The sequence below is a fragment of the Chroicocephalus ridibundus genome, chromosome 4, assembly GCF_963924245.1.
Source record: "Chroicocephalus ridibundus chromosome 4, bChrRid1.1, whole genome shotgun sequence".
NCBI lineage: Eukaryota > Metazoa > Chordata > Aves > Charadriiformes > Laridae > Chroicocephalus > Chroicocephalus ridibundus.
In genome coordinates this window covers 60,393,539-60,454,486 of record NC_086287.1, presented here as the reverse complement: position 1 = coordinate 60,454,486, position 60,948 = coordinate 60,393,539, and the positions used below count along the sequence as shown (strand labels likewise).

Genomic DNA, 60,948 nt, shown 5'->3' with positions numbered 1-60,948 from the left:
GCTCATTACAGAGCTCAGGATATAGACATACTTATGCTGCCAGGCACAATTTCATGCATGGCCAAACATAAACTATGCCTGGTCAGACATCTTGGGACTTAGGTGCTCATCTTTGATCTGCCATTCACTTTTTCTGCCTCATTTAGCAAGAAGTATAATCCCCGTGCAGCTAACAGAGAAAGCCTTACACGAGCATTTTGAGAATCTTACTCACATAGTATCAAGATGGCAAAAATACTACAACAGCCTTTTCCTGGAAGTTTCTTGGCTTTACATGTTACCTCTTTTCTGGGATGATGTATTTGAATGACTTGATATGTATTTACAGATATAAATAGAGTGCGCTACATTGGAAGAGTATTAGAGGCTATTTGCAGTGCACTGTGGGACAGGGATGAATACAGAGAGGAAAAGTTCACATTTGCTCGGTGTCATCAGGCAGATAGTTATGTGGCTGTGGGACTAGAGGAAGTTCTTGTAGTTCTTTAAATGTTAACCTTAATCCACTTTTGCCGCATATTAATTTACTTCAGTCTTTGTCTTTTCCCAGTACTGTCTTATTACTGTAACAGTAATAGCAAATGATCTAAACATGCTGTGTCCAATCAATGCTCCAGCAAACTGACTGGGTTTTGTGGGAGAGGTGGGCCAATCCCAGTGATAATGTTGTGTCATCGTTAGCAGGCTCACATAAAAATGTCCTGAAGGGATGGAAGTGCACAGTGATGCTGAGCAGAGCACTCCTGTATCTGCCCAGTGCCGGCAGAAACGGAACGACTGGCTTTGGGGCAGTAAATCCAACCACAACAAGATTCCATGGAGAAATAAGCAAAATATACAGAAGATAAATGTTGGCTAAACACCGCTACTTTGGAGAACTGTGATATATAATTAACAAAGTAATTAGTAGCTGAAAAGCAAAGCTGCCCCTGAGATAATAATGTCCTGGCACCTCTTTTCTTCCCAGCCACGTTTGCTGGGTGGTGTCAGGCCACGCTGCTGAGCTCATAAAGTAGATGTAATACTGCAATCCATTTCTCCTTAATATCTTAACCCAATTGAGAGCTCTTTACTGAAAGATACCACGTGGCAGGGAGCTAAACATTATAGTGCTGCTGCACTAAAAGGCTTTTTCTGCAATATTTTGACTGATGGATTAGGATCCTCAGCTCAGGGACAGCCTCCGGAGCTTTCACTGTAATGTCTCGGTTTTGTTCCTTTCTTGCTTGGAGTGAACCCGTTTTCCATGTCTTAAAGGAGCATAGTTCTTCCCTTTCCTTGCAGAATAATTGACAGTTGAGCAGAAGGGCCAAATTCAGTGCCTGAAACCTAAATTCTGCCTAAGCCAGTATCTGCAGAGCAGACTGAGCATGTCTGCTTGTGGTGGGACACGCGCTGAAGCGGGCGGTGACTGCCAGCCTGGCTCCTGCTTTCCCTCTTGCAGACAGAGCTGATGCCCACAGTGAGTGCCTGCCCATCCAGCTGGGCCCCCCCGTGTGGGCACTGGCACCAGCAGAGCCCGGGAGAGGAGCCGTGAGCCATGGACGGCTGCTGCCCGTCTCCACTGGCGCTTCCCAGCCCTTCCCTCTGGAGGGATCACTGCAGGCTGGTGATGCTCTGATGGGCAGTTTGGAGCTTTTCCAGCTGCTGGTGGTGAGCAACGGAGTGGCGCTTTGCTTCCAGGAAAAGACCATTTCAATAAATTGCTGAAATGATGGCACCCGAAGGCCAGTCTCAGATGGCAAATGCCATCCTGTGGGCCACCCTGGCTGCGGACGCTGTTCCCTTGGACAGAGAGTACTGGAAGCACTCCTTTTCACCCCAAACCAGAAACGAACAGTGTTGTGAAACAGCAGAGACCTCTGAAACAAAAAAAATAAAAATCTGTCACCACCCACACAGTGCTGTGAGCTGTGCCAGATCTCCCCCCCGAAATGCAGCGTTCACCCCTGAGAAACTAAATCTGGAGAGAGTTTGGCTTTCCATTTAGCTGGATACTTTTGAGAAAGCCTTATTCACTGGAGGATGTATCTGCGCTTGGTCCCTCCAGGGTAAAAGTGAGCTGCGACTCCCGGTGGGGAATGTAACTGTGTACTGGGGCAGGAGTAGGGCTGATGGTGGAAACCACAGGGAAACAGCAAACAGAGGGAGTTAACGGGGTAATAAGTGAGCTCCTTGGCACTTTCCTACAAAAGCAACGTATTTCACAACAAAAGCCCCGAGAGGCCTTTCTTCTCTTTTATTGGAATGTAAAATATGGTCCTAATCAACACCGAGTGTTTGAAAGAAGATGGCTGGACAGCAGCGGAGAGCATAGCCCTTCTTCTCTCTTGGATCCGGTGTCTCCAGGAGCCGCTCTTGCAGCCCAGACTGAGCATCCCCTGCCCAGGCGGGGACAGGACCCTGCTCCCCGCCCACCCTGGAGCTCCTTCTCCAGCATGGCTATTGAGGAAGGATGGGGACTTAACAGTAGTCTCTCCCTAACAGGGGTCAGCATTGAACTGGTTTGCTTAAGAGCCAGCAGCAGGAGAGCAGCAGCTCCCGGAGGAAGCAGGCTGTGCTCCTGCCGCTGGATCACAGGATGCCAGGCTGCAGGATCCGAGTGTCCCAGGAGAGGCTGTGACAAAAGGCAGGCCACTGTGCCCAGCTTTCCTCCACGACTGCCAGGCAGCAACTTGCTTTTATTAGAAAATGGAAGCCGAGCGCTTTATCTAATCCCAGGGCCAGGCGGCTGGAGCCTGGGGAAAGGCAGCTGCTTTGTGGGGAGATGGCTAGTAAAAGAATAAGAATGAAAAGCCAGCGTACATTTAATGCACTTGGGAAAAATTCTGTGCCGCAGACGCCTTGCACTCGGATCAGAGATGCATACAGGGCAGAGGGAAATTTCTGATGCACAAAAGCTCCCGCTGAGGCTTTAGGGCCTCAAATCCTGCACTCCTCTGAAAATCCAGTCTTAGACGCCTCGGACTGAGGATGCAAAAGTTGAAATCTCCTTTTTATCCCCCTCCTCCCCTCAACTTAGTCAATGCTTTTGACAATAAATGTAAATCTCTCAGCGTTGGTGCCCTTCCCCACCACGGGGACGGGGGATGTGGCTCACACACCCATGGCGGGGTAATCCAGGGCCCCGATTGCACCATGTCCCCAGGACAGCAAAGGGGATCTCCAAAGCGTTCCTGAGCTCTGCAAACCTAATGAGAGGTGCAGATGATAGTTTACTTCTCCTTCTCCATAGCAAATACAGAGAGTCACCAAGACAAGGATTGGCGGGAATTGTCACGAGCTGTATAGAAGAATGATGCAGGGCAGAAAATTTCTCCCAGAATTTCCTGCCTCAAGCTCTCAATTTACACCCAATATTTCAAAGCCATCTTTAGAAAAACACCTCGTCTTGACTGTGGAGGTAGCACGTCTACCTTAGAAAAATTGTCATGTGATGATTGTGAATTAAAGGCGCACTCTATATTTCCTATCCATCACAACAGCTCCCTTGGCCTGTCACCAGCACCTGCTGCTCACCCGGGCTGGAATTTATACTGCTGGAGACCGGAGCAAAGGAAATGAAAGAGGCTCGCTACTGGTGCTCTAAGCTATGCAGCAGCCAAATTAGTGTTCAAGGCAATGCCATGTCCACATTTATCACATAAATTGATAGATCGTAAACATGCTTCTGTACAGAGTCTTGGATTAATTCCTGCGGAGGGCAACCTAAAGAAAATATTGGATTAAATAAAATCAGATTTGTACGGCCGTAGGCTGCTGGATGTCTCTTTTAGTCTCCCCTGCAGATGCTGTATGTAATGCTTTGGATCCCTCCTGGAGTTAAACTGGTGGTGTTCCATGCCCATCAATGGGGTGATGCTGGTTTACACCAGATGAGGATCTGATCTGTAGCACTACGCCTGTCCATTTCACGTTAGGTTTCATACTGCGGTCAGATTGTACCAAGTTTGTTAAAATTCGTTTGAACATACAAGAAAATGGACTAGGGCCATAGTAGCCCTTTTCCTGGGGGTGAGGAGGACTCAGAGCCTCCCTCCACATGGCAAGTCTGATCCAGACATGTCTGCCCACATAGAGAGGCTGTGATGGCACGAACAGGTCTTCGGTCCCACTGGAGTTTTGCAAGGCAGCCCACGAGCGAAGAAAATCTGCTGAAACCCCAGAAAGGCCACAGGATCCATCATGGAGTGCAGAGCGGTCCATGCGCTGCATGTCCCAGCTGTGGGGTTTGGTTACCCTCCAAGGTTTTCCTCCCCAGGCAGGCAGTGGTTTGTGGCATTGGGTCACAACGTCACTGACCTTGTGTCATGCCAGCTTGTTCACAGGGGAGGAAATAAGACTTGGGCACTACCACATCCCTGCCCAAGCTCTGCCCCTCGGTTGCTCAGGGACACTAATTATGAAGGAGGTTCTTGCTCTGCTGCTGTATAATTATGCAATGCACAGTCCAAGCCTTAATATAGCTCTAAGTGAACTCCTTTTGGTTTTCTCCTCTTCTCTGAAAATAGACTCAATCTTGGACCAAACAACAGAGCAGCCTCCTAGCAATAAAATCTGTATTGAACACCGGGTGGACGCAGTGCTCGGGCTGGAGCTGCTGCCCAGGAGCTCTAGCAGGAGGTCAGTGTCTTGGTGCATCTGTTGCCTTGGGTTTCTGAACTCGGGATAGCAAGTTCAGAAAACTACTCCTCTTCCCATGGCAGTCAAAAAGTTGTGTTTGCAGAGGAGCGAGGTGGGGTAGCAGATTTTGGACCTTGCCGTAGAGGCAGCATAGGAGGAGGGAGGATGCTGACTGATGGTTTTGGTTCTGGTTTAGAAGCAGCTGATGATCACTGGGGCATCAATTTCAGCGAAGAGCGTGCTGCCCTCCCCACCGTCAGGGCTCTCCAGGGTGTGGTAGCCTTGCCGAAAAATTGCCGCTCTCCTGGCGCGCCCCAGACCCCGGAGCGCGAGGACCGCCAGGATGTGCTCCTTCCTGCAGAAACCAAACGAGACCTCACTCAGTCCTGGTGGGCAAAATCAGCCCAGAGGTAAGCAACCAACCACCATGCTGGAGATGGAGCCAGGCGATGGCAAAGCGACAGGGAACGACCCCTCACTGTGCTGGAGGAGCCGCCAGGATGTGGGGTTTGCAGCCTCCGCAGCCACGGAGCTGGCGAGCATCAGCTCCTACCACCCTGCGCTGATGGGACACCCTCCTGCTGCTGGTGCTTCGGGGAATTTCCTCCTCTGTCTCCACACACACTTGACGTCTTTCGAAAGTTTTCCTGAGAGGCTGCAGACCTTTTATTTAATGATTATTTTGAGTTGAGTAATGGAAATGCTAATATTTAGGAAGCTGACAGGCACTAATTAGATAAGAGCTAGGAAAGCCAACTTGGAAACATACCCTGTTCCAGTAATCTCGGTATATACAAATTCGGCAACGTCTCTGAGAGCTCAGGGGAAGAATTAACAGAGACCTGAACAGGAAGCAATGCAGGTCCAGCAGGTTCCGCCTTGTTTTCCAAACTTAATTGTTAAAATAATATTACTCAATAACAGAAAGCCAGGAAATAGATCAACCAAGACGATGGTCCTTAAAACCTGGCTTTGGTCTAAGGCTAATGACTAAAAAGTACCACAAATCACAGCCTTGTAAATGGCTTTTCTGCCTGGAAAATCATTTTCAAATAGCTAAGCCTGACTAGCCATCACTTACCTCCCCCATCCTTCCCAGAACAGGCACTGCCTCCTTCGTCAGCTTAGTCTGGCCACTGGGATTAAGGCTTTTTTTTTTTTTTTTTTTTTTTTGTAGGATAGGTGTGTTCACCAAGGAAATTACTCAGGAACAATTATTCTTTTTCAAGTCCACGTCTTGAGTTTCCCCACACAGATAAGCCTGAAGCATATCTGACCACCTTGAGTTAAATAGACTTAGGAAAAATGTTGAGCTTCAGTTTTGGAGAGAGGAAAATATACTTAATGTAATTTTTTTCTAAATATTTGAGGGTCCATTTCAGTTTTCCGAGCAATTTGTTAAATTCATGGTTTATTTTGATTGTATAAGTGTTCTCCAGCAGGAACTGTGTAACCCAGTTCAAAAACCTTTGGTCTTTTTCTGAAATGACTCTTATGAAATGGATTTTTGTTTTTAGCTGCACCATTGATATTCCTTCTCAATGGTTGGTAGAAGAGCTGTAGAAGAGGAGGTAACTTCTGATACGCAGAAGCTTAGCCACGCACAGAGCTAGTCACTTTGTTTGTTTACTTTTTCAGTAGCCTTAAATTTTGCAGATGCTGCTTTGGAACAGCAAATGGAAAGTACAAAAGAAAGAATTTGTAATTTATTCCAAAATTTAGTGGTTACATGGAAGCCCTTTCAGAAATTGCAGCTGAACTGTGTCAATGTCTGCCACGCTTTGAGGTCTGAGCCTGGGAACAGGAGAAAAAGTATTTGCTCCAAAGTTGGAGGCTGCAAATTGGCAAGCTGGGCTAGTACCGGTGGTGAGCTTAAAGGCAACCTGGAGCTTTACAGTGAAACAAGGTTCACTTGGAGCAATAAAATGGTATCCAGTGATAGGACGTATGGGAATGGTTCAAAGCTGCAACAGGGGAGCTTTAGGCTTGACATTAGGAAGCATTTCTTTACCAAGAGGGTGGTCCAAAACTGGAACAGACTTCCTAGAGAGGTGGTCAAGGCCCCAAGCCTGTCAGTGTTTAAGAGGCATTTGTACAATGCCCTAACAACATGCTTTAAATTTTGGTCAGCCCTGAAGTGGTCAGGCAGTTGGACTAGATGATCGTTGCAGGCCTTTTCCAACTGAAATTCTATTCTATTCCTATTCTATTCTATTCTATTCTATTCTATTCTATTCTATTCTATTCTATTCTATTCTATTCCATGGCATTCCACGGCATTCCACGGCATTCGACTCTGCCTCTACTCTACTCTATTCTAAAATGAAAAGGCTTTTGAGGTAACTTGTGTGCACTATAAGACCCAGCAGACAGGTGAAAAAAGAGAAAGGATACAGCCATAAAGAAGGAAAACTAAGGTGGGACACCCCCTGTTGCTGGCACCTTGATCTCTGACGTGTGGCTAGCAGCAGAGAAGAGAAGGTGAAGGGCTTGGCCAAGGCTTGGGGTGAGCTGGTGCTGTTCAGGATGGAGCTCAGCAGTTCTGGCACCTGCCATTTCACGTACCTGATATCTGGGTAATCCTGACACAGCTCCTTGACGTACTCCTTGATCTTGTCCTTTTTCTTCTCCCCAATGATATTGGCGATGTGGTGTATGGCGGGAAGGAGCCAGTCGGAGTCAGAGCCCTGCGAACGAGGAGGCACACGAGGACGGTCAGGGGGAAGCGCAGCACCTGCAAAATGCTTTTTACCTGACAGGGCAGAGCACGGCAGCGGGTCGCTTTTACTGGTGTAAGACAGCCCTGCTGCAGGCAGGACAGGCTGCCCTCGGGCGGGCAGGGTGCTGCCGGGGGGTGGCAATGGCAAGGCACTCCCAGGAGCTCCGCTGGGTCCGACTCTGCACTCCTTGATGCTCAGGGGCACCCCGGAGAGCCAGACCCTGAGCAGGGCGTTGCGGCTGTGGCCCAGCACAGCAGCGGGTGCCTGAGCCTTCCCCCCTACACTGCCTAATAGTTTCATGTGCCTCACTGCTGAGAGGGATCTGCCTCGGCCAAGTGACAACCCCGCTGGTGTTCAGCGTCGCACACACTTGACTTTCTGCAAAATCCAATAAATTCAACCTTGGTTTCCCTGGAAATCCCAGACCAATGTTGCCTACCCACAAAACACACAAGCAGCTGCAATTTTCTCCCCATCACCCTCCTGTATGCAGACTGTGTGCCCAGATGAACCCTCTTGCTGGACTCATCTCCATGAACTGTACCCAGTGCAGGGATCCTTCAGAGACAAAGTGCATCCCATGGCCCAGGGGAACAGGCCCAGGACCAAGTTGCCACAGGATGAGCTTGATCCTATGGCATGTAGCCCAACCTACGCAAAGCGCCCGGGGGTCTGGGAGTTTGATAAAACACCCGGCACTGCAATCGGAGAGTGGCCAGCTGAGCACGCACAAGTTGCTACCGCAGAGTAGCCACCAGGCTGGAAGTCCGTGCCATTAACCTGCAGTGACCACCTTGCTTGCTCTCTTTTAATGCACGTTTTTGCATTTCTTGAGGCTTGCCCTCCTTGAAAGCCTGCCACCTCAGTCCTCGGGAAGCCAAGTAGGGACATCGCACCTCTGGGAATGGGACAACCGGGGGATGCTAGGAGGGAACTCACATACCTGATCGATGAGCATATTATTAAGGATTCCGGCTTCCTGGTTCATCTTTTCACTCACTTGCTGCCGTGTCTCATTGTTCATTTTCCGTCTGGGTTTGATGACCTGAGTGATGTATTCCCTCACCACGTACTTATGAATGTCACGTAGAAGCTCCTGGTTAAAAAAAGCAAACCTCGTGGTTGTGCTGTTGTTCTCAGGCAAGGTCATGGCAGTGAGAGGAGGCAAGGGAAGCCCTCGGGTCTTTAGCAGCAGCCGAGGGCATAGAGGGGATGCACGAAGGCAGTGCCTGGACCAGCTTTGCCAAAGGGAGCCAGTGGCCCCCAGCCCCTTGCTCTGGCGCAGAGCGACAGCAGTGCCCAAGGGAATGCCATGGGAATACTCCTCACCCTGAAATAGCCCATGGTTTTGTGTTGGCAGTTTGGCTCCTCAGTAGCAAAGGGGGGTGTTTAGGATTGTTTTAAAAGTAGGTTTTGATGGTGCTTTCAGATTTTAAGTATAGTGCTGTTGTCACCTACCCATTTACTTCACAACTGCATAGACGTGAAAGGAGCATACCATCTTTCACTCATGGAATGATAATGTTCAGTGGTAATGCTCACCAAAGCTTTTTGTTCCTCTTTAAAGGCATCATTTCCCGTATTTAAACTACAGAAAGGAAAGGTCTTGCTAATTCTCACATGAAAGTATTGTAATATCTGAGCTGCCCCCCATCAGCAGTCCCCATGGTTGTAAACAGCCCCTGCCGCTGGAGATGAGTCTATAGGTCAGACCACAGCCTGCAAATGATAGTGGAACCCCCCCCAGCATCCCTATGCCCGGGCGTGGGACCATCTGCCTACCTGCCCCGTGGGGTCCTTCATGTGCTGCAGGTGCTTGGAGAACTGCGAGATCGCCAATGCCAGTGAGTCCGGCCTTTCCGTCGCCAAAATCCAGTCCTTGGTCAGGATTTTCTTAAGGAGTGGCTGAAAAAAGACCAACTCACTGGTGGCACCGGTAATATTCAGACTAGCTGGTGCCCTTGCTGAAGGTGCCCACCCGTATGCCTGCTTGGGGGGCTTGAACCGAAAAGCACAGAGCACTGACAGCGCACCCGCTCCGCGTGAAGACACACCGGGAGTTAGGCAGCAGCAGCATGGAGCAGGCTGGGATTCTGTCTCCACCCTAGGGAATTCAGACCCACGTTTCCCCTTTCTGGGTAGGTGCCGCAGTGCAGACAGGAGAAGAATCACTGCCCAAGCAGGAGTTGCTTTGGTGTTAAAGGCTTACTTGGGACACCTCATTTCCCTGCTCTGTGCCTCGTTCTAATCCACCGGCTATATTTCTTTAGGTAAATAAATTTGTATCCCTACTGTACGGATGAAGAAACAGATGTGAATGTTAATCAGAGGAAACTCAGGCATGGCTAGAACAGGCTGTGGCGTGCAAGCACCTATGCTAGTGTTACATGGGTTTGCACCAGCTATGGACATGACAAGTCACTTGCTAGGGAATCTGTTGGAAATTAGCCCAGTAATCCATCGCCCCTCCAGCCTTCCCCACAAAGGAAATCAAGCTCCCCTTGCTCACAGCACTTGTACTCCCTACAGACCCACGCGTCTGCACAAGGTCTCACTGGGATTTTCCTTCTGCTCACTGCTCTGATGTGGTGGTTGTGGGATAGCAGCTGGGAGCATCCCCAACTTGATGCCTCATGGTCAGTGATGATGTGGGACTGGTGGCACCATTTCCCATCTGCCCTGGGTACAAGGTGCTCTGACCAAGTGTCCCCAGTGGGCTATTTCCCTGGCCGGGTCCCTAGAGCTAATGTCCCTCTGCATAGAAACGCATCAATATTCGCTAAAGGCTTCTGGTGGCACCTGGAAGAGACTCCCCTAAGGGCCAAATTCAAAATATCCCTTCTCTGGCCCATCCCCTTTATACTTTTCTCCTCTTAGCTTTCAGGATCTCTGTCTTTAGATTCCTGGCAATCTCCTTCCCAATTATTTCCCCCACTTTTGCCCTCCTGCTGTGCTCCCAGCCGGCTGGGGGTGTGTTTAGAAATGCTTTGTCTCAGCCGGCCGCTGTCGGTTCTCACGGCAGTTCTCCTCTCTTGCTCAATGCCTTGGCTTGACTCCTTCCTCGCCTGCCCGTCAGGCTCTGACACGAGCTCTGCAGTCACTGGAAAGTCCCCCTTGGCCAGGCGGGCTTGGCTTAGATTGGAGCAGTTGTGTGACTGTCTTGGCTTCTGAAGGTTATGTTTGGTGATTTAGAAAGTGAATTAGGGTGAGTGAAAAGAGGCGGGACCAAAGGCTTAATTTTCCCAGTCTCTCGTGGTATTCCCACCTGGGAAGCACAAACTGCATTGCAGCACATTGCCTTTTAGGCCTCTTAACACAAGTTAGGCTGATACCAGAGCTTTAGCAGATGATAGCAGAGCTTTAGCATCCTCACGATGAAAGACTCAGTCTTTCTTCACCATAGAAACAGCCTGGAAAAATCACCTGTACCAGAATGAATTCTGTCCTGTCTGAAGAGGTTGATAACCGACTGTGATGGCAGAGCTATGAATAAGCAAGAGTAAATCAAAGTCTTGAAAAATCCAAATGTTTTGATAGAAGGAAAAATGTCGCATTGGTGCTGACCTCCCTGGTGCTTCACCATGGGTGAGGTTCCCCCCCACTGCTCTACCTGAGATGCTGGAATTCACTAAATACCCTTTTCTTTTGGTTGCCGTTGTAGTAAAGCAAACGGCCTGACAAATGTCTCATTGCTCATAATGAAAAACTCCCAGGATGCCGAAACTGTCACTTTGGGTTAAGGAGGATTTCTACAAACGTTAGGCACGATGCATTTTGGAGGGACCATAATGTCATGTGCTGCAAAACAAGATGTGGTTGGTGAGACAAGGGAAGGGCAATGGCCCTCAGCTGCTGCAGTGGTCCTGCACGTACCCCTTATATTTCGGAAATAGTGTGGCCAAGATCCTCTTACCTGTGCTTTTGTTCTTAATTTATCTAGAAAAATATTTGTGAAGTTCCTTGTCAGAGCTGACAAAATCTTCTGCAGTTCTTCAGTGTTGACTTTAAACACTGTTTCTAACCCTGACCTGGAGAGGGAGAGAGAGACACCACCAGTGGGTTGAAGTTAAAATGTAAACTATTACACTGCCCTAAGCGTTTTATCCAGATTGCCATCTTGGGCATTATTTTTAAATAAATTTGTGTATCTGGTACACTTCCTTTTGGAAACACTTAATGAGTGAAAGTAATGACTCTTTTTGCACAATCCATACACTGAAAATTAATCACATCTGAGTAACTGTGCTTAAAAAAACACCTATTTCCTCACCAGGTTCAACCACGCGGAGCAGTTGCGCAGGCTGGTTACTTTTTCACTTGAGCAACACTTCTGCTAAATGATCTCCGGGTACCTGAGAGAGCACCGAGGGGCACCGAGAGAAGTAAATAACAGAGCCAGAGAAGGGAAAGCTGCTGACCCTGCGTCCCTTGGAGCCCTGCTGACTCACTCCGTGCAACATTTATCGGCAGCAGCTGGAACAGTGAGCTATGGAGGTGGAAACCTGTGGGGTTTCCTAGGGACAGTGCGTACTTCTGCAAGGTTTCACACTAACGAGGAAGAGAATGCAACTTCTGAGAGGTTAATGAAATCCCCAGCAGTATGTGTGGGCTTTGGGGGTATTGCGACCTTCTGGCTTTCTTCTCACTTTCCATCCCTGCCCTGCTGCAACACGCTCCGAGGGGAACTGATGCAGCACCACCAAAATTCCAGTGGTCCTCAAGCATTCCTGGATGTGCCACATCCACTGCTGTGACCACAGGCCACGGCGGGTTCCTGCTGCTGCTTGGTAACTAGTTTGTATATCTGAGGATGCTCAGGCAGGACTGCAAAACACATAAGACCAACCCTCTTCTCCCAGGCTGGGGCTCAGGTCCATAACTCCTGCTGAACACCTGAAGTCTGCGTCCAGCATGCACAATATCATGCTGTCAGAGCACCTACCTCTGCCCAGCAACTCGTCACCCCAGGCTGACAAATAATTTGACCCAGCGGAGCCAATCCACCACCCAAACGCCTGCCAGCTCCCTGCACAGGGCTGGCTTCTTCCTTCACCATCTCGCCAGTCCCCAGCAGGGAACAGAGAGCAATTTTTTGCAGGAGGAGGGAGAGAAAGCCAGCTCCTCGGCGAGGTTAGCATTGCTGGAGAGACCGTGCCATCTAGAGACTTCCCGACGGTAGTGCTCGCTGCGGCTAGAGCTGCTGCCTCCTGTGAGACACTGCAACGCGCAATCCTCTGCATCCCCTGAATAATATTTGGCACATAACATCCCCACCGCAGGCAGCGGTGCAGCAGCATGGGCTGGAGATAACAACTCAAGCTTCTTGGTGGCCGGACCCAGGCATTAGCTGCGTGTTGGGTTGGCCTCCGAAGCACCACATCTGCATGGCAAGACGACCCCAGATGCTGAAGAGCTCCGGGGCCTTGGTGGGCCGTGTCCCTGCATGGCTGCAGACCATTCCCCCGGGGCAGGTGCCTTAAGAACAGCCCCGATTCCCCATGGCACCATCAGCGGTGGGCTGTGGTGGCTGTGTGGGCAGATGCGGGGTGGGAAGTGCAGGGTCACCACGTGCCACAGCACCAGGCTGATGGCCCAGACCCTGGGACACACAGTAACTGGCACTGTCCTACTTATGGGGAAACCACCCCTCTCCTGAAAGTACTTTTTAATAGTCAGAGCTGGTGGGCACACCTGTTTATCAGAGGCCTTTTCAACTCATGGATTTAAATAACTAATTTTTAACACATGCAAAGCCCCAGAAGTTCCTCCTGCCAGCAGCCGTGGCAGGGGTTTATTTGCAGGAGTGCTTTCATAGAGTTTCCTCCAGCCCAATGCCAAAAACAGCCATCAGACCGTGATCTGGGTTTATTCTACTAAGCTCCAGAACAAAAAATGAAAAAAAAGAAATCCTCCTCTGAGGTTGAAAAAGATGGGCTGAAAATGAGTTTAAAGCTTTCACACAAGCATCAGGTCCGTCCCCATACCGCATCCATCCCCACCTCTGTCTCCTCACCCTTTTGCCCTAGTGAAGTGACTTTTATCTGCATCTCTTGGGGAACATCTCCCCCATGAGGTGAGGAAGGGCCGGAGGCTGAGTGAGCACCCCGCGGGGCACCCCCAGGATACCTTGGCCTTTCATTCCTGGGTGCTGCCACCCTCCCGAACCCCAGCAACGCGGCAGCTCGGCTTGGGGGACTTACACCAGGTCGTGGAAGCTGTTGATGTAGGCAGCAAAATAGGGTGCAAAGACGGGGCTGTCCTGGGCGGTGCTCCACACCACGAACTCCTCCCCGAACCTGCAGGAGAAGACACGTAGGTAATGCTAATGGTTGGAGGGACCACAGATGGCTCATCTTCTGTGTACACGGCAACGTCAGGAGACACCGGTGGCTGGCCCAACCTGTCCCCTCTGTATGCGGACATGGTTTTTCCAGCTGTCATAACATGCGTGTGCGTTGGAGGGGAATAGACGGCAGATAATTATGGGTTTAGGGTGCGCTCGCCTGAGCGGGTACGCATCACTTTTGGAGGGATGCCAAGGATCTCAGCACACCAAATCTCTGAATCTTCCTCATGCTGAGGGATTAATTGCGGCCGCAGTACTCAGGCTCATCAGTCTGGTCCTTCATTTCTCTGGCTTTTGGGGCAATGTAACACGGTGCCCTCTTAATCACTGTATCAGCACAAGGAAAGGATTGACCTCAGGGATGATTTTACAACAGAAGGTGACTAGGAACAGGGCATCTCACCTACATTTGTCCCCCACAACCTCAGCGTGGTGTGTTGGGTAGCTGGTTTCTGTGTAGCACTGCTTTTATGGTTTTGACAGCTGTTTTACAGCTGGGTCCACACTGCTGGCAGGAGGCTGCGTGCTCAGGCAGGCTTTACCTGGTGGTCCCATTCTTTGTCAGGGTAAAAGAACCTGCTAGGGCCAGCCTCAGCCACTTGCATCTCAGGTTTCGTTAAGAAAAAGCTTGTTTCAGTGACCCTTTTGTCTGGCAGCCCTTGCTGCCCCAGCTTGCATTTTACACCAATTTTGTTTAAAAAGAAAAAGAAAAAAAAAATTAAAAAAGAGAACAAAGAAAAAAAAGGACAAAGGGAAAAAAGTGGGGGGGGGAAGAGAAAAAAAAGTTTTTAAAAAAAAAAAAAAGGAAGACCGGAATATCAGTACTGCGTTTCTCCTCAAAAACCCAGGTGGCCTTCAAAGCCAAATAGCTGGTTTGAATTACCCTGCTCGCTCAGGGTATGGGAGACAGGTGTAGATGGTTGGGCTATTGGAGATGAGGGTTTAGGAAGGAAAGCACTGCCTTTGGTTCACTTTGGACACCTGCCATGCCCCGGGTTCACGGTCTGAGAAAGCAGCGCTCGCGCTCCCCACCCTCGCTTCTGCAAAATGTCTATTAGCAAACACCCGACTCAGCGCCTGCCGGAGGTGGGAAACTTCAAAGGTTAATGTGAAATTATTTTTAGTCTCGCTCAGAGTTGATTCATGCCGAATGGCCTTTCTCCTCCACAAATCGCTGCTCCGGCAAGCGGCTGTGAACCCCCCCGAAACACAGCCCCATCGGAAGGGCCAGGCAGCGTGTCGCTGTGCTGGGACCAAAAATCTTCCCTGGAGCATCCCCAAAGCACATTGCAGGGGGGAAGATCTAAGGCCGTAACTCGGGGACTACCAAGCAGAAAAACATTATTTCAGCAAAGGTGCAGGGTCCTGTGTCCTTTGGACACCCACTAGGTTTTAAAAAAGACTCAGAAGGTGGTCTAGCTATATATTTTTTGTAACAGAGAGGGTCCCATCAGCCATTTTTATGCCCATAGCCATGAGGTGCGGGAGAAATCCCTCTCAGCAGGACTCATGCTGGGACACCTAGATGGTATTTTGGGCAAGCAGGCTCTGGGTTTGGGGGTCCATAACTGCTGCTTGCTTGTGGCTGTAGCTGCAGCATCCAACGCCACAAAGGTCCTGGATAGATGGGACCACAGTGGTCCCATCCCTTTTTGGCCAGCAGCTCCTTCTTGCAGCTCTAACCTCAGATTTTGGGACTCACAAGAATCCCATCTGGGTCTGTTTATGACTCCAAGTTGTTTTGCTGTTTGCTCATTATTGGGCTCATTGAGATCTCTAATTCTCACAGGAGCAGGCCCGTGCCTGCTCGGTGCCAGCGTCTGGCCCAATGCACAGACCTTTTCCCTGCTTTTTTACCAATGTGGGACTCATTTGGAAGGAATGTGCTGCCCAGAGCGGCGATGACCTTGGTATGAATTCGTGCAGCTCTGCCAGGCACAGCTCAAGCGTTTGCTCTCCCAGGCTTCTGCTGATGGTTCCAGATATCTTCATGTGTTCCCCGATGATCTAGAGAAGGGCATGAAAAAACGCCAGTGAACATGACAAGCATGGGAGAAACATCCTTTGCAAGGATCTCGTGCAGCTTTGGTTAATAAAAATGACTCGCTTAGCAAAGGGGGAAACAGCCGACTTGTTGCCAGGAGGTTTTTATTATTCTCTGGCAGTTTTTAAAATAATAATCTGGAACAGGCCAAGAGGTGCAAACTGATCTGTGGCACAACCATTCATCCCTAATGGCCCCATGTCCTTCTGCTGTCTGAGCATGAGCTAGATGTGGTGTCAACCGGAGCCACGAGCCACCCTGGTGCCATCCTCCTCTTTTGGAGGGATCTGCGGGAGGGATCAATCCCCAACCCAATGCCCAAGGGGACCTGAGCTGTCCCCGTGTCCCCACGCTGAGGGTGGCTTTAAGCACCGTCCCTGGGGCACACACAAGCCCCCTCCTCAGGAGCAACACCAGGGCCGCACAGAGGGTCGGGCATCACCCTGGAGTCTTGCTTGCACTGGGGCTCCTCCCTGATTCCCGTTCCCACAAACCTGGCTGCCTCTCCGGAGTGAGGCAGGCTGCCGTCCCGCTCCCACACTTCCCGAGGCATCCTACCCATCTGCTAATCCAATTCAGACCTGCCTTCGTGGTGATCATACAACGTGTAATATTCCTCTATGGAAAATGAGTCACGGCAGCCGGCAAAACTCTTTGATTTTCTTTCTTTCTTTCTTTCTCTCTCCCTCTCTTTTTTTTTTTTTTTTTGGTATTATTTAATTGAAATGACTCAACCCTTTGAGTGAGGAGAATGAATCCAAACCCCTCCTGGCTTTACTACCCTGTAGTCCCTAAAGCTAGTAGGAGCTTTTGTTTTTTGTACTCTTTAAATTGGAGTGGCTGTCACTGCCTACGGCCTTTCTGCGGCTGCCGCAGCCCCGGGACAAAGTTGCTCTTTCAGCCAAGGGGTTTTTCTAACAAACCTTTTCTTTCCGCCTTTTTTTCCTTTCTCTTTCTTCTTTCTAATCAAAGAGATTTAAGGACTTTAAAATCAGTTGCCTATTATGTTGCTGACACAATTGACAGCAGGTTTAATTTGCAGCTAGAAGGCAAGCGGGAGAGCTAAAAGTTGTAATAAACTGCATTTTCTGCTCTAATGTATTCTGACAGTGCGTGACTAACATAAACTATCGCAGGAGGCGGTACCTCCACCCCAGAAGGTAATGATCCAGTTTCCCTGGAGCCACAGAGCCCCCCCCCACTTGATCCCAGCTAATTAAATACCGTTTGAATATCAAAGGAGAGCGAGGAGCGGTAGAGGTTTTCCTTCACTTCTGGATGAACTTCCTTCTCCCACTTCTCCGTGACCTCCAGTCGCAGGATGTTTCCAAAATAGCTTTTGATTTTCCCCTAAATGTTAAATGTAGGAAGGAAATATGCAGCTCAGGATAACGAAGCGAGCATGAGTAAAGCGGCATTTTGCTCCGTCGGCATGTGTGTGAGATTCACGTGTGGGGCACAGAAAGGTGAGCAGTCAAAGGTCCTGCTCCAGACCCTGTCGGTCTACCCAGGAACTTGGGAAAAACCAGGAGCTGTGCTGTGTTGGGGCAAGGTACTCTCAAATCAAGGCAGAATCATTTTCCTGACACGGAAATATCGTGTCAGCTGTTTGACTGCTTGATTGCAAAGTCCTCCAGCATGTGCAATGCACAAGGTCAGGATTAAAGATCAAACTGGTCCTTTCTGGCGGTACAGCCACTTGTGGAAGTGGCAGCACCGTTCAGTCCTGGCTGATAAATCAATCTTGCTGCTGGTGAAACAAAACAATCCTTCACCAGCACGAAGGAGCAACACCGATTTTATTCAGCTGGGTATCTTGATCTCACCTTCAGCTGTGCCCTGGTTCAGACATGGTTTGCAAGGAAATGTCTGAGCCCACGAAAAAGCCAGGAAACCATGTAGTCTTACACAGGGTCCCAGCCAAGGACAGCAGAAAGACAACTGCAGAAGGGGCTTCTATGGCCTGAGGAGGAGCTGAACCATGGGGAGGTCCTCTGTCAGGGACAAGCCCAAAGTTGTCTGGCTATAGCAAGCCTCAGATGTGCTGGAGGAGATCACACACAGTGAAAACAGCAGCTAAAAAGTCTTTACACCCAACTTTGCAATGCTTTCAGTCTGATGAGGCCCAGCTATGATCTTTCAGTATGCCTCTGACATACTGTCTGGGTCTGTTACAGTCCTTTTGGCTCTGTGGTTACCCAGATTAAAGCTCATGGCCTGCTTCAGTCCCAGAATTGGTGTTCAGGATTTTTTGCTTTTGCTTAAAGGCCGTTCTGCGTGGCGCTGGCAGGACTCAGCACCTGGTGGGGCTGGGAACCATGAGGCAGCCATCCAAGACCTCTGCCTGGGAGGCTGGGACTCCCCTACCCTCCCTGGGGGGCACATGGGGGCAAGGTCAAAGCTCTCACCTTTGCAGAAGTGATGTAGTCGTTCTTCAGTTTGTCCCAATCATCTGGTGTTAGCAGCAGGGACAGGTTTTCTGTCTTAACTTCTGGTTTGAGATCAGGGTGACCCAGAAAGAGTTCACTGGAAAGATTCAAACGAACAAATTATGTTGCCTTGGAGTGTAAGTAAACTGATGGAATATTCATGTGGCATGAGCTACATGATTATTAAGCCGCGAGAAATATACTTAAAGCTTAAATTGCGATGCTTGTTTTCAAGCTTTAACAAGAAAATCTTTCCTCGCTATTCAAAATCCTAATTATTCAAAATCAAAATGATCTAAGGTTCCAGCCCACCTTAGAAATCATGAGACTTCTGAGTTGTTTGGACATGAAAAGTGCTATGAGAATTTACTTTTTTAAATAAACAACCTGAAGCTGATTCATTTGACTACAAGCCTGCGAGATGCCTTTCAGGGTAATTCCTGTAGCAGCGTGCTGCCCTGGAGTTAGCTGGTCTCTCTGGTGTCACATCACAGCTCACGTCAAGCCTGTTCTTCGTTCCTGTGTGTTATCCCTAGTGAGGGGAGGTGGCAGAGTAGGTCCTGCTCCGTGCAGGGCAGCCCCTGGAAGCCATTCCCATGCCTGGGACACTGGCCATCGCCGTACCGTGCTTCCTCCGCAGATGGAAGCGGTGGGTGGACGTGCAGCTATGGAGTCTGACTACAAAGTGCGCTAAGATGACAGACGACTTTGCCACTCACTTTCCTCTGGATTGCAGTGTGATCAGGCCAGCTGATTAGCAGGAAGGCAGGGAAAGGGAGGGAGCGCTTGTGTTTCTCCCTCCAGGGCAAGAAACCCGTTATTAGCCTGTACAATTGAATGTGCCACCCCTGCAATCTGCCACCGACTGTGGAGGCATTGCGTCTTTCAGGGTGATGAAGGTGGAGAGGAGAAAGAAGAACATATTCAGGCACTTGAATAAGTTGCAAGCAGTCACCTGGTTAGCAAGGGAGACAGCTGCAATGTCCTACACACAGCCAGTTGAACCATCAAAAAACTGTTCCCATTGCCAAACCAGCACCGAGCACACGGCTAGGTTTGGATCCAAGTGAGGATTGTACCGTACGAGGTCAGGATGGTGCAGAGCGACTGCTTGGCAGAAAAAAAGCTCAGCCTGCTGATAGTGTCCTGGGGTCAATGTCCCCACAGTCATGGTTGAGATTTCCTGGAGAGGTCGATTTGCACATGCGGAGCACTGCACAGCCCAGCTGCCGCAGGGGTCTGCTGCTCATTTAAAAGGACACCACAGATTTAAATACAAACTCTCCACTGTGACTGAAAGGACTGGCTCAAATGTATACTTGAGGAGCTTATTCCCCTCTCTTTCTTTTTTTTCTCCCATTTGTTTGAATTGTAGCATCGATAATGAGTTTGGGTCGGGCAATTTCTTCTTTTTTTGGCATAGGTCCCAAGAAGGAATGAAGTTCTTTCAGGATGGGAAAATCAAATGGAAACAGCCCAACCCAGCAAGGTGATTGCAAGCAGATCCCAAAACAGCTGCAAGCTCTCAATAAGCTCTTTCACAGCAAGTTAGAGAAATATGATGGGGGCACTTTTCTTTGGTGCAGAACCTGGCTGCTGAAGCTCATTTCTTCCCCCCTCTCCTGCAATGCTGGGGTGCAGTACAGTTCCCAAGGGCTGGGGACATGCAGGAATTTCCTTCCAGATGGGATCGACAGGGCCACGTGAGGGAGAGGGGCAATGGGCGGGGGCGTCACTCCCATAGCGGTCCTGCCATAATGCTGGTCAGCCAGTGCCATGATGCCGAGGGAGTTACACATGTCATTACAGTCATCACACCGTAAACGGGGTTTTAGGAGCAACTAGGCAAGTTCACAGAATAAATCTGTTCAGGGCTGTTCAAAACAAAGACCATCTGTGGTCCAAACATCCCTGCGCCAAAAGCTGCCCAGGCTAGGAGTTGTGTGGGCAAGTGTCACTGCAGCTTGCCCTGCTCCACCACTGCCCCCTCCCTGTCCGTTTTTGCCCACTGTTTGACTCAGTCCTGATACTCCTGCCTTCACCCCCTTTTTGGTTTGTTTGAGGGGTGTCAATTGGTTTGCGTTTGTCCCGTCCTTGGGCATCTGGTTCAGACCATTCCTGGAGACCAGCTGCTGGGGGAGACACGATTTTGCTTTGACACGGCTGTTCTTATGTGCTTATTAGCAGACCCATCTCCTGTGGCTGTTGCCTCTCTCCTCCTCTCCACCCCACTCTGTATTTCTGCTGGGTTTAGTCTAGGAGCTCTTTGGTGTTGGAATGATGGGCTGCGGTGATGGGCCCAGTGAACAACTGAGGACGCACAATGCCTGGACCTTCTACTGGTGCCTATCTTAGATGTCTCCTTTGGCTGTAAAAGGAGGCAATGTCCAGCTATACTGTTTTTACTGTTGTGAAGAATTCCTGCCTTTACTTCCCCACACACAGGGAGCCCTAAGGATGGCGTTTGGTGTGTCTATGCAGCTCCTAGAACATTTTAGTCACACCTGAATTACAGGGAGCTTTAACAGGTCCTAAAAACCATGGGCCTCCCATTCAAGTAGTGGATACGTCTGAGCCAGAGCTTTTGCTTTCATGTGGCTAATTCCACACAGTGATGTCTTGGCACCTCCTCGCCATGACTCTGACCCTTGAACGTGGGGGGTAACGTGGCCTGTTTCCAAACGCATCACAGTTTTAATTAAACAGGAAGAAGGCAGAGTCCCCCCCCCACCCCACCCCCCAATAGTTCCCTCCCTGCGCCTGGAAAAGTCATTGAGCAGCTGCTGCTGGACCTTGCAAAATATTTGCAGAAAGTGAGCAGGTTTATCAGTGCTGCAAGGAGGAGCTTCCTGGCATGTGAGAACAGTGAGTGGGAGATGAAGGGGAAAACGAGGTAATTTAGATCTGTGAAAAGCAGCAAGTGTTTTATCTACAAACCTTTGTCCCCACCTATTAATAGATTAGCTATCTGGTTCTACTGTAGAAGTGACTGTGTCTCTCTTGCTTGCTCAGGAAACTGAAAAAAGCTTGGTGCTTTCAAAGCACCCTGCGGCCCCGCCGCTGTCCGGAGGAGGATGAAGCAGCGTGGCAAGCGTAGCATCTTACCTGCGGTAGGTGTTGGCCACCCAGTCGAGCAAGGTGTAGAGCTCATTGAATTCCAGTGGTCTATGGGTGAGATCTTGCAAGTGCGAGGCAATGGCATTATGAAAAGCCTCCACATATATGTCACACACCTTGTACTCCTCTGGATAGCACTTTTTTACTGATAACTTGATTTTCAGTAAGTCTTCGCTCAGGTGTTTCTGGAGGAAACCTAAGTGGAGATCAAGCCAAGAACTCTCTTCTTCCTTCGATGCCATGGGTACTCTCTGGACTCTCTTTCTAGCGCTCTCTTTGATAGCTTCCCTCCACTCCTCCCTCCACTTTCTGGGTGTGCCGAGCAAGTCCAACCCAGGACAAGCAGCGTTGCCTGTGTTAGGATGAGCTGCTTCTTCACGGGCAATTAAAGTCACCAGGGAGGTCAGCATGGTATCCTCCACAGTGGGATGCTCCAGTGTTCCCACCACAATGGACTGGATAGCATTTGTGATGGAGTTATAAAGCAAATCCACATCCTTGGATTTCCTCACAAACTCCTGGGGGTTATCTTTGTATTTCTCAGCATCCCGTTCAGCAATAGTCTCATCTTCCAAGTACTTGATGCTTGCAAACGCTTCCAGAAGTTGCCTTTTCTGAATAAGTTCATTGATTTCCATTACTACGGAAAGAAGGGGGGAAGGGGTTGGGACAAAGCAGGCGTGAGGTGATTGACAGGTTGGTAACAGGACAAGATGCCCCACAGGGAGGCTTGCAGGGCCAGGTCCCAGCAGTGTCCCTGAGACTGACCCGCCCCCCCCCCCCCCCTCCCCGATCACTCCAGCTCCTGTTTGACACAGGAGAAGAAAGCAGTGGGAATGCAATCACTGCAAATTGAGCCACATCTCCAAACTGCTGGTTTCAGAGGTAGGAAATATCCAAAAAACTGATTATAGCCCTGCAGGAGAACCTCAAGCAATGTCTGAGGAGGGTGCACAGAGGGGCACTGGGATCTCCGGCTGCATAAAACTACTGCTGGTTCTTCCCCTCTGTTAGCATGGAGCTGGAGTGGGACTGGCAGCAGGAGGAGTTTGTGATATACCCTCCCAGCAGGATTTCCTTTGGCAGGGATGCCCTTGTTTCCCAGTGTACTCAGCACAGCTCTGCTGCTGCATTGGGCACAGCATGTCTGGCTGAAAGGGCATTCCAGCACGTTGCCCGAGAAGGCCAGGAAGGATCGTTCTGAGGGGTAGCGGTTTTAACCTGAAGGAGGGGAGATTTAGATTAAATATTAGGAAGAAATTCTTTACTGGGAGGGTGGTGAGGCACTGGAACAGGTTGCCCAGAGAAGTTGTGGCTGCCCCATCCCTGGAAGTGTTCAAGGCCAGGCTGGATGGGGCTTTGAGCAGCCTGGTCTAGTGGGAGGTGTGCCTGCCCAGGGCTGGGGGGTGGAATTAGATGATCTTTAAGGTCCCTTCCAACCCAAACCTTCTCCAATTCTGATTCTCTGATTCTGGTGTCCAGGGGTCCATCTGGAGGGGTGGGAGGGAGCACAATGGGACAGACCTCCTCGGGCCCTCTGAGCTCCCAGGTCAGACATCTCATTATGGGGTCATGTCTGCCCCCAGCCTAACCACCAGTATGTCCTCCAGAGATACCAATGCCAAGCATCTCACCTGTGGCATTTGTTTTCCAAGCAGTGAGCACTGCTGTCCCTGGATGGTTTGGGGACACGTGTGCATTGGAGGGGGATCCAAACCTGTCGGTGCTTTCTCCTGGTGTTCAGGTCTCACTGTGTTTTCCCCCACCTCCTGTGCTTTTGGCACCCACTACCAGTACTGGCTGGTGTTGGCTGAGGCTGGGGGAAAGTCACTAAATACCGTTACCTCCAAAGTGTCTGAGGTCTAGTGAGTTTCCCATTTCTTTTTCAGACCTTGCTGGTGCAAGGACTACTGCCTATTTGCCAGTAATATAAGAAGTATTTGCCACGTGTTGAGGAGATCCAAGAGTACTGTTAGCTTTTGAGAGGCCCCGAGAAGCTCTCACCATCTCCAGCATCATAACGGATGCTCTGAACAGGAGATCCCACTGTGATACTGGGCATAACACAACATTAAAGAGGAGAAGGAAAAGTGTATTATTTAGGCATGTGTCCTTCTGGGACATACACATATAAAATGATACAGAAAAATTGGAAAGCAGTCAAAGATATGAAGGACTGGTTCGTAGCCTGTGATTTATGCCCCTGGGCTTGTCTGCACACAGATTTTATCCCATATGCACCAAATAATCTGTGCAGCATAAGAGTATCTATATGAAGACAGACACATACCAAATAACCCAAGTATTAATGCAGCATACAATGCATGAAGCTTTGAGTTCCTATATGGAGCTACAGTTTCTTTTGCACTCAGACGGAAGGGAGATTGTGCCAATTAACTTAGTCTCTTCCAGAAAATTAATGTAAACCCTGTGTTTGCACAAGTGCTTGCAGTGAGAGACTAAAGGAGTACATTCTGTTCTGTTTATCAAAGTGAGAAAACACCATTTAATCACCAACTAGGATAATTATTCAGGGGGGTGATATTGGGTGCTAAATGGATCTTTAATTTAGCAATACAAGACCAGCCAGCTGGTAGTTGAAGGAAGACAATTGAAAGGCAATTAACCATTGTGCAGCTTAATGGTGCACATGGTGGAGTCTCCATCGCTTGCCATATTTATCTCAGGATGGGATGTATTTCTGACAGAGCTGCTCTAGTCTAGGCCAATCACAAGTTATTGGGCACAGGATGGGCCTTATTAATGCAATTCCTCAGCTTGTTTATTGCAGGAGATGAAAAGGGCTTATGGTAACATTTCCTGTCGCTCCTCATCTATGACCCTGTGAGACCAGACTAGCAAAGTTTGAGATGGGCTCAGATCCAGCTTACCAGCCTCACAATGTATCAGTGCAAAGCAGTAAGTAACTTCATGGCACAGTAGAGCACGTTGTAGCAGTGAGACAACGTCAGCCCTTCTACCTGATTCCCATGACATGCTATGCAGTAGGCCAAGAACTTCTTCCTAGAAATTTAGGCTGAGGAAAGGTTAAGCCATGTTGACCCACTTCAGTCTATCTCCTGGTGGGTGCATTGTAGTACCTCTGCCTTGAGAGGGTGGAGGAGAACGGTGCGCAAACTAAGATCAAAGTCATTGCAGTTTGCCCACACTTGGGGAAAGATGAGAGTTATGCTGAAGGTAATTATTTTAATTTGACTAAGAGCCGTCTATATAACGCTGACAAAATGCGTGAGAGTAACCAGCCTGGGGAAAACAAACCAAACAAATACTTGCAGCAGCGCTGTTGCGAGAAGAATAGATGGAAAGTCAGCTTAAGAGAGTAAAAGCGTCTGCAGAGGTCCCTTTGCACGGCAGTCTCTAAGATTAGGAAACAAAGTGGAGATGCCGAAGCAGATCACATCCAAGCCATCTTTTTTCCCCCTTCAAGGCCTTGCAGCAACCTACAGAATACAGCCTGAGAGCTAAAAAGCAGAAATTGTCCAAAAGTGCAATGCAGGCAATAGTGTAGGAATAGCACTTCCGAATACTGTCAGACCAGCAGTTCCCAAACTGTGATCAGCAGATTGGTGACTGATATGTATGATGTGCAATATGTCTGCTGATATGTGAGCCAACACGTTGATGTGTTGATTGTAGGCAGGTTGTGGATATGGTTAAACTAACGTAGTGGAGGCCACAGAACAGCCTGTTCGGTGGTGGGCGACCTGCCCGGGCTGGGCCAGGTAACACCCCAACGAGTTTGCGCAAGGGGTGACAGTTGTCTCTGCCCCGTAATGGGATGCCTGGTTCTTTAGCATCTCCGTTGGGCCCGAGACATGCAAAGTGTAAATTAGTTGAAGGTTACGTATATACTGCCAAGCAAATTACACTGGTGGTTTTGCTTCTTACCTGACAGAGGCTTTCCTTCAATGGGCTCTGCTTCTAGCTTCTCACCGATCTCCTCCACACCATTACAGACTGGGGGTTTGTTCTCCTCGTAGCTCTTGGAGAATCGCAAAGAAAGTCGTTTTCCTTTCCATGTACCAGTACCTTCCTTTCCTTTCTCTTTGTTTGGACTTCGTTTTGATTTCCGGATGCTTAACATTGTTTTAATACCTCTTTCAAAGAACCCACTGTCCGTGCTATGCAAAGTTGGGCTGCCCAGTTCAGAAGCAACCTCCATCTTTTCCTTCCCTGCACTGTTTGTCGGAGAGGCTGGTTCTTCGGTCACGCTCCTTGGGGCTAACTCTGTATTTCTATTCATCTTGCCTTTCAACAAGGGGTTTTCCGAGCAGGTTGATGGTAACCACTGAAATGCGTAAAAACAACAGAATTAAACGAGACGTTCATAACAAGGTATTACTGTGTCTCCAACGTCAGTCCTGAACTGAAAATCTGGCCCATCCCTTTCCTGTGCCTAATACAAGGACAGAGCAAGCTGTTCTGGTCTGTAGCAACTGAAACAATCACACTACCCACAGACAAAGGGTGCTGTCCTGCTTTTAGCTTTGGAAAGCTCTACTTAACTCCATAAATCAGTGAAGTGGCACCTATTTCTCCAGCACCAAGGAATCACTGTGTGTAAACGTACCATTTTGTTGGGTAACAAGGTATGTTTTTATTTTCCATTCTTCTCGGTGGATTTCCAGCCACGTAGGCATGATAATGCTTCCTGAGCCTCACTGAGGTGCTACCACTTTCTGATGTGGATACGGCAACTTTGGGTCATGCTGCTGTTTCTGCTCTGCTTGAGCCCTGACCTGCTGCTGACGGAAGGCGTCCCAGGGGTGAGCAGTCCCCAGCAGGTGGCTGAGCTCTGCTCTAGCCCCTTCCATCAAGCCCACAGCAGTCTCCACACTCCGAATTGTCATGGTTACTCTGCGGGAGGCTGTACAATGTGGTAAAGATTCTCATCGCTCATCCCACCTCAGCGCCCTGTGTCCTGGCATGCTGAGAATGAGTATCTCGAGGGCCAAGCAAAGCCCTTGCATGAGCAGCAGGGGTTGCTGCAGGAGACTTCAGATTTCAACAGAAGTGCTCCTGTCAGTGCTCCCAGGCTGTAGTCATATCCGCTGTGCTTGCTCAGCTCCTGCCCTCCTGCAGACAGATCGTCTGCCCTCCCTGAGGGCTGGCCTGGGTGCTTGGGAAGGGGGGAAGAGGGGTTTTGCCTTCCCTGCCTTGCAAAGGGCTCTCACCAGGTCACCAGCTAACACGGTCCGCTCATGGGGACGTTGTACATTGCAGAGCTCCAAGGATGGGAAATGCCACGTTCCCCCCCAGCAGGCTCAAGGCAGCTCAGCCATCAGTTTAAATCATTAGAAACAGCTATTGCTTGAGGTCACCCAGGAACTGCCCGTCTCAGGTCTGTCCAGCACACAGGAGCCAGAGACTGAAATATGACTGTAGTGAACAGACATGTTGGAACTCTGAAAATAGATCTCGTCCTCCCTCGATCCAAGTTTGGCCAGAGTTTCACTCCCTCGTGCATGGTTATTTCACAGGCTATAAACTGCAGGGACTGCATCTTCCCAGGGGTTTGCTGAGCTGCTGGCACCGTGGGGCTCAGCCCCTGCGTCGCACCCTCTCAGGGGGATATTTAATCATTGATTGCCTTGCTCGGGACCTCACCCCACCGCAACCCATAGAGTGGGTGGGAGGGAGAGGAGGGTACCTCGTTTCTCAGGGATTTCAGTAGGAAGGGAGCTAAGCCTCTAGCTCAAACCCTGCACGGGGACTCTGTGGCTGCAGCAGAGCAGCAGCATCGATCAAAGGGGTGAGCTGTGCAGTGGAGGGAGCCAGGGCAGGAGGACCATAAGAGGTGAGCCCATGGGCAAAGAAAGAGAAGGGATACACACCCTGGTACCGACCGAACCGATCCTCTCCGCAGCGAGCGAGCTTGGATAACGCAGGCGTGATCCACAGAAACTGAGAGCCCCTCTGTGCCTCAGGAGGTCCCGGGGAGATGCAGTGGTGGGTGGGCAGCTCTGCAGGGCAGAGGTCCGGGTAAGCTCACCCACCTCAGCTGTCTGGAGCACCGTCACACACGCTCACGCTGGCCCAGAGGCTCCTTCTGTGCATGGCGTTGCTCTCCATCCTCCTTTGCCCTCTGGAGAACGGCTGTTAGAAGTGGGGAAAAAAGGCCTGTCCCTACCTGCCCAAGACCTTCAGAACCTTCTTCTGTTTGCTCCCCAGGAGAGACTGCAGCACCCTTTCACTTTCATTATATGTGGGGATTTAAAAGAAGGGAAGAGGCGGGGAGAAATGCTGAACGAGCTCCAAGCGTTCAAGGTTAATGATTTACCCTACAGTTGGAGATGGAAGTGAGACCAGGGGCTTGACTGGGCTGAGCTGCTGGGCTGAGATGGCCCAGGGCAGCTGGTGGGAGAAGGATTTTGGCACCTGGTCCTGTGCTGGTGGGGCAAAGCCCCATAGTGTCTGGGTGTGGGGGTTCAAAAGCAGCCCCAGAGCTGCTGACGGAGCAGCTGCATTTCACCCTTTTCTGCCACGTTTCTGGAGGTCACAGGTGGCTCGGTCCTAATAATGATTGCCAGGCATGGGGGAGGAATGGGGAGGGACATGTCCCGTGGTTATACATTTATATATTCACCCTCTCACTCCTCACTTTGTCCCAAGGGCACTAATTGCCATGGGGACGCTGGCCCTGGATCCTTCCATCCCCAGGGCATTTGGGCACCTCAGAGGGAACTTAAAGCAAAGGAGCAAAGAAGGGGTCTGGAAGGCTTAAATGACGTTAAACACAGTCACTTGGCTTGCCACTGAATGGTGTAAGTGATTTAAGCCTGGGGACCTTGCAGTGCCCAGATGGAGCGGTCCCAAAGTAGCCGAGACCCCAGCGTGAAGCAAGAGGGGTAAATCAGGAGGTGCCTCTGTGCCACGGGCAGCATGCACTTCTTTGCTTTAGGAGCCTGCCAGCTCGTCGCTTGCCCGTGTGGTAGGGGAGGTCAGAGGGTTTATTGAGGGATTGATGCAATAACATAAAGTCCTGTGACATTTGGACTTTGTGCCATGCCGAGAACAGAGCGGTTCATAACTACCCTGAGGCTGGGAGGTACTGTGTGTCCAGCCGATGGAAAATGCTTGGGGTGGGAATAATTGTGATCAGCTAAAAAAGGAAAAGCAGCAGCACAGACTGGTGGGAAGGTGCCCTGATGGCGAGACGGGACTGGGCAGAGCATTGTTTGGGGCTGCCCCATAGTGCAGGGGGAGTCCTGCCTGACACCTCCCCCAGCCAGGTGGCCCAGAGCTCAGCCTTTTGCCCTTGGGCTCTTCAAAGCCACGTTTAAGCCAGAGACCACCCTGCCATGCAGGGGAAAACCACGATGGGTAATGCTTCTGCCACTCTGGCAGGGTGACAAAAGGAGGGAGCTATTTGCTCAGGCACACACTGAGGTGTGGAAAGCCCCTTCGCGCACAAAGTCCAACTAAACCTCTTTCCGTCCAGGTCGGTAATTGTCTCCTCCCCCCAGCATTTACAGGCTGTTTGTTTGTACAGACAGACTTGCTACGGCTGGGGTGCAGCCAGAGCAGGCGGCAGGTCTGACATGGATGGGTTCTGATCCGGACCTGCCTGGGAGGTGTCAGCTACCCCAAAACACAGCTAGCACCAGGGCCTGCCGGGATGCTGATAGACTCAACGCTGGGAGAGCTCTGCACCCACAGTTTAGGTCATCTCTCTCCCCATGGCTCTTTCCAGTGCTCCCTCCCAGCACCAGCTCTCAAGGAGCACGCCTGCTCCTGGAAGTGCCATCAGGGCAATGCTGATTCCAGGAGTCTGGGCCCCAGAAGGCCATAAGAATTTAAAAATTTACTATAGCGTGCAGTTGTTTACCATTTTCTTTCAATTTTGCTAGAAGGTCGTAACCCTCAAGCTATCCGTGAGGGTTAATTTTCTTTGAAAAGGAAACCTAAGGTCTGCTTACTCCAGGAGGGGGCTTCAAAGAAAAAAAAAAACAACAAACCACTGATTGTGGTGAAGTTCAATAAAATGGTAAAGCTGGGTGATGCTATAATACGTCTATCCCTTCCTGCTCTCTGTAGCCCCTGGAGAGAAAAGTCTTCAAGAAGTCCGTCTCTTTCACATGTCACCATTAACAGCCCTGCAGTATCTGGTGTATGTTTCCTCAGCAGTACCATGGTGGAGCTGGCGAGTGTTCAGAGAACTTCGCACTAAAAAGATGACGATCCCTGTTGCCATGGGCACCATGTGGACACCACTCTGTCCCCAGAGAGCCATGGGGCACCCATGCCAGCCCTGCCAGGTGTCGCAGGCCCACAATGCTCCTCCATCCCTCCCAGGCACCAGGAAAGCGCAGCCCTTGGATGCTAAACTCACAGCCATGCTCTTGAGGTGGATGAGTGAACTGGGGAGAAAAGCCAATCCTTGCAGTAGGTGGCCTCCAACTGTTTTTCCCCAGCAATGCTTTGGGTTGTCTCCTGCTCAGCCTTTGCTAATCCACCCACTGACGCAGCGACAGCCATGCAGCATCCCGGCTGTGCCAGCCTTCATACCGCAGCCGGCACGTGGCGCTCCGTACAATTGTTCAGCCCTGCCGTCGACGGGAACACATGTTCCTTAAAAGATCTGGCCATCTGGAGGAAGCATCGTGAAACTACCTTCCACCCAGCAGCACTGGCTTAATTGCCTTTTGGGTCTCCAGGCACAGTCGTGAGAACAGATTACTCACCGTCTGGGGGTTTCAATATGGATGCTTTCAGCCTGAGCCAGCAGCAGGCTGGTGGACCAGGCTAAGCTTGGACCTTCCCACCGGGACAACTCAACCAGGGAGATGAAAACAGAGAAGAAAGCAAAAATGGATTGAGAAAGCACAAGAGAAAGGTACCTCAGAACTGTGGTCAGGGATCTCATGGCAAGTGGCTGCTTCAAGCCTCCCTCATTCCGGGGCTCGGGGGTCTCTTCCCAGCAGGTATTTGTGCAGCTCAGAGATACGTGCTGGGACCTGTGTTTGCTTGTCCTGTCCTTGCTATTTCTTAATCTGGGTTTAACAGGCACAGTTAAAACAGGACAACCTCTGGAGCTTGTTGCTGTTCCCCCTGCCTCAGTTTCCCCACCCATGAAATGCAGGTATTCCGTTTACCCTCCTTGGGAGGGTCATATAGATGAGATGTGTTGGTTGCTCTCTTTCTGTAAGAGTATTTCAAGGGGTATCTGATTTCCTCGGCCACGTTGTGAAGGACACGCACAACAGCCCAAATCTGCAGGGGTGTTGCTGGCCAACAGCTCCCTAATGCCTTCCACCCACGAACCTCTATGAGGCTACCCCACTGCTGCTTTGCCTCCTGACACTTCTGAATATTTGGTTTGGGGTTTAGTTCCTCCCTCTTCCCTTCCCTGTGTTTATTACTCATATTTATTGTCTTCTTGCTTATTTTTTTTCTTGCATCTAACACCCGTGGTGCTCCTTGGTGAGGGTGAGGAGTAGGGAGAGTGTCATGGCGGGGGTGTCCCGCAGTCCTCTCTGCAGCCCCGAGGTTTTCATCAGCTCCAAATGCCAGGAGAAAAACACATTGCTGGGGTGGCAGGGGAAGATTCCTCCAATGCGCTTGCAGAAAGACGTGCCGAATCCCTGCTCCCAGCCTCGGCAGCCCAGCCGGTACGGCCTCGGCAGGGTGTGCTGTGACCTGCTCCCTTTCTGCAGGTTTCACTCACCCCGTGGTGGGGACGAAATCTCAGCCTGTGCGGGTGGAGGAAGCCCCGGAGCTGCAGTGATTTATTCCAGGGGAGGAACCGGCCTGGTATTTTTAACAGCATCGCCGGTGATGGATGAGGCAAAGGCTTGCTCGGGGGCTGCTTGTGCCTATGCAGCTATTGCCTCCTGAGGGGGAGGTCTGCAGTGAAACGAGATATACTGCTTATACTGCAATACTTTTCTTCCTGTTTTTAGGGTGCAGGGGAAGGTGAGGGAGGGTTGAGCCTTAAGCTGAGAAGTCCCTTTAGAGGGAAAAATAAGGTTGTGATTTGGAGACTGGCTTTTGCAGAGGGGATGCTGGCCCCCAGGCTTGAGTGGAAGCATTTGGAGGATGCATTTCTGCAAAGCACAAGAGTGTTGCCTGGCGAGGAGGGTGCTCCAGACCCAGGAATGGGGGTGTGACAGGGTCCAACACTGTTTCTGAGCAGCCGTGGAAGTAGACCACTGGGATCACTGAATATTACACTGGGAAACAAGCACACGAATGCTCATTTCATTGCAGAAAGGTGGGACAGGGGGATTTTCCATGAGAGCTGCCACTGCTGCAGAAGCCCATCTTAGGTACTTTTGGAGGATAAACATCAGTTTTCCCTCCCCTCCTCCCACAAAAGGTCTGAAATAGGCCTGTGTGAGCAGGATCTCTCACACTCATTTTATTCTTTTTTGGTATAATGACAATGTTTAACGCTTTCAGCAAGCCACCAGCCCTGTGTGCTATGCCAGGAGCTATGCCAAAGTGTGCCAGACAATGGAGGTGGCATGGCCTGGAGAGAGGCTTCTCTGTTCACCTGGTTCTGGCCTTTTGAGATATAAATCCTGTGCTCACCACTCTCCGAAACATCTCCACAAGCTGCGTGGTGCAGCCAGGGCCAGGGTGCAGCGCCCATGCCCTCTCCGCCGCCACTGACAGCAGCTCTGCTCCCAGGGATGCTCAGCTGGTGCACCAGGGACACGCTGTGGTGCCGTCTGCTGAGCTGTTTCCTTCTGCTTGTTTTTCATTAGTGGTGAGCCGATGAGTAGATGGATGGTAATTGCTCTTCACACAAAAAACCCCTAGCTGTCCAGGTTGTGCGCGCAGTAGCCCATTAGTTTGCAGCGAACATCAGCAACGTCAGGGTGGAGTCCACCACCCCAGCCCTTGGAGCATCCTGGAGATTGAAATGTGGCAGCTCATTGCCTTCAGAAAGAAGCTGCTGCCCTATGGAGCAGGGTGCCCTCATCCTATTCATCACAGGAGCTGCCAAACCAGACCTGGAAGAGCAGAAGCGCTTTGTGCATGACAGTGACCGCTGATTACCTACATGATTGTGCTTCCATTCTTAGTTCACCCTATGTTTGTCCAAAACACCAGCTTGACACCACGGCTTTTCACTGTCATGCGGGGGTTGGACCTGTTGGAGCAGGTCCAGAGGGCCACGAAGACGATGAGAGGGCCAGAGCACCTCTCCTATGAAGACAGGCTGAGAGAGTTGGGGTTGTTCAGCCTGGAGAAGAGAAGGCTCTAGGGAGACCTTAGAGCGGCCTTCCAGTACCTGAAGGGGGCCTACAGGAAAGCTGGGGAGGGGCTGTTTGCAAGGGCAGGTAGCGATTGGACAAGGGGCAATGGTTTTAAACTAGAGCAGGGTGGGTTTAGATCAGACATTAGGAAGTTGTTCTTCGCAATGAGGGTAGTGAAACACTTGCACAGGTTGCCCAGAGAGGTGGTGGAGGCCCCATCCCTGGAGACATTCAAGGCCAGGCTTGATGAGGCTCTGAGCAACCTGATCTAGTTGAAGTCCCTGCTTACTGCAGGGGCGTTGGACTAGATGACCTTAAAAAGTCCCTTCCAACCCAACACATTCTATGATTCTATGAACTCCACAGGCTTTGGTGGGATGGAGCCCGAGGTCCATCAGCACAGGGGGGATAACCAGCCCCATCACGTGGAGATGGGGCATTGCACCTAGCAGGGAGAGTTTCCCCTTGGAGGTAGCTGAGGGCTGATTGCTCCCCTGTGGCCAGCAGTCTGTGAGGGGGGATTAAGCCCCACTGAGTGATTCACACAAAGTTAGTCTACTCTGTCATTTAAATCAGGTGGCTAAGAGCAAACCACTTCTGGAGCAAGGGCACCTGCCTGCTGTGCATGTCACTGCAGCTGGATGTCTGCTGTTGAAAATGTGTCACGGAGGCCAAGGACCAAGCTGGGAGCTCAGCACTGCCTCTGCTGAGGATGTCGCGGAGGTCAGCAGGAGCTTGTCCTTCTCCATTGCAAGGGTTTGCTTTACTGCACCAAAATTTGCAATCTACGGTGCTCAAAACCTTTACCAAAGCCAGGTTAATATTTGTTTGCCACATTGCTGCAGGATATTCTCAACCACAAGGATGCTGAGAAAAAACGACAACACCTTGTGAGAAACCTCTTTGGCCTCTTCTTCTTCCTGGCTGAATTTTCTCGGGTTTAATCCCATGGCTTGGTTTGATGGAGGGGAGAAAAGTGCAGGCTGGTGCTTATCTGCCTAGCTCTAACTTCCTCCCAGTGCCGAAGGGTGAAGGTATCACGATTTTGCATTGCCCACACCAGTGTGAGCTGCGGTGCACCCAGGGAAAGGGGAAGCGGCTTTTTCTGAACACGTCCCCACATGAAACCTGAATGTCCATCCTCAGGGCTGGAGCTCTGGAAAGCTGAATTTTCCTTACCTTCGGTGGCTGGGAAAGACTGAGAACTAGCATTTTATTTAAATATATATTTCTGTACCTTTTTTTTTTTAAATAAGTGTTTTTGAAGTTTCATTGAAGATGTTGTCACTGGAATCATTATATTTCTATAGAGATTATAATGACTCCTTTTGAAGAGTTACTCTCAGTCAGTCAGTGCTTAATTCACATATCAATGACTCCATAAACCCTAAATCCATAAATCTGCGGAAACTGTTCTAATCTATTGTGCCAATGAATGCCTTCAGGGCTCATCGGTGTGGAGATAATTCGCTCAACGAGCCGCTGCCATGAGGGCGGGTGGTCAGCGAAGGCAGAGGGGCCTCATCCGTGCGAGGCAGCCGAAGGTTTTATAACCAAGCCACGCTCAGGGCGAGCGTCGCTCTCTTCAGTTGATTTGCCCCAAACTATTTCATGTGCAATCCATCATTCTGACCCTCACAGTCTTTCCCGTCATTTGCAGCGAGACGTGCATTGTTTCTGCACAGTGATGGTGGGGTTGTCGGACCTTTCTGGTGCGTCCACATCCAGCTGGTGCAGAAATCGTGATGCCGCTTTGTTCAGAGTGAACGGGTTAAGCCGTAGCTGGTTATTACGCCGCTGAAGGCAGTAGCTCCTAACCAGTTATTAGAGCGTTTGCAAACCCTTGCTGCTGCTGCTGCAAAACACCAGGCACTTCTCCTGGCTGAATGGAGTCTGCTTAATAACGCTATGGTAAACCAGTCCTAGGAGTCTGGCCTTTATTTTATTAAATGCATAATCCCTATGGAAGACTGGGAACCAGTAGAAGATGATGCCAGAATCCCCCGGAGCAGCAGGAGGGCGGTAGCTGCCCGGAAGGTCAGTGGGGACGGCTCCTGCTCACACCCCGGCTGAACATCACCCCTGCACACGAGCAACTCGGGTGTATAATTTGAGGATCCCCAAAGCACTCAGCCTCGAGAGCCATCTGTCAGTCCTGTTTGTCCGCAGCCCTTTCCGAACAAACCGGTTGACGGGCAATTTTTTTTTCTTTTTCAGTCCAAGGGGATTTATACATCCGTGTTTTGAAACCTTGCAATGTGCAGGGCTGTAACCAAGCCCTAACTGCAGCAGCAGAACAGGTGCTGCTGTAAAACCACCGTTTTCTTTTTTGTAGAGTTTAATTTGATTTAAAGTGGTGACAGGGACACAATGAATCTCTCACACGTGCTGGCAGATTTTGCCCCTCCTCCTATGTCTCTTGCAGAAATGGGTGGAAAAGCAGCATTAAGGCAGCACTTGTGCCTGACGGAGCCACCACGGCCCCACCGAGCCCTGATTGCAGGGGCACAGGCGAAGTCCGCTCCTGGAGAACCCCAGTAGGAACTCGCTGTTGGGGGCCATGGGCCATCCTGCTGCAAAACAGGGGCCAGCTGACCGGGGAGAACCCAGCTGCTCACCTGGCGTTCCCCAGCCACCCTCCATGGCCACCCTTCGCCCATGGGCTCCCATGTGTCTCCTCCTGCTGAGCGGGAGCAGCCTGGTTCCCCCGGCGTCTCTCCATCAGCAAACGCTCCGCAATCCACTCGGCCGTTCCCTGCCTCTGCATCCCCGTCCCTGCCGTCCTCCAGCAAGTCAGGGCTGCCACTGGCACAGGGAGCCGGCGCTGTGCAACGGGAGCAATTTCCTCTGCTGGTGCACACCCCAGGGAGTTTGGGGCACAAAGTCAGGTGCACAGCCCAAAGGGTGATATTTGCATCTGCCGTGTGGCCCTTTAAAAAAGCCTATATATCACATTTCCCCAGGGGGAAAAAAAAAAAAAGGCAAAAAAAACCCAAAAAAGGAGGTGAGTGGAGCAGATGTAATTCTGCAGCGCCGGGGCTGACTCTGCGTGTGTGTTAGCAGGAAGCTGTGATTTATCCAGGGTGAAACAAGGAGAGGCTGCCTGGCAGCGCGCTCCCCTCCGCCGTGGGGTTTGTGCCACTGGGGGGGGCAGAGCTGCCGTTGGGGTGCGTGGGCGTCCCGGGCTCCCAAAGTGCTCTTGCAAAAGCCTCGTGGCACCAGAGCCAAAACCAGAATGTAAAAGATCTGTTTAATTGCCTCTGTCTGCTCCAGCATCAAAAATCTGCCCCAGTGTTGGACCTGGGGAGACAAAACTGACTTTCTTCCAACTTGGGAAACAAAGGCTTCAGATTTACTGAGTATTTACTTACCTCCACATGCCACTACGTCATCCCAATGCATGCTGTAATTTTAACCGGTCTGCATGTCCCTGCATAGATAGACAGCTGTGTTCAACACGTGCACGTATGTAGGGGACACCAAAGGACCACAGGCCATCACATTTCCCTTCATTTAAAGTCTTCCAATACACATTTCACCCTCGTGTAGAATGTTTCTCTCTGCTTCCTTCCTCCTGCAATGCTCTAGCACTGAGGATTAAAGCACAAAATTATTTTTATTTTGTTCTCTGAAGCATGTTGGTGAGAAATCTTCTACTTATGGGTCTGAAAGACAGCCTGTCTCTGCCCAGCAAATCTTGCAGGAATGTAAGTAAATCACGGTAACAGACTTAAGACCCAGCTTTTCTCTCTGCTGTGCTGGAAGGGGATGAAATCCAGCGCTTGCAGAGGCAGGAGAGGGCAGGGTGGAGATCTCAGAGAGCCACGTTCGCCAGGCTCCCTGTGTCCTGCTAGCCCAGACCCTACTGCTGGGACCACTTTGTCCCCCTCACTGCCAAGACAGAGCCAAGTGTCACGGCAGCACAGCCGTGTCCCCATCTCCAAGCCCACAGAAAACTCCTCCGAGCGATGTCTGGGTGGTTTGTGCAGCACCAAACCCGCCACGGTGCGGCCAAGGTTGAGTAGCCTGCATGAGGCTGCACTACCTCCTAGCTGGGCAAACCTTGCCAACCTTTCTTCTTCTTCACCAACAGATGTGGTTTAATTTGACCTAACGCTATTGACACAGTTTTGAGGACACGGCATGCCCTACAAGCCACAGCATAGCCTTGGTATGCAGAAAGCGTCTGTTCACATCCCTCCTAGGATGGAGCCAAACTTGTCTCTGCAGAGCTGAGGATGGGCTGGAAAGCCTGGCATTAGTTGGGAAGCTGGAAGATGGAGGAAGCTCTCAGTGCTGTGGACGAGCAGCCTTCTTCAGCTGTGCTGTTGCCGAGCTGGGCTCTCCAGGGAGCGTTTCTTCTTCCGCCCAGGAGCTGTGTCTGCAGCCAGCCCCTCAGTGCCCATGTCCTTGCTGAGCACCTCGCTGCAGGCACAGCACCCACAGCAGCCCCAGGGACAGTGTCCCCCACCCGGGAGCCCGACATACTCGGCGCTTCTCGATGCTACTGGTGCTGGATGGGCTTCCCACTGCCACGGCAGGAAAGAAATAATAATAAATAAAAAAAAAACAATTTTGAAATCAGCAGATGGGAGCGAGCTGAGCTTTCTGCCTGTTTCTATGGCGCCCCACGCGAGGCTCCGGTTCCCAGTGGCTGTCACCATCGTCCCTTCCCGGAGGGAGACTTTTTCCCTTCTCCCCGCAGGGAAGCAGCAGCTCCCTCCCCTGCACCCGGCCACTTCCAACCCGCGTCCCATGCGCTGAGCAGCACTGCAGAGCTCTGCCACGGCCTCGCGGATGGACACCCTGGAGCTGGGCAATCCTGGAGGAAGCCGCAGCATCGATGGCAGGCTGGTGCCATGCCGTGGGACATCCCTCTTGCTTGGTTTCCCAAGCCAGCAGCCATACCAAGCAATTTGTGGGGAGAGAAATCCATTAATGAGTCAAACAAATTTGAAATTCTTCAGGTTCTGGGCTTTTTGTTGTTGTTGTTGTTTTTCTAAGTGATTTCTATGAAACCTTGCCTGATCTTTCCTGCCCCTCTCCCCATTTTGCCTTCAACTGTCTGTTGGTAGAAGTGGATGGCAGGAAGTGGCAGGTGACGCTTGGTGTCCTCCTTGGTGTTTCCTGTCATGCAAGCATACCTTGGTGAACCAGAACCTTACCTAGATACACACAAGGTTGCCCAGCCAGAGGTGGCTGCCTGGCCTTGCTCCGGGGACTGGTCTGTCACTGGCACAATGCAGAGCAGGCTGTGAAAGGAATACTGGCATCTTACCCCTGGGGCAGTGCCTGGCAGGTGGGAGCTCAGCCCTACCAGGGGTTTTGGAGCTCCACAGCCTGGCTGAGCACCCCAACACTACTGTCCCAAAACTCCCCCCACTGCACTGGCAACTCCACCAAACCCAGTCCTAAAATGCTACTGGTTTTCTCCAGCTGAAGCTATTTGGGGAACTCAGCCCCAGCCTGTGAAGAGATGCCGGTGGTGAGGATCACCTTGTTGCAGGTCGCTGCTCTCTGAAAATACCCCATGCGCACCTGCATGGACAGAGATGACATTCCCACTCTGAATTCCTTGTTTTACCCTTCTGCAGCGTTAGGTGTTTGCAGGAGCCCATAGATGCTGGAACTATGCAGCTCTGGTTTGAGTCAGGCTTCATCCCTGTCTTACGTGGGAATTTGGACTTTAGGCCATTTCTAGCAGTTCCCCAGAAGAGTCAGCATAGATGTGTTTGAATTAACAAAACTGCAAGGGCATTCCTCCAGTTTTCCGCATTCTTTGTTTTCTAATCAGCCATTTGAGACACCTTTTCTTGGAAACGGAGAAAAGGGATGAGAGAAGATGACGCTGCGGGGGAAAGGTGTATAAATCCTCCCTCTCTATGATTGCAAAGTAGCAATGGGACTGGTAAATCACATTTTAAATCCAAATACAAATGTCTTCCCCAGCCTGCTAAAAAATCAAAGGATAAACAATGAAGCCAAATTTGTATTGCTTCTGTGGCTATTGCACATTTTGTCTCCTGCATTTTAATTTTCTCTCTGGCATCATCTGCTAAACTGATGTTGAAAAATATTTGGCCTCGTGATTATCTTTGTGCCACATCGCAGAGGAATGTCAGTCATCTCCTCTTCTTTGACCTATTAAACACATTTTTCTAATATATTATTGACTTTTATCAGATGGAAAGAATATAACCAACAAGACTTTTCAATTTTCCCTATTAACCTTCCCTGGGCTTTTGTTGTTTTATTTCAACATCATATTCTGAAATGCAATTCACCCTCTGCTCAAGCTGTGATTGCGGGCTCTGAGTTATTCACTGCAAGTGCAGTTCGGTTTCAGATTTACTACACACTGCATCACATTGTACAGCCCACCACGCTACAGCGCTGCGCTGAGATGGAAATAACCCCCCCGCAAGCCATGATTCAGGCATTATGTGCAAACCAGTAATTGCACTGGTGTAATTTCTCAAATCGCAGCCTCCAGTCTCTCCATCATTCCAGCAGCATTGATACGTGGGGATACTCCTCATTCCTGTGAGCAACCTCTCCAAAGTCTGACGACTGCCTCTGCCTGAGCTTGATAACTCCTAAAATATTTCTTGTATCGGGAGGGGGGAGCAGGTGGTGTGAAGTGGGTGTGGATTTATCTGACGCCCACCAGCCTCGGTGGGAGCAGAGCTGGCCGCCACTGGGCACTTTTGGGAAGTCCCGTTATGCATCACCAAGTCAGGCTTTCATGTGTTGCAGGGTCCAGTGGCTATAGGAAAAGCCAAACAGATGTGTAAAACCTGACCACAAAAAGCCAAGCATCAGCATACATTTCGTAATATTAGAACTGCAGTAATTATTCATATTTACCTGCTGCATTGTGTGTGAAAAACCGAGGAGCACCTCTGGATGGCCTGTCTTCACCGCGCTTGACTATGTTTGAATACAATGGTCAATAGCCAAGATCGTTAAATAAGATAAAAAGAGGACTCGGCCTTGGATGTTGACCAGGACAAATAAATGTATCCTGTTTGGTGCTGGCCACAGCCAGCTGCTGAGTCACAACCCATATCACATCCTTGAACTTAACTGACCAGGGCAGTGAACAGATAAGCAGGGTAAAGTGATGCAAGGCAAGTTGTGAAGGAAACTTTACTCTGCACAAAGGTCTGTGCCCAATTTTTTTTGGTTCACATGGAGGTCTTCAAGAAAATCAGGTGTGAAAGTAGTGCAAGTGTCTGTGCTTTTCCTTCTTAGGAGGTAGAGCTGGCTCTGAGGCAGTGAAGGTAAACCCTGGATTCCAAAGTCTTCATATAACGAGGGATGTAAGATCTGGACCAAGATCTGAAAGGGGTGGCTGGTGCTCCCCAGTCCGTGTCTGCTGCAGGAACGGCGAGTGCTTGGACCCCCTTGCCCCGCCATGGTAAGAGGCTCAGGGACCTACCCCCTGCAGCCGCACAGCCTCTGCCAGCCATCCTCTCCCCGTCGCCGCCACGTGTCTTCCAAACAAACGGCAATGTTGACACAACCAGCCGTCGGTGTATGGGCACAAGTGGCTCCTGCGCTGATCCAGCTGAGCGCTGCGCCAAGGACTCCCGGCTGTGCCAGGAGGCAGTGCCAGGAGTGGCTGCGTTTAACTCAATGCACCTTTTTTTTTTCCATAGACTCTCAAGAGTCTTGTTGTTCCTCCACAATCCAACCCTACGCAGGTTCCCAAAGAGGTGTAGGTAGCTGGCGGTCACATCCTGCTCCCAGTGTCTTCCCCGCAGCCCGTCTCTTTTCATGTGTCCTGGATCCATCAGGAAAATCCATCACTGGATTTCCCCCAGGAAAGGCTGCGGCACCCGCGCTTCTTGAAGCCGGGTGGTTTTTAGTCCCAAGGCAGAAAGCAAAGTGCACTAAATTTAGGCAGACTTTGGGCTCTGCCTCCAGCAAGGTTGGGCACAGCAGCTCTGGCAGGCAAAGGCTTTCTCGTGTCTGTGCTGAACTGGTGCCTATCTGAAATTTTTACTGGTATGGACAGCTAATTCCCTGCCTCCCAGCATCGTGTTGGTGGCACCCACATCTTCTCCCCTGGGGGGTTACATGCTCTGCAATGGGGCCTTAGAGGTGATGGAGAACAGAAGAGGCAGCCCCGAGTGGGGGAAGACAGGAGTATAACATGTTTTGTGAAGGAAAACAAGTAAAGACAACAGAGAAAAAAATGTGAAAGTAACTGGCAGAAAAAAAAATCTTTCCAGCAGAGGAAAAGAAGACAGATGGGAAGACAGGAGAGAAGCAGTGAACAAAGAAAGAAGTGCAGAGAAGTCAAGGAGGGGTTGGGGGAAGGCTGTGCAATCATTTGGCACCAGCTCCTTGCATTAGTTCCCTGAAAACTGTGCGAAGCGGGGGCAGAGAGCTGCGGATTACTGGAGTGTAGCACCACAATATCGTGGGCTGGCCACTAAATTACCATTCAGAGAGTCTCTTTGCTTAGCCTCGCTGCTGCCATGAGAAGGAGAGGGATGTATGCTGAAAAACAGATCTATGGGGAAGAGGGTTGAGACTAGAAATTCCATTATATTCTTGGCACTTTGACATTTTTCCTCCCCTTTTGTGAAATCTCAAGGGAGTGCTGCCTACTCTTGCAATAATAATAATAAAAAAAAAAAAGGTAGCATATGAGTTGGCATGGTAACTTCATCTACTAAGTAACTAACACGTAGGATTTGCTTCTTGATCTAGAATAATAATGTCAACAGCCCCCAGGAAGATGCTTTCTTGTGACTTACTGCCTATTGCCGACTGGATTTCATGCTTCGCTTGCGCCTGGTGGCCTTGGTGAGGCTCACCGTGGCGCAGGGACAGACCTGCGCTACTCTGACACCAGGGTACACATGTGCTGGCTTCCTCCGCTACACCCTTCTGGCCAGTGTTACAAGATCATGTCCAGGCACTGGTTTGCATTTAATTAATGTTATTCTTTGGGCTTTCTGAAAGGTCTTTAGAACAGAGAAGGTCTGAGAACTGAGCAAATGGACTCCAACGTGCCCTTGCTGGGAGCATCAGGTTGCTGCCAAGCATGGCCAGTATGCCCAGTAATTCTTACTCCTGGGTCCTTCCCTGCCCACAGGAATTGGCCAGGGGGCTCCCGCTGCTCCTGCTGAGCCTCCCTGGGCAGGACAGACCACCTCAGAGCGACGCTGGCCAAGCGATGCTCCCTTTCCTGCTTCCAAATGGGGTACACGCCCTGCTACCTTGGGGTGCCCAGGTGGGGAGAGCTCGGTGTTTAGGAAGCAGGGGCAACACAGGGGACAGAAGAAATGGAAATTACTTCTTGTTACCATTTTCAAAGTATGGATAAAAAAAACCCCAAAACCAGCCTGATGGTACTCTATTTTGCCCGTGTTTATGGCTGAGGATTAGCTGTACGGTTGGACTCCGTGCATCTGTACCCCCTCTGCTCCTCTGCCTGGGGCTGGTACTCCAAGAGAAACAAGTACAAAATGCGCTGTGCAAACAAACAAGGCTGCCTGTGAGGAGGGGGAACGGTGGGCTCCCAGCCTAAAAAGGAATTGCTCCTTTCCTATCTGTATTTTATGTCCCTGAAGATGGGTCTCCTTGTGGGGCTGGTGAAGGAACTGTGACCATCCTGATCCAGGAGCTGGTGAGCTGCCGCTGTCCTCATCGGTGCCCAGGGAGGAAAGGGAAGGGCTGAGGGATCATCCAGAGAAAACTTTGCTGTCTGTGGAACGGCTGCTCCTGGGAGCTGGCTTCTCTTCTCACGTCTTGTTTTAGATTCCTGCATCCCTCAGCCCTTCCTTTACACAGGTCCCACGTAGTTTATTTCGGTCCCAATGAACAGGCACTGTCATACTGGTGTAAAGATGGTTTGGATCAGTGTGGTTTGTTTCAAAACAGCACAAATCTGGCAATACTGACTCTGGCTATAGGTCCACTTAGCCCACCACCCTGTCTCTGAAAGTCATCATTAACTGTTGCACAGAGAAAAATAAGAAGAAAACAGATACATAAGGTACTCCTCCAACCTCCAACCATTTTCAGCCCAGGATCTTCCTGGGTTGCAGCGAGCATGTAGCAACACTCAGCAGGTTCCTTTTCCAGGAACTCCTCCGGCTTCCTCTTGAATGCATGCAGACTTTTAGCATCCAAAACAACAGGCAGCAAGGAGTCCCGCATGGCCACCCGCTCTCTGAAGAACCACTTTCTTATACTTGTTTTGAAGCTAGGCTTCACTTTGAAGCAGACTTCACTTTTCTGCCCCTAATTCCTGTACTGGAAGAGACAAAGAATGTTTCCTTCAGTGTACAGGAGAAAGCTATTTCAAAAGACACATTTTAATTACTGTGTGGCCTGAAAAGTGAGTTATACTGCTTTAGTGACACTGATTTTAAGTCGGTACAGCCAAGCAGTACCCAACAGGTAACATACCAGCCCTTTGTGGTCTCCACAGCCTCTGTGGGCTCCATCCTTGTTTGATAAATTAACACAACTGCAAAAAAGACAAGTTGTAGGGGTAGCCAAACCCTTTCTGGGCCAGAATTTGTGGAGTTCTTCTAATATATCAGCGGCTATAATTAAAGATGTATCTTCCTGCACTCCTTACCCCTCCTGCAGCCTCAGGCTGCCACTAGCTTAGCACAGCTGCATCTTGCTGATGGTGTGCTGGCCGTGCAATCCCGGAGAGAGCGCGGGGAATGCAGAGACACCTGAGCAAGCTTTAAATGAGCAAACCCTGTTCCTGTTAGTAGCGGCCAGCAGCTAATCCCACCTGGCTCCAGCAGCCTTGACCCACCGCATTTCTGCCCACCCCAGCATCCAGTGGACCAGGGGCCAGGAGCTGCTGCCCCCAGGGGGATCCCACAGCTGCTCGGCCCTTTTGGGGCTGGACCAGCTCCAGTGAGTCTTGGTCCACATACTGGGAGCTGCTGGGGGGCAATTCAGCCTCAGCCTGCTCTTGGGGAGGTGGGGGCTTCATCCATTCATTTCCAAATGTGGGCCCTCGTCTCCCCGCAGGCATCTTTTAAATGCGAGGGGTGTCTGGTTTTAAGGACTTTTGTATCGCAGAAAGCTATTTAGAAGGGCTGAGTGATAACCTCCTCAAAGGAAGATTTATAAATGTTTGCATCCTGTTCCCAGTGGCACAATAAAAATATATTGTACTTTAGGTAACTGCTTTGCCTAGGGGAGTCCCAATAAAATCAATGATCCATTTTTTTTTTCTTTAAGTGAGCAAGAAGCTCTGAAGCCCTTTATTTCCTTCACTGTTCAGTGACTCAGAAATATTCTTCAGTGCAATTCTCTTCCCCATAGAGCTCCCTTTATCTTTTCTGTCTCTGCTGGAGAAAAAAGCTATCAAAAGGCAAAAGCAGCTGCCACACAAACTTTTTTTCTTGCTTTATCTAGTCTCTAAAGAAAGTTTGAGGCAAGCAGGGTTTTCTGAGAGTTGCTTCAGGGTTTCCAGACGAGCTTTGTAAATGCAAGGGTGATGAGGCTCCATTTGCGGCCTTGCAGGGGTTTCAAACCCTCCAGCGCTTGACTCCTCACCGGAGGTGTCTGAGGTGCTCCTGTCTCGTGGCCCCCCGCCATCGCCCCGCCGAGGAGCCGTCGCGCACACAGAGCGGGAGCGAGGGTCCGGCGGCATCAGCGTGGGAAGCGGCGAGCAGAAGTTGGGGGGCAGCCTCGGGACGATGGGGTCAGTTCGGTCTCCTTGAGAAAAACGTGGGCTTGAAAAGGAGGGATGGAGAGGGCGCTTTATGCCTCTTTTGTGAGGATCACATAGTGATGCGAGGAAAAAAAATCGTGACTCCTGTACGTCATGGTGCCTCCTCCCGCCACTTGTGAGCACTCATCGGTGCTCCTGGCTTCGGTGCCGGGGCTCGGTGTGTCACTGCACCACGCACCCTCCGCATGGTGACTCAAAGCCATGATGGGGGAGGCAAACAAAAGGCCTCTAGATTCTCTGTTCGGTGATTTTTTTACCCTCGCACAAGGCAGGGAAGAAGTCACAGGCAACCCGGCTGTGCCCAAAGCCCCGCTGGTGCCGAGGGAGGGGGTGAGGGAGGTGTCACACCTTGGGATGCAGACGGGCTGCTGGTGCGATGTGCTGGCAGGGACTCCTGCTCTGCAGGTAACCCGTGAAACTGCCCTGCTGAGGGGCTTCACACCTCGTTTCGTCCCAGCAAGAAATCATTCTTCTCTTTACATGGGGCACCTGTAAAACACCTCAGTGTAACCGGCAGCAGGCAGCAAAGGGCCCCACTGAAGAGGAGTCGTTAAAGCCACATTATTTTTGGAAGGTGAAAAGTGATATAGAGCAGGCGAAATCCCTTCACAATTTTTTTTTTGTGTGTGTCACTGAGAGCTCCTTAGGGTTATTTTTTAAATTGATGTTAATGGTAAGTAAATATTGCTGATCGGCAATATTGCTTCCAGCTGAAGCATGAGAGCTAACAGAACTCCTTAACTACGGTGAATGCTGGGACCGCTGTTTTCTCTGCGGCTGTGTGCAGTATTGCTGAAGCAAACAAACCAAGAGGCATCTGGGCAGCCTTGAGTTTGTGGTTAGGGATAGCATTAGGGTGAGGTGAGCTGTGGTGCTGCCTGTTCCCTGGTGGATGATGCTCCTCTGACCCTCCAGAGGGGCAGGGGAAGCTGGAGGGAGTGAGAACTGAAGCTGAGTGTGGGTGTGTGTAAGTGTGAGTGCACAAAGCTGCCTGTGTGAGGGGGTAGTTGGGGTGAGAAAATTACTCTAACCTGAGCTGGGGTTGGGTCTACAGGTTGTTGTGCTGGTGCAGTGCTCCAGCAGGACCCTCTCCGGCATGGGGAACATGAGCACTGGCAGCCTGCTTTTATTGTTTAATCTGCCGATTTTTTGAGACCTTATGTTGTTTGCACCCCTTGGGGTTGGCACTCCTGGAACTGCAGTGCCTGAAGCACTGAAGTGCTTTGGAGCTGGTGGAGACTGAGCTGCACCCGCTAATTGGGAGGTTGCTGTAGATGAGCTTGTGTGGAGAGATGGCTGCTGTGCAGCATGCCTTTGCTGCCTCTCGTGTGGGTCTGCTGGGTCCTTCAAGTCAGACTGTGTAAGGACACCCCAAGCTTCCACAACTGGGCTTTGAGGTCTGCTTTCAAGCAGCTTTTGTCCTAGTGTCTCGGGCAATGATTTCTCTCTCTGCCAAGTATCTGTAAAAGTGACAGCAGAGATGTGACCACAGTAGGTTTCCAACTCCGCGCTGCTGCTAGGAAGAAGCCCCATATCAAGTGCTCTATGTGCTTATTTTAAAGGAAGGTCTTATCCCTCAGGGAAAAAACAAAACAACAACACAACAACTTATTTTTTGCACTGGAGCCATTTTGATTTATGTGCTGTTCAGGCCACTGCAGCAAACCAGTGGCACTGACTGTTCCTCAATCAGCTCTGGGACCGTTTGCAGAGAAACAAGACCTTCTCTTTTGCTTTGTGTTAGGGGCACGAGGATGCTGAAATGTCATGTTGTGGACATTTTGGTGCCTGTGCATCTGCAGGACAATGCAATTATCCTGGAATTTTTTTTTACTGCTGTCTATGCACTTACTTTTATTTCAGAGTAACTTCTTCCTCTCTTGCTTAAGCCAATGTTTTGCCAGAGATGCTCAAAATGTTCTGTGAATGAGCCCAAGGAACAGATTTCCTGGCTGATGGAAACTGGCAATGCTCCTCCAAAGTCAGGCGATATTAGGAGACAATAATTTTGGCTTGCTATTAAAAAGCTTACAAGTCTGTAAATTATTACATGAAGTTGTCTAGCAATGTTATCTTGTGAAGTTATATAAGCCTACAACAAAAAGTGTTTTAAAACTTGGCTCCCTTTGCTTTTCCAAGGGTAATGCTATACCATGAGACACAACTCAAAGTAATATCGATGCACCAATTCAAAGGCAAGAAGGTGGCTTTTGAAGATTACATTTAATGCATTTTTTTTAAAATAAAATTAGGCCTTTTGGACAGCTGCATGATCAGCTGAGACCCTTTTTATTACAGTATCACTAATGCTCAGTTGTCATGAGATGGGACACAGGCCTGGGACATCTCAAAGCCCAAAAGCTATAATCATAGAATCATAGAACCATAGGGTTGGAAGGGACCTCTGGAGATCATCCAGTCCAACCCCCCTGCCAGAGCAGGGTCACCCACAGCAGGCTGCACAGGAACGCATCCAGGCGGGTTTTGAATGTCTCCAGAGACGGAGACTCCACCACCTCTCTGGGCAGCCTGTGCCAGGGCTCTGCCACCCTCAAAGTAAATAAGTTCCTCCTCATGCTTAGGTGGAACTTCCTGTGCTTAATTTTGTGTCCATTACCCCTTGTCCTGTCGCTGGGCACCACTGAAAAGAGCCTGGCCCCATCCTCCTGACACCCAGCCTTTAAGTATTTATAAGTGTTGATAAGATCCCCCCTCAGCCATCTTTTTTCCAGACTAAAGAGACCCAAATCCCTCAGCCTTTCTTCATAAGAGAGGTGTTCCACTCCCCTAATCATCTTGGTAGCCCTTTGCTGTCCCCTCTCCAGCAGTTCCCTGTCCCTCTTGAACCGGGGGGCCCAGAACTGGACACAGTACTCCAGATGAGGCCTCACCAGGGCAGAGTAGAGGGGGAGGATGGCCTCCCTCGACCTGCTGGCCACACTCTTCTTGATGCACCCCAGGATGCCATTGGCCTTCTTGGCCACAAAGGCACACTGCTGGCTCATGGTCATCCTGTTGTCCACCAGGACTCCCAGGTCTCTTTCCACAGAGCTGCTCTCCAGCAGGTCAGCCCCCAACCTGTACTGGCTCATAATAACGAGGTTGTAGCAAGCCAGAAAGATCAGGAAGTGTGTAAGGGTCTTGCTCATACTGTGGGCATCATGACACTTGAGATCAGTTTGGTTCTGATGCTCCTGGTAAGCTTCAATCCAACCTCTGGCCATTGTGACGCACATCTTACCTGCTGGGTGCAGGATACAGAGTTTGTCCCTGCCAGACAGCCCCGTAATGGACAAATGCTTCTAATTTTCTCAAACTGTTCCATCATAAAATCACTGATGTAGTTGTTTTTATATTTCAAAGATCACAGTAGGCTGGTTTTCGTTTGGGGTTCGCCTATAGCAGAGCTTGTTTAGAGACCCCATTGCCCAGCTTTTGTAGGACATACCCAAGACGATTCTTCTCTCCTGTGCTGTTTGTACAGCTGTGGGTGGACTTGTGCGCTATAAGATCTCAGCAGTTGTCATTATGTCAGGCCACTTTATTCTGAACATCTGCTGCAGGCATTCACGATAAAAGCTATTTAACTGCTGTTGGCTGGACTTCCCTCTCTTCTAAGACCTGTGCTTAGTGCACTATTGCTAAAGGGCTGTAGTGTGGTGCTGAGGGTGCTGGAATTCCACTGCTGATCCTGGAAAAAAAAAAAAAAGTGCTATCCACTGTGGATGAACCACCAGATTTAGGAAAATAGCTGCCTGGGTAAGTAAATGCATCAGAAATTCTCAAGGGTCCTGTTTCTAGGAGATGGTATGAGGACACACTGACATTTTTCCCTCTGATTTTAAGATCCATTTGCTGCTAGCTGATTCAAACTAGGCTGTCTGGATGCTGCTGCCTCCTGTTTACCACTCAGGAGATAAATGTTGTTAGATAAGCCCAGATCGCTGACCATGCTGTCCGAACCTGGAACTGTAGTTGCCGTGAAAAAGGCCAGTTCCTTCAAAGAACTGAATATTGGTTCCAGCTCAGGGAAGGAGAAACATTTGATTTTGTTAATCAGTGGTAGCACTGAGCATTTCTTAACTTATGTGTGGGTCACATTTGGGCTCTGGATGATTCCTCTAGACTTAGATAACTGAAGATTTCTAGCAGACCACAAATCTTCAGCCTGAAAGAGAGAAACAGGGGGAATGTAAGAGGAGTCTGTGAAATCATAAGAGGCAATGGAAGAGTTGAATGTGGGATGATCATACCCTGTCTCTGTCAGTACAAGAACTGAAGATCATCAAGTGTAATTAGCAGGAGGTTGGCTCAAAATGTAAAACAGGTTAATTTTTTCCACACCACGCAGTTCAGCTATGAATTGCCTTGCCAGGGGATGTTGTGAAGTGAATAGATAGTAAGGAAAATGAAAATTCACTGAAGGCAATTAAATACAATGGTGGTCTCCTGGCTCAATAAGACCTTAAGTCACAGATGTTTGGGGTGGGGAATGAGGGAAGTACACCTAAGGGGAAAAAAAAGGGAAAAATCACTGCATGCGCGCTCCATACCTGTGTTCTTTCCCTAGCATCTCTTGGATGCTGTTGAAGCCAGCACGTAGGGCTAGATGGACCTTCAGTGAGACCCAGTGTGACTGCTCTGGTGTTGGAGAATATCTGCCATGGAAAGTCTCTGTCTGCCCTACCAAAGACTTTCTGAAAGCCAATATAATATGGACACATGGTAGCTGCTATTCTTTCATTTGTTTAAATGATGTGGAAAATATGGTCAATGCAAGAATAGGACAAAACCCAAGTTGCACTGGAAGCCTGCTCTTGACAGCGTTGTGGGCTCTGCTTAGTGCTGTTATGCAAAAAGCATTGCCTTGGAACAGGCAACAGCATGTTTCCATCCTGATTGTTACAGTAGTTTAAATCTGCTGAGGAAGTTTTGAACATCTTTTTTTTTTCCCATCCTTAGGGGTAGATTCCTTTCCCGGGCTCAGCTGAGGAGATGTAGCTCGCTTTCAAAGCTTTCTTCACAGAGCTGCTGGAAGAAAATGGCAGGAATTTTATCCTGGTGTGTTGCTCCGTGAGTCTTTACTTTGTTAGCCATCACTTTGAAATCCTCTAAGGTGATATTTGCTTGTGATTAATATAAAATTCTGCCTTTTGCAGATAAAGGTGAATTTTGTTTCAAGTAATACCTATTCAACATAATGAATAATAAGAAGATCTACTTAACATTTTCTTTGTCCTTCATAGCTAGAGAGAATATTTCCGTGTCGGTTTTGATTGAGTCACTCTAGTTGCAAGTGGTTCACTTGTAGGTGTCTGAGGTTTGGAAGGGAACTCACATACCCTTTTTTGCTTCCCACCTCACGCTCCCAGGCAAACTTGTCAATAATGTTTAGCTCTTTTCTCTTGCTGATCTTTTGCAGGATCAGTCTGGAATATATTTTTCATCAGTCTCATTCTCCTATCTATTAATAGTGAGGACATTCAGAGCAGCCTGTTTGTTTTCATGAGGACTTCTCCTCACGTCTTTTGACGTAATTTTTACCTTTTACCTCCTACCCTCAGGAAATCACAAAACTCTCCAATATTCACATGTGTTTGCCTGGCACACATTATTGAGAACTGGATCCCATGTAGATAAGTTGTTTGAGGGATGAAGTTCAAGTTCTCTTGTATGTCTTAGAAGTTTTATTTGTTTGCTTTTTATAAAATTGCTTGGGAGGGGGAAGAAGCATTTGTGTTCCTGGCAATACTGTCCAGATCTGCCTTGTATGCTCACACAAACTCTTTATATTTACGAGAAAATTTACCTGGTAATACATGTTTCACTTTTAATTTTTCTTGGGGAGAAAAGTTAGAAGTTGCCAGTGATTTGTTGGCAAAGTTCCTGTCTTTATTTCTAATGTATGAAACAGTGCCTTATGTCCCATTGATGTTACTTTTTTCATCCTTACCTATCTTTACTTGCAAAGTCACCTTGCCCGCGAAAGGTTTGCTATTACAACCTTCCTGTAACAGTCATTGATGACTTGATAGCACTTGTATCTATCTTCTTCACTGCACCCTTCTTGTGTAGGGGTAGTGCTGGACGATTTTTAGCAGTATAATCCATGTCAAGAGTCTTGCACCTATTGCTGGTCTTTTTTTTCCCAGTGTTGCTCAGAGGCAGGGCATTGTCCTCTCTTCCTCCAGCTGGGGTGCCTCAGGGGTCCATCACTTTCTTGTTCTTCAGTTTGATGTGACCTCCTCCTGGCTGCCTGCACTCACTCCTGCTGAGCAGATCACTGCGCTCTCCATCTTGCCTATGACTCGAGCTGATTTTCCAGCTGGCGTCTCTGTAGGTACATTCTGGAAACCTATCTGTAATAAGTCTATTGCTCCAGGCTTGCTTCTCAAGCTCCTGACTTCTGGCCAAGACAGCTTGGTTAGGACTGGTCAGTAGAGGGCCACTAACTGGTTCAAGGCTCATAAACAGACATCAGCATGCTTTTTCCTCCACCTGAGCAACATCTTCTGAGAGGCTGAAGCCTTGTCCTCCATCTGGAGTTTCCAATCCTCATTTCCATTTCTAGACCCGAGAAACCAGTTTTGCCTGGCCTGTGTGCTTGTATCTCCCAGACCCCTGTCACAGTCAAGGTCAGAAATCCCCCTGGTGCTGTGCACTGGGAGTACGAGGAGGATGAGGCACATCGCACTGCAATCAAGTAAAGCGTAAGTTCCATGTGCTCCTTTCTCTTGCGCTTACGGTAAGAGGAAGAAGTAGCAAAGAATGTGCAAAGCTAAGGAGAAATGGGCACTCAGTCAACTTCTTTGTTGTGTGAGGACGGTACAAAAACTGTTTTGTTTCTTGTTTTTACATTAGCAATTCAGGTCTTGTCTACCCTGTTTGTTTTTTCTTCACTGGAGAACTAATAGTATTATGACAGTGCAAGTAAAAGCTGACGAATTTCGAGTAGAATTGCTTTTCCTACAAAATGTTTTAAGCAGTCTGTATTTAGCTAACATTTCTCTAACTCCACTCCTAACCAACAGTTGGAAGAGAAAATCTTTGCAGTTCAACACCTCCTCCTCTCCCCCTTTCACTAGAAGCTGCAAAACCTCCCACTCCACTTCTCTAGATCTTCCGAGGAGACCTCTGCCAAAACACAACTTGATGTTTGATATTTTTTTTTGAAGTAAGAAAAAGCAGAAAACAAAACACTTCCAGCCTCTCATACACAAAGAATAAGAACAGGGCATGAGTCCAATTTATTTCCCTTCCTATATTTCCTGAACCTCTCGCAGAGGCAACCGAGGCACCCTGCTACATGCTCTACTCACCAGCCTTGCTATGGCTCTCTGGCAGGAGCAGTATCAAGGCTATCTCCAATGTGACCCTGTTGTTCAGGACAGGCACCAAAGCAGGGGCTCTCCCAAGCTCCTGAGTGTTTGGCAGCAAACAAAATCCTGTCTTTCACAGCTCAGGATGAACTCTTCAGTGATGCCACCAGCCCACAGTGAAGACTCTGGGTCTCCCTTGTAGTCAGTGCTTCTGTATCCAATAACTGTTTCTCGTGCGATTTGTGGGTGTGGAGGCTTTTTTCCAAAGCAGAGCATGACCAGGCTTCCAAAGGGTTTGCCCAGGAGGTGGCAGGCAGAGAGCATCTGCCCCACAGTCACCTGCCAGCATCAGGGAGAGGCTGTACTGGGGTGAAATGGGCCGTGCCCACGTCTTGGCAACTGGGCTCCTCGCTTTGCTGTGGGTAAAGTCCCCATGAAGGAAATGGAAAAGGCTCCCATTCTGGGATCCTGGCCAGCCCATGGGTGAGGTCTCAGTTGGGACAATTGAATGAGCCCTGTGCCATTAGATCCTGGCTGGTGTGGGACGACGCCTGTGCCAGGGCCACCCAGCAGTCTGCAGGGCAGCAGCCTGCACAAGCCAGGCCAGAGCCAGTGGCAGGAAACTGGAATACTACTTTATTTTAAGAGCCTATTTTGCGTCTCTTTCCTGTCTAGAAACTCTTTTCCTTAAAACCTGCTGATCGGTTGGGAAACTTCACTTCACCGCTAACAGCAGACAGGCTTGCTTTCTTCCTACCACGCACGAGAGGTTAAATCCTATTCCCGTTGACATGTAGGCAATGTCAGTTCTAAGACAGCAGAGACCTCAAAAACCTCTTTTTTCCACAAGTTTCTGTACCTACAAGACCACAGCTTCCAGGAGGCTGCTACCTCTTTCCAACTTTTACCAGCCACAGGTGAGCAGCAGCTCTGGCATATCATGCTGCACAACTGGTCCCTGCTTAGCCGAAGCTGCAGGGACAGTCTTGGGCAACTCAAAGCCAATTTGCTTGGGAGGTGGGCTCACCTCTTCCTCACTTTCAGTATCTAGACATCCTGAAGGATGTCATAGGAAGCTCTCTTACATGAGACATCTCTGATGCACACCTATGGATTGGCTTTCCACTCTGCTTATCTTGCTATTGTTCCCTCACAGGGCCACTGCAACCATAGTTTGACTGATGGTAAAGAAATACCAATGCTTCCAGTTAACTCTTAACAAAGTGGCATGAATCCATCAGACTCCCATGAGAGAACCTCATCAGGTGCTGCACAGTAAAATGAAAGCTTCAGCATGTGATAAGCAATGGAATGCAGAGTCCTGCTGCGTCTTTGAATTGAGCAGGTCTCCAATTTGCAGTGCTTCTACTGCTATAAAATGAAATGTCTGCATCTCCTGCTCCTCCCCTTTCTCCTCAAATACCCCTTGGAATTCCATGGTCCCACTATGTGAAACCTGCTTCATGCCTGACCTCTTCTGCAACCTTCCCGCGGGCAATAGTGCAACCTGCCAAACATCCCACACCTCACAGTCCTGTCCCAGGACAACTCAGACGCCACTCTAGGGCTTGCTGGCTAAACACAAAAATCCTTACATAAATTTCATTACTTTAGGAAGCGCAGGCAAAACATCCCCTAGTCACTAACAGCTTACACTGGTGCTAGGATCCTTCTTCCCCATCACAAGGTGTCTCCAAAGAGCCCATCTCCAGAAATGCTTTCTCTGAAGCGCCAGTTTGCAGGTTGGAGGTGGTGGCTGCTGCTTTCCCGAGCTGACTATTCTCTGGAAAACATTAGGAGGACAGTCCTGTAGCTTTGCCCTGTCCTAATAAACTTTCTGAGTAGCTTGCAAAGAAAACCTTGACAGCTTGCAAGTGTAGACACTGTGAGGGTGGTAACCCATGAGGAGGATCTTGATACTGGGTGGACCCTCTTGGCAAATTAAAGAAAGGTTAAAGAAAGTAGTTTGGTTTTGTCAGCATAGACAAATATAGGAATCTTCATCCAGAAACAAAGGGATAGAGCCAGACTTACTGCATGGATGGCGTTTCAGGGAGGCCAGCACATCTGAAAGCTGCTGGAGATGTGGAGGGGAAGGCCATGGTGGACAATAAGAAGAGGGGGTGCAGGTGCATGCTGTGCTGATGACTGAGAGCTAATGCAATCCTCTGGTGCATAAAGCAGACAGCGAGTGGGAGTGGTGAGACTGGTTTCCTCTGTGTTTAGCGCTGGTGCAGATGCAGTTTGGATGCTGTATCGAGCCCTTGTGTGCCTGGGTTTCCTGATCTATCCTACCTGCCGGGGGAGTGCAGAGTGGGGAACAGCGGAAAGATAGGAGGCTGAGCCTCACGTATGGCTTAGGATCATCCCGCCTGATATTAGGCACCAAACTACAGTCTCGAAGGTAGGAGCAGGGTTGCCTTCTATAGTTGGTTAAGAGAGAGAGCGTCACCTCCTGCTCAGCCGTGAGGGGGTGCAAGTCAGGGTGCAGGCATAGCTCTCCTGGGGCACCCAGAGCACTCAAGAGAAGACGGCATCACGCTGCACGCACAGCTTCACCGGGAGCGGGCTGCTGGGTGGGGGAGGTGACAGGTGCGTGCCTGGCTCCATCCATCCACTCGCCACTGCGCTGCCCATGGTGTGCTGTGAATTGAATTGCCATTAACCTCTGCACCATTAACTGCTGCTCATCTATCTTAATTACAAGTAGAAGAGATGACGGTGCCTTAAAGAGGGTAAGGCAACGCATGTAGCAGTTACAGAGCACAGAGCTGAGGTGTATTGGATCCAGCCTGAAATGAGAACCAAAATGTGATTTCCTTCTGAAACAAAATTAAGCCCTTTAGAGACAGAGGGGACTGGAAAGGTCCAAGAGGAGACATCTGGGGCTAGGGAATACCCTGGTTAAGGTTTGGATTTTCCATGCCTACAGGGGGACAGCAGCTATGATGCAGGATTGTCACAGAGCTGTCTTGCTTTGATGGGAGATGCTGCCCTGGGATGAAGGAGAAACTTCATCAAGAGCTTAAATAGCCACAATCATCAGTGTTGCATTTGCTGTGAAGATGGTGTTTCATGAGCACATTAAGTGCTTTGTCACTTTTTGATTTTTTAAATATTTTTTTAAACGGGTAACTCCGATTCTTCCCTCTCCCTCCCGCAGGGTGATGTACTGCAAAGACTGCGTCATATGGAGACAGATGGAGGGAGGGAAACTTCTGACTGGCCATGTGGTTCTTCACCTGTTGACTTTCTCTTTTCAAGAAAAAAACAGAAGTCAGATTAAAACTAAAAATGCCATTTTAGATGCTTCTTGTCGGAAATGCTGATATAAAGCTTTGTCGTTTTTTTAAAGGTACTTTTTTTCATCTGGGACTGTCAACTTAAACTCAGCCTGTTTTCGTTTGGAGTGGCACAATATATCAGACTTACAATTCACTGAATAATGTTTTTCTGACCCGCTGTGACTGAAGAGACACCGTCCCAGAGGCTAAGGAGGCAGCCGAGCAAGCCCTGCCCCTGGGATGGCCGGGATGAGAGCACAGCAAGGCATGGCATGTCACCAGGAAAAGCAGCTGGTGCTCAGGGTGACAGGGCGGTGGCAGCGGCTGTCACACGGTCTCACATTCCTCACTTTGATGAGTGACCTCCAAGGGAGGGTAAGGATGGAGCTGGGAAAGCTCCGTGCCTAGGTTAGTGAGGGACCAAATAAGACTCAGATGAAATTCAGCGTTGACAGAGGCTAGCTAATGGCTCTTCAGAAGATTAATTTCAAGTGCTTATACTTTATTGGGTTTCCCAATTAACTGTGACAGCCCAAGGAGAAAACAAACCCGCGTGTTGCTGCGGATAGCGGGCTCCAGCTCACCAGGTGGTGGAGAGGTGGGCATGGCGAGCAGGGTGATGGGCTGCCGAGGAGACGTGGAAAACGAGGCTGAAAAAACACCACACTGCAGGACTTATGGCGGCTGTGATCAAGCAGGTCTTTGGTCTTTTTCCATTGGCTGGTAGGAGTGACAGGTGTGCTGAGCACCTCTTTTCCCTCCGAGAGCCTGGCACAGCCAGGTGCTGTCATGCAGTGGCCAACATGACCAGCAAACATGGCCTTGCAAGTTAAGCCCAGGCCAGCAGGAGCCTCATCCAGGGGAGCATTGAGTGGCAGGGCTTTTCTTTGGGATTGTAATTGTAAAGTCAGAGGGATTAATTAGCCATAGCCTCATGTGGTTGAGAAAGAAAGCAGAAGAAATCCTTCTGCTGTCCATCAGGGACAGATCTTGTTGGAAACCCAGACCTGCTAACGGAGTGCAGCTTTGGACAGCTGAAACTGATACTCCTATGGCATCCTGGCACCCATCCTGGCATCCTTTCCACCTCCTTCACAACCCCCTTGGCAGTCTGATCAGATCCTACATATCCTAGACGAGGGCGGCAGCCCTGCACAGCCATGGACCAAAGATGGGGGGAGACAGGGTGGCAGCAGCCTCTATGTAGATATCTATAAGCTGCCATGGAAAATGGCACCTTTGCCAAATGGGAGCAAGAAAACTGCTCTTGTTGTTGTTGTTGTTATAATTGTCTTTTTTTGTTCTTCCACACTTAAAGCTAGGCTTTGTACTCAGTCGCGGTGAATAAACAGAATTGCACCCGGGACACATCTTAATTGGATTCTCAATTTTTCCAGTGAAGAAACAGCCCTATGAAGTCCTGACTATTAGCTAACAGTTCACTCCAAGAAAGTAAGACTATAATAATGCTATTAAATATCTTGCTTTCAGCGTTTACATACAACTGGGCATGCACCTCTGTGACTGTTCTTCCTGCAGGAGCACCTCAACCAGGCTCCTGGAGGGAAATGGGGTGGTTCCAAGCTTTGCCAGGTTTCCCTCCAGGTTTGGGCACCTGTGAGCATCAATGGAGGTAGATGATGTCTCCAGAGGTCACGAAGTTCTATGCTGAGGACAACACCACGTTCCTATCTTGGAAGGCAAGTGTGAAAAGAGGTCAGGATTGCAAAGCATCAGGGCAGGCAATAGGTGCATGATGCCAACCTGTACAGAAGAAGCAAGTCAGAAATAATTAACCTTATGTAATGAGGCTGAAACAGCAGTACACATAAAACTGCCAAAGGGAAACGGTCTTTCCCTGGTACATTGGCTGTGGGAGTCATTAGGTCAGCACTGCGGTGTCAAGCCCGAGAGCAGAGCAGGTAGGTGCTGCCCCTCATCCCTGCTGCAGGGGTTGGGTTCAGGCTAGATTACCTGAGGATCCATTTGAAAACCTTGTTGTTGTTATTTTTTTCTACATACTGGAGAATGATACATAACTAATATTGAATGCTAAAGGTTTCCATACAAGTCGCTCTCACTGGTGCAGAACTTTTGAGATTCGATTGCAGTTGTAGGAAGGTGATTTCTTGGGATTTGTTGGCAAGGTTGGTAGTCAGTAGGGATACTTGAATACTAGACCTAGGAAGTGGTGATGTGTGGCTGATCTAGGCTGGGTAACCTCACCTCCTGGCACCTTGTCACACTGCCACGTGCTTGGCTCCATCCCTGTGGTGGTGAGCAGCTGGCCTGGAGGGCTTTCAGGGCGATGCTCCCTTCCATGCTGATGTTTCAGCTGACATGAACAGCAAGAAATTATCCTCTGTTTAATGGGGAAGGTCATGTCTGGTCACTTTTTCAGGGTCTCTATGGTTCCCAGTTGCTTTAGCAAACATAACAGCTTCATGGTGACGGAGGATGTGGAGAAGGCAGAGTTACTGAATGCCTTCTTTGCTTCGGTCTTTTCTGCTCGGCCCAGCCCTCAGGAGTCCCAGGCATTGAATAAAGTAACAGGGAAAGAAGACGACTTCCCTTGGGTTGAGGAGGAGCGAGTGAGGGACCAATTAGATCATCTAGATATTCACAAGTCCATGGGCCCTGATGGGATGCACCCGAGAGTGCTGAGGGAGCTGGCGGAAGTCATTGCTGGGCCGCTCTCCATCATCTTTGAAAAGTCCTGGAGAACAGGCGAGGTGCCTGCGGACTGGAGGAAAGCCAATGTCACTCCAGTCTTCAAGAAAGGCAAGAAGGAGGAGCCGGGGAACTACAGGCCGGTCAGCCTCACCTCCATCCCTGGAAAGATGATGGAACAGCTCGTTCTGGGTGTCATCTCAAGGCGCGTGGAGGAAAGGAAAGCTATCAGAAGTACTCAGCATGGATTCACCAGGGGGAAATCATGTCTGACTAACCTGATAGCCTTCTACGATGGCATGACTAGATGGATAGATGAGGGGAGGGCGGTAGATGTGGTCTACCTTGACTTAAGCAAGGCGTTTGACACGGTCTCCCACAGCATCCTCATAGGGAAGCTTAGGAAGTGTGGGTTAGATGAATGGACAGTGGGGTGGATAGAAAACTGGTTGAAAGATAGAGCTCAGAGGGTTGTGATTAGGGGCACAGAGTCTAGTTGGAGACCAGTGACGAGTGGTGTTCCCCAGGGGTCAGTACTGGGTCCAGTCCTGTTCAACATATTCATCAATGACCTGGATGAGGGGATAGAGTGCACCCTCAGCAAGTTTGCTGATGACACCAAGCTGGGTGGGGTGGCTGACACACCGGAAGGCTGTGCCGCCATACAGAGAGACCTGGACAGGTTGGAGATCTGGGCAGAGAGAAACCTTATGAAGTTCAACAAGGGCAAGTGTAGGGTGCTGCACCTGGGGAGGAACAACCCCATGCACCAGTACAGGTTGGGTGCTGACCTGCTGGAGAGCAGCTCTGTGGAAAGAGACCTGGGAGTCCTGGTGGACAACAGGATGACCATGAGTCAGCAATGTGCCCTTGTGGCCAAGAAGGCCAATGGCATCCTGGGGTGCATCAAGAGGAGCGTGGCCAGCAGGTCAAGGGAGGTCATCCTCCCCCTCTACTCTGCCTTGGTGAGACCGCACCTGGAGTACTGTGTCCAGTTCTGGGCTCCCCGGTTCAAGAGGGACAGGGAACTGCTGGAAAGGGTGCAGCGGAGGGCTACGAGGATGATTAGGGGACTGGAACACCTCTCTTATGAGGAAAGGCTGAGGGATTTGGGTCTCTTCAGTCTGGAAAAAAGACGTCTGAGGGGTGACCTTATCAACGCTTATAAATACTTAAAGGGTGGGTGTCAGGACGATGGGGCGAGGCTCTTTTCAGTGGTGCCCGGGGACAGGACAAGAGGCAATGGGCACAAACTGGAACATAGGAAGTTCCACCTAAACATGAGGAGGAACTTCTTTACCCTGAGGGTGGCAGAGCACTGGAACAGGCTGCCCAGAGAGGTGGTGGAGTCTCCATCTCTGGAGACATTCAAAACCCACCTGGACGTGTTCCTGTGTAACCTGCTCTAGGTGACCCTGCTCTGGCAGGGGGGTTGGACTAGATGATCTCCAGAGGTCCCTTCCAACCCTATGATTCTAGGGGATGATGTTTCCATTGCAGCTCAGGCTGTTAAAATAGCTGTCTCCTGATGCCCCTGCCCTTACCCAGCACAGCCCCAACGAAGGCAGGAAAGTGGCTTGGGGATTAATCCATAGTGTATGTGTTTTGCTTTGTTATTTTATTTATCTTACTTTATATTATCTTATTTTATCTTATCTTAACTTATTCTATCTTATTTTTTTTTCCCTTGTATCCTGACATTGCACCTGTTTTTGTAGGACTGTGACAGGCATGTCACAAATATGCCTGGCAGATGTGGAATGGAGCTGTATGACTGTGTATGGCTTGTGTGCAGGCAAAGCTGCTTCAAAAAACTCCGGAGGTAAATCAAGCATGTGAGAATCGAGATCTTGTAAAAAATTTGGCTGAGTTTGCAAACAGTATAGTTAGCTTTCAAAAGACTTGAGGGTTTTTTGGTCTTCAAAATAGCACAACCAGATGGAAATAGGCTATTTTTGAACTTGGGTTACATAATTTTGCTAAATATTTTTCTTCCCTCTGCAATTTGAAATTATCTGTAATTCAGACTGAGCTGGTGCTGTGTATGGTAGTCTCCTGGTATGAAGGCATTCATGATGTGCTCCCTGTGTCAGGGAGCAGCCAGAGTGTGGATGTCCGCAAGGGGAGCGGAGCTGGGAGATGAGATGGCCCCAGGTGGGATGTGCCCTCCACAACACACGGTCCTCCAGGGACCAAAAGCACGGGCAGAGTTGGGCTGGTCGTGGGGTTCATTGACAGTCCCAGACACAGCAAGTGATGAGCCAGGTCCAGGCAGATGGGGGCCAGGAAGGAGTTTTGGTGGCCAGGGAGAAGGTGCATGGATCGTTCAAGCTGTCCAAGGGGAACAGCAATGCCTGGGAGAAGAGAAGGTGCAGGGGGGTTGGACTAGATGAGCTTAAAGGTCCCTTCCAACCCAACACATCCTATGATTCTATGGGCAATTAAAAAGGGCCCCAAGGGGTCCGTCAATGGGACCAATGCAAAGGGACCATAAACACTGCTTTAGGTGAAGGCATGAAGCTGTTTGTGCTCCCCACACCATTCTCCCGCACCAGAATATGATGGGGTTTGGAAGAAAAAAATTTTGTACCCCTAGCCTTGAGCATCCATTGCCATTACTTGAATGGGAGAAGGGAAGAAACTGTCCCTTTTCAACTCTTAAGTGGCAGGGCTGCAAAGCTCCAACTGAAGCAAGCCTTGCCTGGGAGCATAAGGGCCTGCTGACAAGGAAGAAATCACACTTCTCTGAAAACACCATAAATAGCTTTTATAGAGCTTTTTCTCCTCTTTGAGAGACCTCAAAGATCTTTATGAAAGGAGTCAATATTCATTTTTTCTTGTTTCAGCCTTCAGCATGACTACAACTGAGGAGTCATTTTAGATAAGGAAGGTTTTCCTATTTTTCAGTCTGCTTTTTGCATGTAGCTGCAGTGTGTGCGGTTTGCTTCACTGCTTCCTCGGTGCAGTTGGTCACCAGCTTGTTTTCTCCCATGCTGAAGATACTTGCAGACCTTCAGAGAAAGTGAAAGCTCAATTACATTTTAAAGGAGTAGCTGAAAACAAGTTCTGGTAAATGCCGGTTAAAGAGTGCTTTCTGAAAGACTGAATTTTGTTTTAATAATGTAAAAAAAAAATATCAGATTGCCAGCATCCTATGGCTCCATAAAAATAACCACAACTTATGATAATACAAATAAAATTTGTACCTGGTTTTCCCTCTTCCTGGTAATATTTTCCTGTTGACTGGGTCATATGCATGCATTTGTCATGGGTTCCCAGTTGTGCTGTACATTCATCTTACAGAACATCAAATAACTCCTAGCACGAGACCAAGCTGAAAAAATGCCAATAGCTGATTTTCCACCAGAAAAATGAAATTTTTTTCAGGAATACTTTTTTTAGTGACAGTATATTGGTAATCTAACTGATAATACTGGAATGGAATTGCT

The 60,948-nt window shown here is 49.6% G+C and overlaps 1 protein-coding gene across 2 annotated transcripts; it reads right to left on the bottom strand.

Annotated features, from left to right (window-relative positions):
* Positions 1-336: 336 nt before the first annotated feature.
* Positions 337-27,495, bottom strand: EXOC3L4 (exocyst complex component 3 like 4). 2 transcript variants are annotated; one of them, XM_063333650.1, is made up of 12 exons: positions 27,135-27,495; positions 25,189-25,588; positions 21,268-21,919; positions 18,142-18,259; positions 16,958-17,083; positions 15,596-15,696; positions 13,544-13,639; positions 11,257-11,371; positions 9,126-9,248; positions 8,287-8,439; positions 7,189-7,310; positions 337-1,862 (listed from the first exon to the last, which is right to left on the bottom strand). In XM_063333650.1, the coding sequence occupies exons 2-12, from the start codon at positions 25,541-25,543 to the stop codon at positions 1,817-1,819; spliced, it is 2,007 nt and encodes a 668-aa protein (XP_063189720.1). In that variant the 5' UTR covers positions 25,544-25,588; positions 27,135-27,495; the 3' UTR covers positions 337-1,816. The 2 variants fall into 2 exon arrangements, with proteins under 2 accessions (XP_063189720.1, XP_063189719.1); XM_063333649.1 differs by lacking the exon at positions 337-1,862 and adding an exon at positions 2,211-4,978.
* Positions 27,496-60,948: the final 33,453 nt, after the last annotated feature.

Coding starts and splice junctions, on each gene's coding strand:
- EXOC3L4 (XM_063333649.1), bottom strand. CDS start 25,543: ATGAATAGAAATACAGAGTTAGCCCCAAGGAGCGTGACCGAAGAACCA. Junction 17,084..18,141: donor ACTACATCACTTCTGCAAAG/GTGAGAGCTTTG, acceptor TTTAACATTTAG/GGGAAAATCAAAAGCTATTT. Junction 7,311..8,286: donor ATAATATGCTCATCGATCAG/GTATGTGAGTTC, acceptor CCTCGTTCGCAG/GGCTCTGACTCCGACTGGCT.